Source organism: Nelumbo nucifera, chromosome 5, assembly GCF_055504915.1.
Source record: "Nelumbo nucifera cultivar China Antique chromosome 5, China Antique-T2T, whole genome shotgun sequence".
NCBI classification, from domain to species: Eukaryota; Viridiplantae; Streptophyta; class Magnoliopsida; order Proteales; family Nelumbonaceae; genus Nelumbo; species Nelumbo nucifera.
Window position 1 is genome coordinate 58,275,310 of NC_142653.1, and position 72,089 is coordinate 58,347,398.

At 36.7% G+C, this 72,089-nt stretch overlaps 1 protein-coding gene and 1 pseudogene across 3 annotated transcripts; both read left to right on the top strand.

Annotated features, from left to right (window-relative positions):
* The first annotated feature begins 10,138 nt into the window (after nucleotides 1-10,138).
* Nucleotides 10,139-47,066, top strand: LOC104596840 (uncharacterized). 3 transcript variants are annotated; one of them, XM_088888350.1, is made up of 4 exons: nucleotides 10,139-10,590; nucleotides 17,938-18,009; nucleotides 42,637-44,799; nucleotides 45,756-47,066. In XM_088888350.1, the coding sequence occupies exons 1-3, from the start codon at nucleotides 10,581-10,583 to the stop codon at nucleotides 44,790-44,792; spliced, it is 2,238 nt and encodes a 745-aa protein (XP_088744476.1). In that variant the 5' UTR covers nucleotides 10,139-10,580; the 3' UTR covers nucleotides 44,793-44,799; nucleotides 45,756-47,066. The 3 variants fall into 3 exon arrangements, with proteins under 3 accessions (XP_088744476.1, XP_010256462.1, XP_010256461.1); XM_010258160.3 differs by lacking the exon at nucleotides 45,756-47,066 and adding an exon at nucleotides 44,927-45,014; XM_010258159.3 differs by lacking the exon at nucleotides 45,756-47,066 and having other exon boundaries at nucleotides 42,637-45,014.
* LOC148791646 (putative serine/threonine-protein phosphatase 2A regulatory subunit B'' subunit TON2 pseudogene) lies at nucleotides 27,328-35,695 on the top strand (annotated as a pseudogene).
* Nucleotides 47,067-72,089: the final 25,023 nt, after the last annotated feature.

The window sequence follows — 72,089 nt, forward strand, 5'->3', positions numbered from 1 at the left end:
CTTGGCTACTAAAGACACAAATTAAAGAAAAAAAACAAAATCAATAAGAACCAGTAGGCGTAAAACACATGTAATGTTCTAAGTGGCATTAATCAATTTCTCATAATCTGACCCTATTCTATTAATAAAAAGGAAATCCCTAAATGAAAATGAAAATGACATATTCATAACTAACATCTAATGAACCTAAATACACTTCTTAAAAGAGATGCCATGTGATTAGTATAACATATTTATAAGTGAATATAGAAGATGACAATGCTACTTAAAGTATAAAAAAGTAAATAAATAAACTACAATTGAACAAAAAAATGAATTTAGAGGATATACGGTGAACATAAGTCTAACACATAAGATCTTAAGAATGGTGATCGAATTAAAAAAAAAAAAGCTAATATTCAACAAGTAAATAAGAGTAACAATTCTAAATTTCACTTCTAATTCTATCATCATGAGAGAAAACATATGGAGGAGGTTAAATGGGATTGGAGCACAAGGACTACTTGAAGCATGATCACAAAATCGATTTGATAAAAGTGACAAATCTTCTTACACATTCCTTGGCTTCTCTTGAAGTCTTTAAATATTACTCCTAACTTGGTGGAAAACCTCAATCATTACAAGAGGATGAAGAAGTTGATTATATGGAGTGGTGTAAGATATATAATGGCTGAACTGCCACAATCTTTTGTTTCTCTCTAGTATTTTCCATGCTTCATTCCATGAATGTAGTGACAAATTGGGGTTTCTTTAGTTTTAGGATAATGTGAGCGGACTGAAAGTTTGCATGGAGATGGTTTTTTGACATTTAAAGTATGTTGGGAATGGGTTTGAAGTGTGCAAACATAGGATTGAAACATTACAATTTTGTCGAGTATGCTTTCACAACATTATGCTTGATTTGTGTTCTTATCTATACTACTTATAAAAGTGTGAATGAAGAGGTATTGGCTTTTGAAAATTTTCTTTACTGAAATACCCCTCCTCTTGAATTTAGTTCATCTCTATTGAAAGTGTAGAAAATGTAATTAAAAGAATACCATCAAATACATTCAATTACCTCTTGTTAAGTCTCACATTTAAGTCATTAAATAAATCACATTCTCTTTCATTGAATCCAACATTTATAATTTTGTTTATCATCATTAAATTCCACTAATAAATCCATAACAATAATTATTAATAGAATGAAATTTTATATTTTTAATATAAACATAGAAATGAAATTTTATATTTTTAATATAAACATAGAAATGAAATCATATTTTTCAACTAGGTGGTGGGTAAGTAGTTCAAGCATTTGGGTCAAATGGATAATTTCCCAATGTCATAAATAAATAATACAAATTTAGAAATATAAAAATATACTTTTGTTTATCATCATTAAATTCCACTAATCCATACACAATATTTATTAATATAATGAAATTTTATATTTTTAAAATAAACCTATAAATGAAATCATATTTTCCTTCTAAGTCATGGGTAACTACTTCAACCATTTGGGTCAAATGGATAATTTCATGATGTCATAAATAAACAATACAAATTTAGAAATATAATAAATACAAAAAGTATAGAAAAAAATTGGACACATTTCTATTATTATATATTTGTCATATTAAATAATAACTATGATAAAATAGACATAATTATTTTATTAATGATGGACATCAAATATACAACTTAAAACCAATGGGAAATTAAACCATCTTCCTATCTAGGGGGTAGGTTTGTGGTTCAACCTTTCAGGTCAAATAGGTTAACCCATGATGTATAATTAATTTTTTTTTAAATAGAATAGTACAAAAAATATGAAACAATTTTGGGTACACCTATAATATTATTTACTAATAATATAAACAAAAATAATTATTTTATCAATGATATAAATGAAATGTAAAATTTAAAACCAATTTGAAAATGAAACCATTTCCACATCTAGATGGTAGGTAGGTCAATAATCTATCATTCTGGGTCAAATGGGTCAATCTATGATGTCATAGCTAAGTAACGAATATTAATTAAATATATGCATACATACATACATACTCAAAGAAAAATATAACCTTTGTATAAAGCATTTTGATACAATTCTATTGTTATATATTCACCATTTTAAACAAAAATAAATGTGAAAATAAGAATTACTTTTACCGATGAAGAAAATGGAATACATGATTTAAAATCAACCGGAAAAGCAAAATGGTTTTTCCATCCAAGTGATGGGTTATTATTAAATAATAAAATACATAAAATTCTAGAAAATGTAGAAATTTGTCGATAATTTTTTGGTACATTCTATAATATTATATATTCATTATATAAAAAAGTGTGATTAATGAGAATTATTTTCATTAATGATAGAAATGGAATAAAAATTAGGATAAAAAATAAAGACCATTAATGTCTAACACATGACCCAACTAACCATATCAGATGGTTCAATAATTTAATTAGCTAGGTCATCGTAGGCAAGTGATTTGGTAGGGATATAAACAAATCATATCAGATTTGAATTTGGGGTATATTCAAATATGATATGATCCAAAGATACAATTGGATTTCATAAATATTGATTCAATCCAAATTCGATCAAGATGATAGATATTCAAATCAGATAAGGTCCTATTTAAATTTTTTAAAAAAAGTAATAAATTATTAAAAGAAAAAGAAAAATATAATAGTTGAAATAAAAAACAAAAAAAATATAAGTATTTTTTTAACTATTTCCACCATATAAAAAGTTTACAAAGATGCAATATAAATAACATATTTATAAATAAATAATAAATAACATATATATTATATATAAATAATATAAATATACTATAATATAAATAATTGATTTGAGTACAATATTAAAAACCAATGTTCAAATAATATATTGGAATTGCATTTCCTCTTAGTAAATAAGTAATTTTTATTATCTCATAAATTAAATAATAAAAAATAAATATATAGAACTTTTATAAATTTCATAAAAAATTGAACATACATTAATATTATATATTCTTTATATTAAACAAAAATATGTTTGAAAAAATGAGAATTATTGTTAGTAAAGATAGAAATGGCTAAAATACAAAGAAAAAAAATTAATTAATGTCTTAATCATAGTCCATTTTCCTAGTTAAATAGGTTAATGGTTCAACCAGTAAGGTCTTTTGGTTATTGATTATCATCATCATCATCATTTGGTACTATCACGTGCAAAAATAAATGCGGAAATAAAAATTACTTTTATTGATGATGAAAATGTAAAACATGATTTAAAATCAACTGAAAAAGAAAAAATGTTTTTTCCATCCAAATGGTGGGCTAGTGGTTCAACTATCCTTGTCAAATGGATCAACACATGATGTTATTTTTTTATGGAAAAAAATGTAAATAATTTCTTAAAATTGACTAATGTTACCCTTATTTTCATCAACGATAGAAATGAGAATTATTTTCATCAACGATAGAAATGAGATAAAAATTAGGATATAATAAGGGTAAATTTCTTAAATTACCCCTATGGTTTAGCTAATTGACTAAAGTATACCCTTACTGTTTGAAAATTGACTAATGTTACCCCTACTGTTTTTTGACAATTGACTAACTCTACCCTTACTTTTAACATCCGTTAATATTCTGTTAAAACTCTTCTAAAACCCAATATTACCCCTACCTCGTCCCGTTACTCTAACCGGCAACCCCTTCCTCCTCAAAACCAAAGCTGATAGAGAGAAACAATGACCCATTTATTCTCTTTGGACTTGACAGTTCAGAGAACTGGGCATAGCGGACATGCAAAGCTCCTAACCTGACATCTAGTAGGCTCAATTGCATGAAGTACCTCCAGAGCTTCATATTGGCTACATATCCTAAATCAAAGCGGTTTTCTGGGTTATTCCCTTATGGATTCTATAAATCTCCCTTTTAAGCTTTTCAAAGATGTCAACTGACGGGAATACGTGGATCTGCCCATTGTTACCTATGAGCTTCCCTTCCTTTCTTTTGTTTGTTTATTTGGAATCCTCTGTTCTGAATTTTCCATGATTTGCAACATGATGTAGACGCTGATGTGCTGAAGAAGGTCATTTAGTGGAGGGCATTGTGGTGACAGTTAAGGGCGCCAGATTCGTCAACCTATGCCATCCGCTCGATCTCCTACTCCCCTTGAACCAAAATCTGATGGGGTTCAAGGCACTACTGTACTTTGTGTTGGGTGTAAAGGTGAATAAAGAGTTGAAGGTAGAGAGGCATCGACACAGACACTCCTAAAAGGGAAGGGATGAACTAGAGGGGGTTTTCAGAATGAAGGACGAAGCCAAAATCGGTGAGGATGCACTTCAATGCGTTGGCGAAGGTGGAGGGAGAGAAGGTTGTACCAGAAAGGGTGGTGTTGGTTAATATTGTGATTATTGAAGATAGCATTGTGCCTCACGTCCTCATTGGTAACATTTTAAGACCCCTGTCTTACACCCTCCTCCGAATCCCTTTACCTTGTGAGATCTTTGCTTGAACTTTACATCTGAATCCTTTTACCTCGGAATACCTTAAAAGGTAGTTTCAACTTTCAGTTTTTAAGGAAAAATAAAAAATTGTAAATAGAGAAATGTTACAAAAAGAGTTCATCCCCGCTGTCCGTCCTTTGATCGAGGGAGATAACTAAAACTGAGTGAAGCCGTCGCTAGGTTCATCATTCTCGTTGGGGAAAATGGCAGATCACGTTGCTTAGTTGTCCATAAAGAGAGAAATTACGGAAGAAGAGTTGCTGCTGGTTTGCTCGGCGGGGGGTTTCCTGGGTCTTTGGGTGGAGCTCTTTCTAGGTTTTCTGTATGGAGATCTCCGATGACCTCCCTGATTCACAACAGCTTTAATCAAATGCCATCTCTGTGTTGGCCACCGCTGCTGATTTGAGTAGAAGGGTAACCAATCAATGGGTATCTTGGGTATAATATAAATTAAATCAAACACGTGACAATATGTGATGGAGAATTAACGGGAAGGGAGCTATACATTAATTGTTAGTAAGGATACTTTAAGACGATATTGAAACAATAGGGGTATAGTTACTCAATTTCCTAAATCTTAGGGGTAGTTTAAGAAATTTACCCTAAAAATAAAGAGCATTTATGTCTAACACATGACCCCACTAACCATGTTAGTTGGTTCAAAGATTTAATTAGTTAGGTTATTGTAGGCAAGTGGTTTGGTAGGGATGCAAATAGATCTAATCAGATTTGAATCAGGGTATATTTATGAGATCTAATTGAATCTCATAAATATTGATTCAAATTTGAATTCAATCAATATATTGGATATCCAAATTTGATACGACCTGATTTAATTTAAAAAATAATAAATTATTAAAAGGAAAAGAAAGTATAATAGTTGAAATAAAGAAAACAAAAAATATAAGTATTTTTTCAACTATTTTCATCATATAAGAAGTTTACAAAATGCAATATAAATAACATATTTATAAATAAATAATAAATAACATATATAATATATATAAATAATTGATTTGACCACAATATTAAAAACCAATATTCAAATAGTATATTGGAATTGCATTTCCTCTTGGAAAATAAGTAATTTATATTATCTCATGTGTTAAATAATAAAAAATAAAAATATAGAATTTTTTATAAATTTTATAGAAAATTTTGAACATACATTAATATTATATATTCTTCATGTTAAACAAACATATGTTTGAAAAATAAGAATTGTTGTTAGTAAAGATAGAAATGGCTAAAATACAAAGAAAAAAATGAATTAATGTCTTAGTCATAGTCCATTTTCCCGGTTAAATAGGTAAATTGTTCATCCAGTAAGGTCATTTGGTTGTTGACTTTTATCATCAACATCATTTGATATTTCTACGTGCAATGCGCATACACTTTTACTAGTGGGACTAAAAGGACATAGAGGGTGGTTTTTTAGAGGTTTGAGGACGTGGGATATGGAGGGTGGCTATGGATGTGGCTGAGACTCTCTTAAAGTTTTGTTTCTCTATGGTTTTCTCCCTTTAGGTTAGCATGTGTCCTTGTATGTGAAGAAAGGGGGTATCTATAGATTTTTGTGGAGGATTCTAAAAGGGAAATGGAGGGGTGAGATTTGAGAATATGGAAATTAATGGGTAAGTTTTAAAGGGTTTTTGGAGGGAGATTGACTAAGGGAAAGGGTTGTTAAGATAATTTTGGAAGAGATCCTTTCAATTAATCAAGACAATAAGTGGAAAATTTCATCTATTTACCTAAATTGAACATTCCAATTTTGGGTGATTGGCTTGATTGATTTGAGGCTCCTTAGATAGTTAAATTTTAAATTTTAAGATGGTTTTAGAGGTTAGGAGAAAGATCTGATCGTGTCGGGTCCAAATGTTCAAAGTTATAGCGAAGAAGATTCCGAATGAAGGATTCGGTTTGAGTTTGGTTTTGGGTCTTAAGATGGATGGGTTAACGATTTCTGAATTGAACGATCTTGGTATCGTTGGACTCGTAATTTCAAGCTCTATGCATCTACTTGTTGGATTTTTTATCTCCTATGGATATGGTTTAGGATCAAAATTGATCCCGATCAGATGATCGAAATCAGTTTTGGCTTTGGGTCCTTAGATGAAGGGGTAAATGGTGTCAGATTTGGATGATCTTGGTGTTATGAGATTTGGAATTATGGGCTCTATGTGCCTATGGTGTTCGATTTCTAATTTTATGTGAGATAAGGTTTATGGTTAAAATTATTATGACCAAATGTTTAGAATTGGTTTCGATTTCAAGTCTTAAGATGAAAAGGTAAATGATATAAGATTTTAGTGATTTGGGCACCGTTGGAGTTGGATTTTGGGGCTCTATTTACCTGTGATGTTGGATTTATGATTTGATGTGAGATAATGTTCAAAATCAAAATGATCCCAATCAAATGATCGAAATTGGTTCTGACTTCGGGTCTTAAGATGAAGAGGTAAACAATATTGGATTTCCATTATTTGAATGTCACCAGATTTGGATTTTTGGGCTCTATATATGTATGGTATCAGATAATTGAAGTCTAAACTTTTGTATAAATCCAAGAATGCCCTCGAATCGATTCAGATGTTAGTTGAAGGATGCTTACAAATCAAAGTATTGCATAAAGACTAAAGAGCTATACAATAATCACCGATTTTTGAAAAATCAAGTGTGAGGAATCATCATTAACCCCAACATCACCTTTAAAATCATTTTCCAAAGTGCATGTCTAAATGTGCTCTACTACTATTAATAAGATTAAATCACTTTTAAACCTATTAGAGATTAAAATGCAACGGCTTTATTGGAGCAGCTAATTTCTTATTTCAATTGATCAATTAATCTACCATACTCGAAAGACATAGGAAAGGCTTTGACCAATCAGATCCATTGAATTTTGGTGAAAATCCATTTGATTGATTGATTGTAAGTTTTTCTGATATACAAAAGATGGATCCTACCAACCGAGCCACCGTAAGTTGGTTCAAACCCTACTTAATTTGAGAATGATTGTCACCCTACCAGTTCTAACTACATTTCAAACTGTTATTTTAAAAGTTTTAAACGGATCGATTGAAGTAACGGTACAAATTGGACTAATAACTGAGTAACTCTTAAATGATCCGATTCTTGCGTCAATAAAGAAATCAAGTATTCCATGACCTGGTTTTTGGGTCATTGATTTGATGCTCCAGGTTTGTTCACAGTCTAATGCATTACTTTCGACCTAAGATATATTCCTTCATAATTGATATTCCAACATGGTGGAATGAACTTGGCATTTACAATTGGAAATGGGTTTCTTGAGATGGTCACTTTTTTGAATTCAATATCCAATGGTGAATGGCTGAGGTTCTCTCTGACATAGGGATCAGCTCAGCATTTCTGATTTCTCTATGTTTGGTTCACAAATGATGAACCTAACTATTCTTGTTGAGCCTTCAATCACATAAGACAAAACTAAAACATGGGTCTGTGCCAATTGTGGGGCTGTGGCCTGTGGGGTTCTTTAATCTTTGTTTTTTGTCATCAAAGAATCTTGTCACAGCCTGCCAAAGGTTGCAGTGCCAACATTTTATCCACGTGGATTTTCTATATGGCCAAATCACAAGCACAAACTACCATTTCTAAGAGGCCATTTGATAACTGCTGAAGTAGTTGATCTGTACAGTTTTTTGCTTTGTTTTTTAATGAATAAGTTATTCAGGAGGTAGTAATCTCCTTATTGGCTGAAATTGAAATAGGGTTGATTATAACATCTCCAATGTTATATTATTCAATTATTTTATCCAACCAAAAGACAAACCATAAGTCATTCAGTTCATCCACTTCATCAGCCATTATCAAACAGTCCTTAATGTCTATATCATCAACACCTCTAACCACCACCACCACCACCAATAATCACATTCCCAGCAGTGACAAACAGACTGTTACACCTACCACCACCTTCACTATTATTAAGAATAAGAACCATTTGTGTTGTCATTAATATTTTAATATCCTCTTAAAAGAATTCCTATAATTACCATCAATAGAAATCTTCCTTATCAGATCACTGTCTAAATTTACCTAAAAACAAAACCTAATTCTGAGCAAGCCAAACTAAAGAGGGCCCATTCCTTCAGAAATGCTCTGCCATAAGGGGCCGATTTTGTGAAAAAAGCCATTTCTTTCTTTTGGATAAACCCCAAAAGTCTTACCTTGTTACCTTGTTGAAGTTGCATCCAAACACAATAAATATATCAGATGGAAGCAGACAAAAGATATAAATATAAATAAAATGAAGTATGGTTTCTTTTCTATTAAACTATTAACATGCTCATGCTTACCTTGCACCCTCTTCAAGAAAATAATTATTAAAACATTGGAGTAGAAGGGATCAATTGCTGGTTGGCTGTGCAAGAATATATTCTAGCAAATGATGTAGGGTTTACTCCAACCCCCTGGTTATTGTTCTGAATGGTCAAAATGACAAGACAAACTCATAAATGTCAGAAATATAAAAATAGTAAACTAATAAAATAACAGCAAATGAAGAGTGAAGCATAATACAACATAATTATTAGGTACTTCATGTGTTACATTATGAAGGTAATACCTAACATATATTAATCAAATGCCAAATATTCTTTTAAATCTAAACCATGACAATCACCTGTGAAACCTCATCAGAACTCAGATGGGATGTTACTGTTGAGTAGATTCCAGTAGGGGAACAATGATGAAGGGCAAGGCAGAATAGGTGGGACCATATGAAATGCGCCCATTTGTCTAAGGGATCCTACATGTGTAGGGGCCAGATGGGTCCAAAGTGGGCAAACAGGTAATACCGTAATACCCATGTATGATTATACATCTTATCTTATTATCTAGGGTGGGTTGATCATAAGGGCCCACACGATGAGATCAAAGCGATGAACTATAATGATAGGGTAGAACATGTAGTAGTATAGCAGTAGCGTGACCAGGTTCAATGCCATTTTTAGTTCTTCTATACATATATATATATATATATATTTTTTTATTTTTTTATTTTTTGAAAGGTAGGCTACTCAATGCCATTAGGGCAAGGTAAAATAGGTGGATTCAAATTCAATCCATGGTTCTTGTGTTTCTGGCATATGAATTATCCCCCACCCCACTTATCATGACTGCTATACTACTACCTGTCCTATCATTATAGTTCATCATCACTTTAATCCCATCATGTGGGTCCCTACGATCAACCCACATGTGTAGGTCAGGTAGGTCCAAAGTAGACAAACAGGTGGGACCCACATATGGCTAGTAGGATCGATCATAGGGGCCCGCATGATGAGATTAAAGCGATGAAGTATAATGGATAGGACAGATAGTAGGATAGCAGTGATGACAAGGCGCAAATGCCATGCGTGGGTAGAGACTGCCCTGTCCCGCTGTCCGGTGGAGCCAATAACTGCTGGGAAAGCAAAAACAAAACTGGAAGTTGAGTGAGAATTACAGGTCGAATCGTTTTCAGAGGGGGAGGGGGACCAACGGCTAAGGTAGGACTTGAAAACTGGTGGGGGGGGGGCATGGGGCTTGTGGGGGCCTTTTCCTTCTTTCTTTCTCCAGCTTTTTGTTGATTAGCGAGCTTCGTTTGTCGTGTGGCGCTTTAAAAACCACTCTTTCTTGATTTGCGTGGCCTTCAAAGAAATGCTGCAGAGCGCAACAACTCAGCACAAGCACGAAAAGAAGAGCAGCAGCGAGTGCGCCCACCACCGGCACTGCCACCAGAACCACCGCCGGCGCCGGCGGCGGAGTTACAGTGAGGGCATGGAGTTGGTGATCTTGTGAGGTCGAAAATGCAGTTGGGTGTGGGTCTCTCATGCCATGTTTGGTGTTTTTCGGTTCAGGATTCGGGCTTTCGAGGGTCTCTTCTTGTTGGGTGTCTTCTTCTGTGTCCGCATTGGTTGATTGGTGAGTTGGGGACTGGGGTATGGTCATTTGGAGTTGCATTGAGTGAAGGATGTTAGGGTTAGAGCTTCGGAGGAGTTTCGGCTTGTGTGCTCGTGGTATCTCTGCTGGGTTTCGTTTGGATTCGGCGTCACGATGAAATTAGGTGAGTTTTGTTAAAGATTGCATTTTGGAGAAACCCAAAAAGGGTAACTGTGTGTTGCTGCTGATGTTCAACCGTAAAGAGCTTGTTGCGTTTTTGTTTGGCTGATTATGATTTGGATTTTACGAGTCTGTCATGGCCTAAATAGCTGTTATTTTGTCGGTAGTTTTCGCAGAGAAATTTCTAAACTACACAGAAATTTTAGGCTTTTTGATGGATAAATAATTAGGAAAGGGGAAAGTTAAGATGTTACTGGACCTGGCAAGGGTTAAACAGTTTGGAGAAGCTTTGATGTGGAGTTATTTACAAAAAATTCTAGTATTGGGTTGGTTTTGCTGATTTTCAGTTGCATCAGCCACGTCACTGAAAGCAGCAAAATTTTGGGTCTGGTCTGGTTGCACAATGTACATGTGTGCCTACATTTTTTATTTCTAGATTGGTAAATACAGAATGATAGAGATTAGCTGTACAATGAAGAAAAGTCAATCTTCATTTCTCAAATTTCGGGTCTTTTTTTCTTTGGATAGAAAGGAATAACGAAATTTGCGCAGACAATGCAAGTCCATCATGATTTTGTCTTCAATATCAATTTCGGTGGGCATTAACAGAAAGATAAGATGTTGGAGGATGAATGATGCAATATTGATAAACTATGTGACTTATGTTCTAGGTTTTATAGGCTCAGGTAATTGTGTAACTCCTAGTGAATCCTATGAAATGGGTAATGAGGGCGTGGGCTTGTATCTGGTATTTATAAGACCATTATTTGATTGGGAGGTAGGATACATAGGGGTCCTTTGTTGGTTGAAGGAAGTGTGGATTGGAATTTTCCTGATGATCAATTTGTAGAAAGAACACTTCTTAGAGAGATTAAGATATTGTGCTTTTTCCAAAACCAGGTGGAAACTTCTTGGCTTGATGAAATTTAGTGCCTTGAAGGGTGGAGGCATTGGATGGTAATCCGATAAACGGTCACCTCCAGAGCAGAGATGCTACAATTTGACTAGTGCATTACATGTAAAAACTGATGAGTCAGTCATCTTCTGATGATATGAATGATTGATGGCATTGGATGTGTGGAAGTTCTTCGTCTCATCATTCAAGAAATGATGGTTTGATTTAAAATATACAAGCAAACCATTTGTAGTATGTCTGGCAGTTGCAATTCCGGATAATTATATGGAGTGTCATCTTATTTGTCATTTGCTAGTTGATTTGAAAGAAATAAGTCAAATGATATGTTATGGGCAGAACAATACTGGGAAATTATTTACCGATGGTATGTTGCTTGCCTTAATTGAGTTTTGGGACTAGGAGATTACGAAGAGTTGGAGAAGGCATATTTTGGGCATGGGTTTTGGGATATATGGAGAATAGTTGATAATAATGCCTTGTTACATGTTTATCTATCGGAAAAAAAAGCTGTGTTCAGGGTATTTTACCATTGCCTCAATAATATATGCTTGTAATCTCAAATTTAATAAGACTCTATTAACTACAACAAATATCACAGAAAATTCTAAGAATGGCATTAGCTGATTTGAAGAATTCCCCCTTTGCTATTTTCTTAGCAATGTGCGGAGATAAAACCAAGATTTTCTTAGCAAAATTCAAACTTAAACCAAGTAATGACAAGGAGGGCTAATATTTTGGTTCATCTACAAGTTTCCACTATGAAGGAGTTTAACGATTTACCCCTTTTCTGATCAATGACTTCAAATTTTATTGATGATCATAAAAATGCAGAAGGTACAAATGTTCATATATTCTTTTAGAGATAAATCATCTTATCTTCTACCCTTTCTCTCTCTCTCTCTCCCCCCTCTTTCTAGGTGCATATCCCAAGATCCCAAATAGCTGGGGCCAACATTGGGTAATGGCCTTATTATAAAATGTTAATAAAAAAATTGCTAAACATTACATACCCCACCACCTAAGGACACCCATCTCTTCTGCTAGTAAAATGACAATAACTTTCCCAGAGCATATTAGATTCACAAAATCTTGGCCACCTTGGTAGGTAACTTAAAAGATTATCCAACTAAATGCTAATAAAATGAATGGGTCCTTTCAACCTTGATGGTTATTCCATGGAGAAGCCCAGCCCCTTGGGAATGGGGGAGCATTTAAAGTTCCTAGGAGAATTACAAGCTGTATTTTGAGCTTTAGTAGGATAAGGAATAGAAAAAATGAAACATAGAAGCTTAAATGGTTGAAAAGAAATTCTCAAATAGGAATTCAATGGGTACAAAGTTTGTCTAATAGCATGGTTGATGCATTAGCCAAATAAGGGGCTAGTAGGGAAGAGTATATTGGGCAAAGTTGTAAAGTGAAATCAGTTTGTGAGAGTGGTAGACTTCCTACTACTTATCAAAAGAAAAAAAAATGGCTCTCTACATGGCTTAAAAGTAGGCTACTACTCCTTGATGTTGGATACTAGAAGTGGAAAGTACTTCAGTTGTGGTGGCTGGTGATGGAATAGATGTCTAGATGAAGATACTATCTGAAAGGGGCATAATCTCTGTGACATTTTTTTTTATTGATGGTCTTTAAGACACTCATAAGGGAAGTGATTCTCCACTTTTTAGCAGCCTGGGATAACAGCTTGTTCAGATGGTTTCGAAGATTAGCAAACTCCTTGGTCAACAGTGTAGTTAGAGGGGGAGTGGAGAGGGAAGCTTTCTTTTCTCATTGTGGCAAGACAAGGTGACTTTTATGTTATTTCTACTCTATATAAAAGGTTGTCAACTATAAGGGTAGGTTTCCTCCTCCCACTTTAAAGGGAAAAGGGTCTTTACTTTTATTTTGGATGGATAACAATGACTTTATTGATTGGTTATTAAAAAAATAATGTATTTACATGAGCATTGGGCACTCAATTTTGGGTGGCAAAACAACCAACCCTCCTACATTAGAACAATTTTTTTTGAAAAGTAAAATAAAATTTCATTAAAATAAAAAGAAAAATACATAAGGAAGGTGATAAGCAATCACCTGAGAGAATAACATTACTACTGACTCTGACCCTTCACCAGAAGCACAGCTAAAAAAACACTGAAGACACCTCAAGGAACACAAGGCCCAGACGCCTTTACACCTAATACGACTGCATCACTATTTTCAACAAAAACTAGTAGAGACGGGGATCTAATCTTCCCCTTTGAACACCTTCTCTTGACAGCCGGCATCTTCATTCCATCTCCCACCTTTGTTTGCCTTTTCCTTTAGAGTTTCTTCTCTCTTCTTTCTCTCAAATTCTTTGAAAGTTTTCCCAGTAAAATCCTCGCCACCCCAGAAAAACAAACCCAAGCTTTTGCCAATTTCAACATCTCTTTTAGTTGCCTCTTCCATAAGCTACTACCTGACTTCATCACCTTCCTCTCCGAAATTTTATCATAGTCTTTGTCGGTGGGGTGAGACTTGTTCTCTATTTCCTCCCCCCTCTGTTGAATCTCAACGTGCTCTTCAAGGTTAGAATTAGTCTGGAAATCTATACCCTCAACGTCATTTCCTAATTTTTTTTCTTTGAAAGGATGCAACCCCTCCTCTTATAAACCTTCTTGAAATTCTTGTTATGTCCAACCCCAACCAAGCCACATACTTCAGTCGAGACGACACCATTAAGCAAAGTCATGGCCTCCCTCCTCCTACCTAAATCCACACCTATCTTTCCTACACCACCTCCTCAACAACCCAATGGTTACACATTGTGTCCTCGGCTAAGGGCGTGGAGCGGTGACAGGCTTCATGCCCTTCAAGGCTATCACCATGAGCATCTTCTAAATTAAAAACAACTAGGTCTCTTACCTCCACCCACTTTTCCCTCAAAATGATCTTGTCTTCAACAACACGCTCATCCCCGATCCTCAAGTTGTCATTCAACTTAGAACTCAAAGCTGGTGTTGACCTACTATCGAGAGTCTTCTGCACCACTCCGCCCCTGCTCCGAGCATCATCAGAATCATCTACCTTGCTAATGGTGGTATTCTTCCACATGGTCACCTCTCTTACCTCTTCTCTTCTTCTAGGCTTTTCTCCACCTAGATTGATCCGACTAATTGATGGAGACCCAGAGAGGTGGGCCCCGTTCTCCCCTCCAATCTCATCGCAAGGGTCCCGTCCTGTGCATGGTTGAGGCTTTTTGGCTCCCATGTCAGACCCTTTCCCATTTCCCTCTTGATTTGCGATGTGTCCCACCGCCCTCACGGGACTCACCCTTCTTGAATCTCCAGAGATTAATAACTCTCGCATGGCTCCAACCTCCACTTTTTCTTTTGATTGGACTCCACCACTTCCACCCTTTTTAAGAGCCTTCCCCAATTCTCCCCTCTTTACCTTTCCAAAAGCTTCGAGACTCGAAGAGACATAATTCAGTCCAGCCGTCCTCATTTAAAAAATTTCTCCCCAATTTGCCCTCATCCTCAACCTCTTGCCGAGTTCATGTGAAGGGCTGAAGCATCGATAGTGTGCATCCCCGTTAGTTTTGCTCCTCTCCTCTCCTCTCCTCTCCTGTTGCAGATGAGACATCTCTCCTCCCTCTCTCTCTTTCCATCCGCTCGGTGGCGATTTCACAACCATCACCGCCGGTGACAAACAACCATCACCGGCGGCAAGATTAACCTCAGGTTTCTTCTTCAACCCTAATCGTTTTTGTGGGCTGGAGTCTTTGTCCATCAAGAACACCGGGGATCTCACCGACTCTAGTTTGCTAGTCATCTCCCGTGGCTGCCCCAAACTGGATAAATTCGAGGTTCAAGGCTGTAATAACATCATAGAGATAGGAATGAGGAACTTGGCTGGCATGCTCTGGAAAACGCTGGTTGGTGTGAACATCTCCTGCTGCAAAAACCTTGATGCTGCATCCTCACTACGAGCTTTGGTGCCAATCCGGGACAGGATCCAGCGGTTGCACATAGATTGTATATGGGACAGCCTACAACAGTTCGAAATTCCAAGTGATAAGTCCGCCCCTCGACATGCTTTCGACCTCAATGAATCTGCGGAGGAAGCCAACACATCCAATTGCTATGTTGCTGGGTTCATGAATGATAGTCCCAAGAAGAAGAAATGTTGGTCTTGGCTGTAATACCTCTCCCTTTGGATCCCTGTTGGCGAGTTGCTGACTCCTTGACTTTAGCTGGATTAGACAGTTGCCCTACTCTGGAGGAAATCAGAATTAAGGTTAGTTTTCATGGAAGAAGAAGAGATGCAAAAAAAAAAAAAAACAATACTTGAGGTTGATCCCGTCACCTGTGATGGTTGTTTGTCGCCAGCGGTGATGGTTGTAAAGTCGCCGCCAGGTGGATGGGGAGAGAGAGAGGGAGGAAAGATGTCTCGTCTGCGACAGGAGAGGAGAGGAGAGGAGGGCGGATGGTTGTGAATGCTCGTTTTGCTTAACTCCAACTAACGACAATGCACACTAATGGGGCTGAAGCATCCTCGCATGCTTCAGCCCTTCACACGATTCGGAGGACGCGTGGCGCGTCCTCCGAATGCGCGAATGGTGCCCTGACTAAGGGTGCCTGGATTGAAGCCGAACTCCCTCCTGCCTTACCTCTACTACCAGACTGTTCGACTTCCAATTCGATCCATCCGAAAATTGGAGCTCATTCCTCTCCTTCTCGTAGACGAAATTGTCCAACCAACTACTAGGGTAAGTTCCTTCAACCACAACTCTTAAATCAAAAAGCTCGCCACCAAAATGAAGTAACAGAGACACTGAAACAAGATGAACTTCTTTCACCTCGATTAAAATCCGTTCGCAAACTAGATTCTTCCACTCAATGGTTCTTGAGTTTACAAACCTGAAACTCCCACATGCGTCCCCAACGTCTCTAAATGTTTGGAAACACCAGGCATGTAAAGGAATGCCAAAGACATTAATCCAGACACAGCTCGACAGCCCCACATTCCTCATTGCTCCGACTAGAGGATTCCATCTTCCCAATCTCAAGAGCTTCCTTCTCACTGCTGAATGTGAAAAGGACAATCCCGTGTTGAGCTTCCTTACCTGAAAAGACCCACTTGGACTCCACTCATCCATTGCCCACTTCTGCACTGCCTCCACATCTGGTTCAGAATTGACAAAACATCCCACCAAACATCTACCTAACAACTTAAGTCTGCCAATTGTTCCTCCAGTCTAGCTCACGAACACCTCCTTCATATCAGAAAATCTGATCCATACCTCCTCCGGCAGCATTTTAATCCAACGGACTACCTTTACTGTGACATTCTCAACCAGTGCCTCTTTTGAATGACCACTAAATGTTGTTGTTTCAAGTTCTCGTTTCTCACCTATCCTACCTAAGTAGTCTCTTCCCAAGGTTTGGTTTCTAATTGGGTATCATTCAAAATTCCTTTCAGCATCAATAGCTAAATGAATAGCCTCATTCAAATCCCATACATATTGGCCAGCAACTCTTTCTTGTATGATTGGTTTGAGACCCCCAATAAACTGAGTAGCCTTTATTGATGAAGTTTCAATCAGCTCATTACAAACTAAAAGCCTGAAAAAATCAGATGGATACTTCCTAACCCACATATACCTTGCACATAACTCTGGTATTGTTGTAACAAGTATTGGTCATAATCCTGTGGAAGGAATTGAACCCAAAGTAGCTGCATCATTCTTGGCCGTGTCCTAATAGGTTGCTTTCCAGCTCTACATTAGAACATTACAACCAAATCCAATACAATCTTTCCCTAGTTACACCTTGTTTTGTCAAAGTATCAGCCATCCCATTGCCAGCTGTATAATCTCCCTCTTGTGATTCCTATACTGCTATCATTCTTTACTGTTTTTTATCATCCAGTCCATCATTAATTTTGAATCATCTTCCACTACAATCTTTATTAAATTTAGCCTTTTGCATATGACACAGTAGATCCATTTAATCTCTAATCATGCCCCTGAGAGGGTCTTTACCTCTTCTACTCTTTTCTTTTTCCTATCATGAAAGGCTGCAACACAAGTGACAAGCTTGGAATTTTTCTTTTTCCTTTTTGCTTTTGAATTTTGACGAGTAACTTGTGAGGCAGTTTTATTGATACGCAAGGGAAGCAACAGTAGGGTACAGGAAAGAATGCTGTGCACATGTACCCACCAAAAGAGGAAAAAAATGCTAGCTTGTCAGCTACCTTGCCCCATCATAACATCCCTTAACATGTAAACAAGACTTTCACCCCAGGGATCGACCGCCCATCCCTAAATATCCAACTAAATTTGGTTAACACCTTCCTTTTTTAAGAGTGCTACATTTGCAGGATATTGTAGATTTTGTTTTGCTAAAAATTTAATTCTGACAACATTTTTTAAGTGATAATTGTGTTGATTTCACAATGGATCAGGTTTTCGACAAAAAGATTTGGACTCAACCCCAGGTCCAAGTTTGGATGGAAGTTTCAGGAGGTCTAAATCTGGTTTGTGTTCATTATTAATCTTCACTCTATTTACTACCAATAAAAAAATCTTCATCTCTATTTAATAATGCCTTATTGCATGCCTTTTGTGTTATCTATATTTTGGTAATGTGTACCATATAAATATACCAGCCTTTGAACTTCTTACCATTGCTGTATCCATTTCTTCCAAGTATCTAGCAATTCCACTTTTTGAATCTTTGATGTGTTTGATATATTTTAGGTGTTACCTTCTGAAAATCCTATATGCCACACTTTGCTTCCAATATATCTTAACTGGAGTTAGGGCATGATTTAACATTATATTTGCTTGATCATATGACTTGAAGTTATGGTTCTGGTATGAGTCATAATGCAATTCACCTGACTCCTAAACTTTTAAATTCTCATGTTATTATTGTTATTTTTTGATCAGCAACACAGAAAAATTCATTAATTGGAAAATCAAGTACAACAAGAAGTTGTGTGGACAAGCATTCCACATTGTCCACTAAATACATCACAGCCCCAAACAAACGCAAAACCAATCCCTTTAATTACACCACAGCCCAAAAGGTAACCTGACAGAAACATCCTCCTAATTATAATATAGCCCAAAATATAGATTGTCTTTGAACTCCTTGCTTAGATAGATCATCAGCCTTACTGTTAGCTGATATTCTAATCCATCTTATTTGAATCATCATGTCTTTAGAAGCCTGTTTGAAGCGCCTGAACTCATTCCTTAACTGCCAAATTATTCCCTCCCCTTTCTTCAGCCACTTTACTACAGTTTTTGAGTCCCCTTCAACAATCAATCTATCAATCCCCATTTCCTTGGCTTTTTCAACACCAAACACTGCTGCCTTCATTTCTGCGCTTGCTAAATCACCTTGCTGAATAGGACCTGAGAACATGGCAATCATATTTCCATTCTCTCCCCTTATTATCCTACCAATGCCCAATGGCCCTGGATTTCCAAAACAGTTGTCATCAAAATTTAGTTTCTTCCACCCAGCATCCAGAGAGGACCATAATGCAAACACAATTAATTTTCTAGATGCAGTGCTTGCAATTGTTCCCCAAGACCTGAAAAAGTCTTTTGTCTTAAAATTAGCAAATAAATTTAGTGTTTTCACCCAATGTGCCACCCTTAGAGTTATCAGCTTCTACTTCGTCTGCAGATCTAGTTTCTTCTACACCCGAGTTGCCTTCCAATCTTGATCTTCCTATTGCATTGTGGAAAGGTAAACGTAGTTGTACTTTGCACCCTATATCTAATTATGTTTTTGCCTCTCACCTTTTTGCTTCACATCACTAGTTTGTTTCTCTATTATTTTCTATGTCTACACCTAAGAATGTCCAGGAGGTTCTTACCTCACTAGGGTGGCGTAAAGCTATGGAGGAGGAACTCTCTGCCCTTCAACACAATTACACATGGGAGCTCATTGATCTTTCCTCAAGTAAGCATGTTGTTGGTTGTAAATGGGTGTATATTGTTAAATATTTACCAGATAGGAGAGTAGAACAACGGTTGAAAACTCGACTGGTTGCCAAAGGATATTCTCAATTATATGGTATATATTATGTGGAAACATTTTCCCCTATTGCTAAGGTTGGCTCAGTCCGTGTTTTGATTTCATTAGCAATTATGTATGATTGGCCCCTGTTTTCAGCTTGACATTAAAAATGCCTCCTCCATAGAGATCTTCTAGAGGAGGTGTACATGTAGTAATCACCGGGGTTTGTTGCTTAGGGGGAGGATGGTAAGGTGTGTAAGCACAAGAAGGCAACTTATGGGCTCAAACAGTCTCCTCGTGCTTGGTTTGGCATGTTTAGTGAAGTAGTGAAAGAGCTCTGAATGAGACAATGTCAAGTTGACCACTCAATGATCAACTATGATTCTGAAGTCAGGAAGATCTTGCTAGTGATTTACGTGGATGACATAGTCATAACTGACAGTGATAGACTAAAGGCCTTTCTACAAGATCATTTTCAAACAAAGGATCTTGGGAAGTTGAAGCATTTCTTGGGTATGGAAGTTGTTAGGTCGAAGCAAGGTATAAACTTGTGTCAGAGGAAATATGTTATTGATCTATTGGAAGAAACATGACTATTAGGTGATAAGCTAGTTGAAACTCCCATGGAGCCGAATGTGAAGTTGGGTTAGGTGAACTATTTGATGATCTTGGAAGGTATAGAAGGCTAGTGGGAAAACTAAATTGGTAAACCAATTCATGCAAAGCCCCTGATTTCCTCACTGGGATGCAGTCATTAGAATTGTGTGGTATTTGAAGGGGGCTATAGGCCATGGATTATTGTACAAGCCAGGAGGAAGCCTCGAAATAATTGGCTATACAGATGCAGATCGGGCATGTTTAGTATATGATAGAAGATCCACTATAGATTATTGCACCTTTCTTGGAGGAGATTTGGTGATGTGGAAGAGCAAGAAGTGAACTGTTGTAGCAAGGAGTAGTGCTGAAGCAGAATACAGGGCAATGGCACACACTACATGTGAACTAGTGTGGTTGAAAAATCTTTTGTAGGAAATCGGGTTCTCAATAAGCAAATCCATGAAACTATATTGTGACAACCAAGCTGCAATTCACATCTCATCCAATCTAGTTTTTCATGAGAGGACTAAACACATAGAAGTAGATTGCCATTTTGTAAGGGAAAAAGTCCTTACTAGCGTCATAAGTACAGAGCATGTGAGAACAGATGATTAGTGGGCAGACTTGTTTACAAAAGGGTTGAGTTTGTGAAGAATGAACTATATATGTAACAAGCTGGACTATATGACATACTTTCCAGCTTGAGGGGGAGTGTTAGAGTCGGCTAAGGGTATTTCTATATTTTCGTTAAGATGTGTTTTGTCTATTTGGTATTGTGTTAAGTTACATGTCCCATACTTAAGTAGGGTATTTCTGTTTTCTCAGAATGACAGTTCTTCTCCTTCTCTTCTTCTTCTTCTTCTCTTCTTCACTTTTCTATATTTCTGAACCTGGTTTGACCAAACTATCAACACATTCATTGCTTGACAACCCACGGATACTTGAGATAACTCTAGTCCATAATTTCTCATTTTCTTTAAGCAACCTCCAAAGCCATTTACTTAACAAATCCATATTTTTCAATTTCACATTTCTTATTTCCAAACCTCCTTCACCCTTCAATTGTCCCACCTTCTCTCACCTAACCAAATGGTCTTTTTTTTTTTCTCGGCTCCCACAAAAGTCCCTCGTAATCTTCTTGGTTCTTTTTATCACAACTTGGGGCATCCTAAAAGCTGACATGTAATAAATTGGAAGATTATCCAAAGTGGACTTTATCAATGTGATTCTCCCTCCCAATGAAATATAATTCTTTTTCCCAAGGTTTAAAATATCGATGTCGATGGAAATGTCGCTTACCAAAATATAGGACATATGTCGGAAATGTCAAGGGGAAATATTGTAAAAATTAGAGACATTGTGGAAATATTATGAAATATGTGGAAATATAAAAAGATATTTTTGTAAAATGATAAAATAAGCATTAATACATATTTCTAGACTATTATCTTATTCCCAACCATTATATAAAGCTAAGAAACTAAGATCAATAACAAATTAGTAAATGACGAATTACTGATTTATTATGCATTTTGATGTTTTTACAAGGTTATCTGATATTTTCTTTTCTTATTTTTAGTTCTGATTTATTATAAATTCTAATATATTTATTTCACACTAGTAAATAGAAATACATTTATTCTGATTTTTTAAATATTAAAGTTATAATACATTATGTTTTATTATAAATTTAATAAACTGATTCTCCTTTTTGTAGTACTAAGATTATTTTAAATTCTGATTTCTTATAAAACTTAATGAATTTATTTTGATTTTTAATACTAAATTTATAATTAATTATGATTTAGTATAAAATTTATTCTGATTTTTTATATTAAATGTAGAATATGGTTTATTATAAAATTTAATAAACATTTTCTGATTTTAATAAATATTTTAAAAAATACTAACTAGTTAATATTTTATTACTTGAAAAATATTTTATGTTTTATATTATAAAGTAATTAATTTATTCTTTTGTTTTTATATTTTGTTAATTCTTTTTATAAATATTTTATTTGAAATATTAAATAGAAATATTAATGAAATAATCTATATTAATATACTGTATTATATTAATATAATATACTAATATATTATATTTTTAATGCACATTAGTCGACATCCTGTCGACATTAGTCGACATCTTGTCGATATAATAGGAAAAACTGTATTTTTTTTGGTTATTTGGACCGATTTGCAACCGACATAATGTAATTTTTATATTACCATCCATTTTCATGTCGGTGAGCCTCGACATCGACATATGTCGGGCGACATTAGCGACATTTGGCAACATTTTTTCAAACCTTTCCACTGCTGGATTCCTAAAGCTAACCGATCTAGGGTTTCTATCAAGAGGCAATTGTAGATAACACGTAGGCCATTCTCCTTTTTCACAACTTAACAAATCAGCCAAATCTCTCAAGGTACCTTCTTCTAAATTGATACCAGTCACTAGACTCTTAGACCTGTTGATTTTCAAATTGGAAATCCTTTCAAAGAGGCTCATAACTAGCTTTAAATTTTCTACACCTTCTTGGCTCTCCCCATCATAGAAGACTAGAATATCATCTGCAAACTGCAGGTGTAATACCAAAATTCCGTCTCTCCCAACTATTAACCTTTGATCAAGTGCACCAAGTTAGCCTTTGAGATTAATTTACTTAAAACCTCAGCCACCAAGGTAAAGAGAAAGGGAGAGACTGGATCTCCTTGACTAAGGCCTCTGATCCCGTCAATGAAATCAAATGTAGTACCATTCATTAGGACAAAAATGAATTGTTTGCAAACAACCTTTCATCCACTTACACCACAATTCCCCAAACCCACACCTTCTCATAATGTTAATCAAGAAATCCCAATCCACTAGATTATAGGCCTTCTCCAAGTCTAGTTTAATTGCTACCTCTTTCCCCTTTCGCCTTTTTTGAGCCTTCACACACTCACATGCAACTAGAATTTGATCAATAATTTCTCTATCTTGAAAAAAGGCTCCTTGGTATTGGGAAGTGATAGAGGGAAGCACCTTTTTAAGCCTTAGAGACAGAACCTTGGCAATTACCTTATAGATATTAGACGCTAGTCACTAAACTTATAGGTCAAAAATCTCCAGGCTAGGTGGCACCTTGCTTCTTTGGGATCAAAGCTAAGAAGGTTGAATTCATCCTTGGGCTAATTACTCCCCTTCTATGGAATTCCCTAAACACTTTCATCAAATCATTTTTTATTCTCTCCCAACAATCTTTATAGAAAGCCATTGTGAATCCATTAGGCCCAGGAGCCTTCAATCTATCCATAGAGAATATGGCTGTTTTGACCTCAAGTTCCTCAAAGTTCTTCTCCAAAGACTGTACCTGATTCTCTTCCAAACACTCCCATTCTAGTCCATCCAAAGTCCACCTCTCAGTAAATGGCCTACAAAAAATTGATCTGAAGTGATCAACAAAGGCTTTAGCAATTTCTTCTTGATTTGTGATCTCAGTCCCTCCCACTACTAAAGAGGAAATTGAGCTCTTCCTTCTCCTGCCATTTGCTAAAGCATGAAAGAACTTTGTGTTGCCATCACCCTCCTTAATCCATCTCTCTCTTGATTTTTGTTTCCAATTAATCTCCTCTCTCAACAAGGTATCCTCTAACTCCTTTAAAGACCATCTTCTTTCTCTTTCATACCCTTCTAACACACCTTACACTTCTTTCCTATCCAACTCCTCAATTTGAGAAAACAAGTTACTTTTTTTTCTCCTCCAACCTTCCAAATTCCATTCTATTCCACCCTTTTATCTCCCCTTTTAGCTTTTGTAATTTTCTTAAAAACTTTTGTCCTTCCCAAACCTGAAAGGAGTAGGTTCCCCCTCACTAGACCTCTAAAACAAGCATATTATGGTCTGATGTGATTCTGGGAAGAGACTTCCCCCTCGAACTCATCCAATGTTCTTCCTAATTAGGAGACATTAAGAACCTATCCAGTTTGGAGCAGATAGGATTAACCCGGAGATTGGACCAAGTGAAACAAGATTGACCTTGTGGGAACTCTCTTAACTCAAAAGTCTCAATAAAATTGTTAAAATTCCTCATACTTGAAGTGACCCTCTGTCTTCCTCCGCTTGATTCCCCCACAAATCTGATTGCATTAAATTACCTCCTAAGCACCATGGGCCATTCCACAATCCTCTAATGTCTGCTAATTCTTCCCACATCATATTCTGATAGGCCCTCAGCTACCCACTCGGGCCCACAACAAGAGACCTAGGCCCAAGACACACAGCAAGTCAGGCCTAGCAGGCCCATGCGTCAGTCCAGAACACCACACGAATCAACGGGTGACACCACCCATTATGTTCGTATATAACCGATGCCCACGTATTGAAAAGTAATCATAGACTGTGAGAATGCTCAGAAGCGGTTACAATTGTAGTTGGCCATTTACTATATAGGCCAATGAACGAATGCTTGAAGAGTAGTGAATGAATCATTGAGATTACTCTTCTTCTCTCTCTCTCTCTCTCTCTCTCTTTCTTTTCTCTCCCATCTTCTACCTCTCATCCATTTCAGGAGGACAAGCTCCCTCGAACCAGCTCACCGGTCACAGAATAGCAGCAGGACTTATCAAATGGTATCGGAGCCACCAGATCCATGGATGCACGGATGACAAGGCTTGAAGACTGTCTCAGTTGTCTTGAGGGAAGTTAGAGGATTCAAAAACGAATTCTGGCCAAGCTGAAGATGATTTTAGACAAGCTTGGCACGATGGTTGGTTCTCTAGAAGAGCGTAGTCGCCGAGCTCCTTCCGTTAACACTCATTGAAGGGAAGGGAGACCCATCATATGGATGGCCGAACCATGTAGGGTGACTAGGCAAAATTTCAAAAAATATCTTTCTCCCTCTCGGGAATCCTATTTCCTGATTTAGAAAAATTGCATTTTTTAAGGTTCGTTCTTGAAACAAACTGGACCAAATCTGAAACCAAGAATAAGGGAGAGGAATACCTGATACAGAATCCATGCAAGAAGCTCCTCCCAACGTAGGTGTTCACGCCCAAAGAGGGTACCAAATCCCACTTCCACTGGAGATGACATAGCTTAGGATGAAGTAGGATCAACAAAGAAATTCTTCAGCAAGAATCCCAATTCTTCAGCAAGAATCACGCAAGGGGTGTGAGTAGGACTTCAAGATTGATTCTTCTAGCAAGAATCAATATCAAGATCTGATCTTGATCACTCAAAGAACTGGAGATTGAACAGGGTAGGGCGGCAAGAACAGAAGAAGAGAGAGCTGAATGCAGAAAACTGTGAAACTGTGTAACCTTTTTCTAGCTTACCCTCCTCCTTTTATATAAACCTTAAAGAGTTAATCTCCTAATCTGATTAGGAGTTTCTTGATCCAAATCTTTATTTGGATCTAGACTCTTTAAGTGATAAGGCTTATCCCTTATCTTATCTGCAAATCAAGATTAACTTCTCCTAATCCAAATCTTTATTTGGATGTGGATAAGGGTTATCCTCTTATCCTTATCCGCTGATTCATACCCAGATTCGCCCCTATTTAATTAATCAAATTAACCTAATTCGAAATGGGTTTTAGGCCCATTAAACTGTCATACTCACTTCCCTTTAAATTGCTGGCTAATTTCGCTCTCTTTGTATGGCGTGGGACCCTAACATTGATCTCCACAAAAGCCATATGGGTTCAGCCTAGCCTCTGTAACAAGGCCTGGCCGAATTCACTACTGAAGACAGTGAACCCCTGAGTCCATTAGTATGGGCTCTTAGCAGGCCCAACATTTACACTAAATGGTCATTGAGTCCAACAACCTTATGAAGGCCCAGGGACTATGGTCTTAAGTGAGATTAGCCCATCAGGTAAAAGCCTTAAATGGTCTTACACTTAACCTCTCAACCCATAATAATCAAACACTGCCCGACAAGAGAGGACCTCTCCCTCGGCTGCAAGGTACAGTGTTGCACTCTCTATTCACATGGATCTCGGGAATTAAAACCTTTTGCAAACAATTTGTGAAACCATAATCTATATGTATATCTCTATATAAATATATTTTGCAAAACAAATCTCAAACACATTTGAAATCAATTGTCGATAGTTTATGTTTCCATCAGAGAGAGTGCATTCCCCGATCATTCACTTTGTCCGACAAAGGGGCTACTCCAGTCACTATGATCACCCACTTAGATGAGTTGTCAGACTGCCCCAACATACCCAGGTTTTGACCCCCTCTAAGGATCTCATTGATTGGCGTATCAAAGACAACCCAATCTGACACCTAGAGCAGTACCATAATCGAGTCTAGGGGTTAGGTGTAACTTTCCAATTTTGCCCATCTGTCTCCAAGGTCTAGGGCATCACTGGAATTTGGTTCAGTTCAGAGTTTCAAGTAAACCCACTCTACATGTGCTTCAGGTCTCACCCTGGTAGCTGAGACAAGCCACCCCAACTGACTTGGCATCACATTAGTGTCAGCCTTGGCAGGATAAACCTCCCTAGATCTATCCAACGGTTGTGAAGATTATAAACTAACACGAGTCTCATAAGTGTCCAGTTTAAGGGTATTACACATAAACACACCATAACGACATGAATCAATTATGCACTTTATTCATTTACAATAAATGTCAAAAAGTACATCAATCTGACTGTAGCTAAGGGTATACACTGTCTAACACTCATTTCAGAGAAAATGGAGGATCGAAGCTGATAGAGAGCATTGGACAGCGAATAACGACAATGAGATCATCATCAGAAGTTGAGACTTCAACCCTAGCAACGAGCTCAGCGATGTTTGGGGACAAAATAGGGGAGGTGGTTCAAAAGGGCAGTGTGAAGATTATACCCCCAACCAAGATCTACCAGCATCACAACCCTAGTCAATTCATCACCCCACCCATCGTTATCCATGTAGCTCGACCCCTGGTCCCTGTTCTCTTCCCTCTTTCTCACTTAAATCAAGCCTGTCCATACCCAGCCTAGGTCCGTCTCAGTTGCTCAACCTCTGGTCTTCATTTTCGTTGGCGGCAACCATAGTTTTCAAGGCGTCAAGGCGAGGCTGGGCGTTAGGGGGGTGCTTTGTCACCTTGTCAACTAGGCAGACGCCTAGGCGTCACCTAGGTGATGGATTTTTTTATATAGAAAACATAGATCCTAGGGTAGTTCCCTAGGTACCATAGTCATATTTCCTTAATAACTATTCATAGTTTTCATAAGAAAAGTATAGAGTTCATGTTAAAGTATAGAAAATCAACATATTCATGAAAAAAGTAGTAGTAGTAGGTTCAGGTTTTAAAGTCTTTGAGGGTTCAATACATCATTTAGCAATGTTTGTATTGATTAAATCCTAACAAATAAAAAAATAATAAAAAGAAATTAGTATATAAACACACAAAATGAATATTTTAGTTTAATAGTGCCTATTTTATAATTATAATGTCAAAAAATAAAGAATAAAAAAATCTTTACAATACATAGTACAAAATTGCTTGGCGATTAGGCGAGGTGAGCCTTAAAGGGCGCCTTGGCGCCTAGGCGTCGCCTTGACAACTATGGCGACAACCATAACCCGACCCATCTCACCATGCCACCTGAAACCCGTCTCTATCCACCCTCCAGTTTTACAGATCCCTTTTCTTTTCCCTTTCCATTTCAACGGGTGGGACCCTCCTCTGTATAGTGTCCCTTGGCATCCTTCAATCCTACTCACAGCCTGAATCATTATTTCCAATACAATTCAGGCAAACCTTATCAGATGCAAGGTAAGGAGATGGCTTAATGACCAACCAGTGATGATGAATGCCCCCTGGCTGCCTAGTGACAACCATGAGTTCTGGTTCATTGTTGGAGTTAAGCCCGGTGGTCACAGAACCTTCAACAACGAAGATCGCATTGGAAGCGTGCTTGCTTCCACCAAGATGTTACGATGTCAACAGGTTCTTTCGATCATTGACAGTGATGTCAAAATAGCTAAGGCAGACTTAATGATTTGGGTTTTGGTTCCATCCAACAGGACCTCTAGACACAGGTCCACAACGAAAGGGTGAAATGATAGGTACTGGTGAGAATCCAAGCATTATTAACGTAGTTGTTGTTCACCTTGTCCATTCTAGCATCTCTAGTGGTGCCATATCCTATATCTGGGTGGATGTGGTTGTTGTGAGTATGCTCGGGCAGTTTGGAGTTGGATTAATTAGTGCTCGTCTTGTTGCTACGAAGAAGAGATTTGTCATTGTCGTCATTGTCCCAGCCTCAGCTACGCCCTCACCAAAGAAGATGAATTATGAAGATTTTTGCCATATTGCTTCTGTATGTACGGAGCAAATAGGTCCAAGGTGTTGATGGGTTTTCAGCCCTTCAAATTTTATGAAGTTTGAGAAAGATGAGTCTGGAAGAATTTCCATCCTGCTGTTTTACCCTTATGTGATGCGCACAGTCTCCGTCACTCAGGCAAGACTTGATATGAGCGAGCTTGATGAGGATTCTGATGGTTTCCTTCAATCTCATGAAATGGAGGCCTACATTAGAGGTCTTATTCCTAATCTGGCACAACTATGAGATAAACCTGCAGCTTTTATTCAAATGAATTGCCGCATAGCTGCACACAAATTTTTCTTTTTTTGTGATCCTCAGAGGCAAGGTAAAGCATGCATAAAGAAGGTACTACTTAGTAACTGCCTCCAGGAACTCATGGAACTGCATCGGGAAAGTGAGGAAGAAGTCACTGATACTGAACAAGCTGAAAACTGGTTCTCATTGACATCCACACAACGAATATGTGATATGTTTCTTTCTCTAGATAAAGATATGAATGGGACATTGAGCAAACAGGAGCTTCGAGAATATGCAGATGGTACATTGACAGAAATATTCATTGAGCGGGCATTTGATAAACATGCTCAGCATGACCAAAATGGTGGTGGTGGTGATAATGCATGGGAGATGGATTTTGAAAGTTTTCTTGACTTTGTTTTGGCCCTAGAAAACAAAGATACACCGGATGGATTGACATATTTATTTTGGTGTCTTGATCTCCATGGAAGAGGGTACCTTACAACAGCTGATATCCACAGTTTTCAGAGGTGTACACCAAAAATGGATCAAGGGAGGGAACTACGAGCTGCACATTGAGGACGTAAGAGATGAGATATTGAGATTCCTTAAATTGCATTTTCAGAGAGCACAACAGCGCATGGAGTTGGCCTACAACTGCAATCACTGGGAGCTTGAATTGGCAGTTGGGGATTGGGTCTATTTGAAGCTCCAGGCTTACCGGAAAGCTTCAGTAGCCCGATGAGTTTGGCAGAAGCTAGCTCCTAAGTATTTTGGCCCATTCATGGTGATTGAATGAGTGGGACAGGTGGCTTACAAATTGGAGCTTCCTACTTCCTTGAAATTACACCCGATTTTCCATTTAGTATGCTGAAGCCTTGCCTAAGCCCTACAACTAAGGTCAGTCCGACCCCTCCGCAATTCACAGAAGACGGGGATATACTGATTGAACCACAACAAATCAGAAATGTAAGAGGGGTCAAGATAGGCAAGAAGTTACACACAGGCCTTAGTCATCTGGAAAAACTTGCCACCGGAAAATGCCACTCGGGAGGACTATGACAAACTACAAGATCCATATCCCCACATCAACCTTGAGGACAAGGTGTTTCTTGAAAAAGGTGGGACTGATAGGCCCTCAAGTACCCACTTGGGCCCACAACAGGAGACCCAGACCCAAGACACATAGCAAGTCAGGCCCAGCAGGCCCATGCGTCAGTCCAGAACACCACCCGAATCACACGGGTGGCACCACCCATTACGTTCGTATATAACCGACACCCACATATTGAAAAGTAATCATAGACTGAGAATGCTCAGAAGCGGTTACAGTTGCAGCTGGCCATTTACTATATAGGCTAATGAACGAATGCTTGAAGAGTAGTGAATGAATCATTGAGATTACTCTTCCCCCCTCTCTCTCTCTCTCTTTCTTCTCTCTCTCGTCTTCTACCTCTCGTCCATTTCAGGAGGGTGAGCTCCCTCGAACCAGCTCACCGGTCACAGAATAGCAGCGGGACTTATCATATTCCTTTCTCTATAAGAATTTGGTCCATAAACATTGGTAAGGACCCAATCAAATCCATCCTGATTGTTTTTTAGTTTTATTGAGACGGAAAGTCTTCCCACTAGTTCTTCACAACAACTGAACAGGTCTTCCTTCCAGGCTGTTATTATTCCTCTTGACGCACCCCAAGCTGGTGCAAAATTCCACTGCACACTCCTTTCTCCCCAAAAGCTCCTAATTCACTTCCTATCAACCTCCTGCACCTTAGATTCCTAAGTCAAAACTATTTCTGGCTTTTCTTTCTTCATCAACTCCCTAATCGGCCTTCTTTTTGTAGCACTTCCTAGACCCCTGACATTCCAGCTAATGATCTTCATTGTACTTACTGAAAAAACCCTGATGCCCCCTTTTTCCTAAAGACCTCCTTTTCTTCTTTCCCCCCTAGCACTGAATTCTTTGTCCCCTTCAACATCATTAATTAGTTTCTCCACTTCATTCAAAATTTTCTTCCTTTTCCACCCCCTGTTTTCCTTATCATCTTTTTGGGTTGTTACCTCAGATTTCTCTAGCATAAGCCCCATTCTATTGGCTAGGTTCTTCACTTGATCCTCTTCTGTCTGTTGCTTTCCCCCAAAGACTCTCCTTCATGCCTGCAACTCTTTTGTTTTTCTCTCACCAAATCAACGTTATCCTTCTCCGCCCATTTTTTCTTTACCCTTCTCCCCCTCTCTATTTTCAACATCCCTCGCATCTTCCCCCAAAGAGACTGCTTTCCTCCCACTATCAGGCATTGGATCTTCATTTGGAGGTTCCCCCACCACAACTTCATCATTGTTATTCAAGTCCATGGGCTTAATCACAACAAGATCAGGGGTTGGGCCATCTGCAATAGAACCAGAAAAGGAGTCAGTAGCAAAAGGAAAATCACAAGGGTTGCAGGGGTTACCATTATCCGCAGTAGGGACCACATCAGCACATTGATTCGAATCAATATTGTTCTCCAAAGCAACAGGCTTTTCTGTTTGATTTTGAGCCATGGCTACTGTGACCTGATCACATCCTGTACTTTTATCTCTTAAAGGTATCTCCTTCGAAGCTTTGTAGATCCCCTCTACAGACACTATTTGGTTGCCCTGATTTTGCTGCTCACAAGAGAGGGGTTTCCTCACTGAAAGGGTGCATGAAGATCCCTACTGATCCTGGACCTGATTTAGTATCGCCCTAGAGCTGGAGATTTATTGACCTCCTTCGGCCTCAAGAATTTTCTGCAAAAGTTCATTAATGGTCGACACTCCTGCATCCTTGGTATCACTAACCTTGTCTACTGCAAACAGCTCTTCAAGACTTAAGTCATCTTCTTTGTCCAATCACACCTGGACTGTCCCATCGATACTTCCAATGCTAGAATCAATGAATCATCGCCCGAGAAGCTCTCCTCTTCAGAAACTTCACTATTGATCCACCACCCATCATTGATTTCATCCCCTTGTACATCCTTTGATCTCACATACCTGGGGTTTGGCTTATCTTGCCCCTTAAAACTCGAACAGACCATCTGGTTTGACTCCAGTTCCAATTTTTTTTTTCTTTTTAGACTCCCCCTTCAATACGTCCACGTAAGAAACTGGCCTCCTTCGAAATTCAAATATATGAGTTACCAATTAATGAGGGTAAGTTGGACCGCAAATTATCCCGCCCCGACAGTCTAATTTCCTTTGGGCTGTGTTTGGTTTGAAGGAAAAAGTAGAGAAAGGAAGGGAAAAGTAGGGAAACCTATATAAGATCTGTAAAGGTTTCCTTACCCCTCCTTTCCTTTCCCAACTTTTTCCTTCAAACCAAACATACTGTTGAGGGAAATTCGGACCTGACAGCCGAGGCTGCCTTTCTTACTGTGCCTCATGGTCTTTGCCTTGCTGCATCATCATCTTCTTCTTACCTCCCACTCTCCCAAATTGGCACTTCGACTTACGATGCAACCCAAACTTGTATCCACCTTCTGTCAGAGAAGAAATCAATCGATCTTGGTATTTTCTCTGGTTTGGAACCACTAATTCGTACTCTTGCAACTCTGAGGTCAGATAGGTTCACTTCCTGTTGGACTCCACTGTACAGTGCTGCGATTTGGAGAAAGACCTCTACCCACAAATTGAAGGGCAGTCCCAGAAGTTTTAGACCAACGTTATCACCTTCAGCCTCCAGCTCATTGCAGGAAGGGCTCCAGTTCTCCACCACTGCTAACCCTTCCCTTGTATTGAAATGAGATAAGCTCTCTATATTATTTGGCAAATCCAAGACTACTACCCACAAATTGAAGGGCAGTCCCAGAAGTTTCAGACCAACGTTATCACCTTCAGCCTCCAGCTCATTGCAGGAAGGGTTCCAGTTCTCCACCACTGCTAACCCTTCCCTTGTATTGAAACTAGATAAATTCTCTATATTATTTGGCAAATCCAAGACCGCTGCCATGTCACCAAAGGGACGAAGGGTAGTCTTTTCCGTAACCGGCAGAGCTTCTACCAAATCCTGTAGCACTCCGTCCCAGCCCACTACTGTTTTGCTCAATCTGAGCACCATCTTTTTTCTCCACACATCCACTCATCCAATCTACCATCAGCCACCATCTTTGAGCATATGGTATTTCTGCTCGTGCCTCCCAGTTCTAGCAGCTATCCACAGGACTGATATTTTCGGTATGTCGTTCCATGTTTGGGTGTTCCACTGGTTTTTCTCTGCAAACCTTGACCTTCCTTCGCCCAGAGCCTTTGTTCATAATCGTCCAAAGTCTGCACCACCTTCACCCAGCCATGTCTTCCTTTTCCAGCAGGAAAGCAAATGGCTTGCTTTTTACCTGAACCAAAAAACTCAACCAGTTGGATGAATTCTCCTTCATCATTTTCTTCTTTTCAACCAGAGACTTCTGCTGCAAATTTAGTTCAGCTTTCCACCCTGTCTCTGTAATGGCAAAAAGGTTATCATCTATGAAGCCTTTGAGCCATCCTGCTGCCTCCCTATTTAGAAACTACTAGGGGTGCAAGTGGGTTGAGGTAACCCTAACCAACTTGATGGATTCGAGTTGGGTTGGCCTGATTTCTTGACATCTTTTTGTTCAAATGTTTTTATTTCTTAGTCTCACAATTGGCAGGCCAAGGTGAACTAACTTTAGCTTTATTATATTTGTAGGGACAAGTTTATGGTGCTTTACTGCTTTAAGAGTATTATAACTTTTTTTTGAAGAATCAATAAAAAATTCATTAAAAGAAAAGGTTACATCCTAACACCCTTGGTTGTCTAGATGACACACCAAATAAATCAAGTTGAGTTATTGGGCCGATGTTGAGTTATTGGGCCAGCTTTGTTTATTTTTATTTACATAATTCAGTTAGGAAGTTATTGGGCACTAGGCCCAATAGTTTATGTTGAGTTGTTTCTTTTCAACTACTTACAAGTAGCCGACCTACTAAGGGTATTCTTGTACTTGTACATTCTTTTTATGAAGTATATAAATTAAAAGGAAGGGGGCATCCAGAACTAATTCTTTTTGGCTTCCTCTCATTCTCTTCTACTTCTTTTTTTTTCTAGTTGAAACTTTTCAGCTCTTTGTTCTTTTTTCTTTCATAAAGTTTATATCAAAACAACTATCAAGCTTTTCTACTTGGTACCAGAGCGGATTGAAGACTACTTGAGCTGCTCCATCATGCAGCCCTAGATTGGCCAACTACATGGTGTGGTGAAAGGTTGATCAAAGACCTCAGGTAAGCCTAGTTTTTGGAGTTTTTGGTGGATCTGCAATTCCTTGTAGCTGGTCTAGGGTTTTTCACCAAAATCAGGAAGAACTGGAGAAAGGGGAGAGAATCTTGTTTTAGTAGGACTCTTCATTTTTGACCTAGGAAGTGGTGCCCTAGTTTTTTACCTTGGAGTTTTCTGAAGGGGGTGGTTCAAGGGTTCAAGTCCCATCTTTTTTGGAGGCCTCTAGAGGGAGCGGTTGCTTCTTTCTTTTCTCCTGCTCCCACGAAAAAGAAATCTTTGTAGGGAGGAGCTTCTAGGGTACCAGAAGGGTGTTTGTGGTGCCTGAAGGAGATAAATGCCTATTTTTTCATCTCAAAGTGATTTTCTAACCCTTTTTGGGAATAATGGAGGGCCATGGAGTTGAAAACAAACTAGGGAGTGAGATGGGACAAGGGGGAAGAGGTGCTAGAGACCTTTTCAAGGTTGGGACCATCACTATAGTTAAGTTAAATAGTACAAACTACTTAGAATGATCACAATCTGCAAAGATGGACATTGGTACTCATGGGAAGTTTGGGTGTGTCATTGGTTAGGAAGTGAAACCCAAGACTAACTACTCCCGATGGGTATAGGAGAACTATATGGTAATGACTTGGCTATGCAATTCCATGCTACCCCATACAAGTAAAAACTTTTTTTGGGCTAACATAGCTAAGGAGATTTGGGATGGAGTTGCAAAAACCTATTCACAGAGTGAGAATATTGCTAGAGTCTACCAGTTGAGAAACCAGGTAATTACTACCAGACAGGGAGATAAGTATGTTTTCTATTTATTTTTCGGCCCTCAAAACCTTATGGCAGGAGATAGACCATTTGGAGACTGTGGTTTGGGAAAGTAGCAAGGATGTAACAACCTACCAGAAACTATTAGAGAAGAATAGGGTTTTTGAGTTTCTTGCTGGACTTAACCCCGAGTATGACATTGCATGGCAGCATATTCTTTCCAGAGATAGTGTTACTCTCTCTCAGGCATATGCCTTTGTATTAGGAGAGGAGAGTAGGAGGAATATGATGATGAGGAACTTAGGTCTTGAGCAGTCTGCTATGGTTAGCACAGTGAAACCTAAGCAGAGTGGGGATAGAAATGGAAATGAACTTAGGAAGGAAGATAAGAAGGATCTGATATGTGACTACTATAAGAAGCCTAAGCATACTAGAAATACCTGCTGGAAGCTTCCCCCTCACCTTGTGCCGAGCCAATTTAGAAATAAGAAGGGAAATGTGAACATGGTAGTAACTGGTGACTTGTCTAGACCTCCTACTATAGCTTCCCTAGAGTCTGTTGTAGCAACTGCAGTGAGGGCTGAATTGGAGAGATATGGGCAGTTATTTAATCAACGAGATATAGTCAGCCCTAACCCATTATCGGGTGGACAACAAGGTATAAGTGGATCAGGAGGTGACCATTCTACTTCTTTTGCACATACAAGTAATTTACATGCCACTGCAAACTATGTTTATACTACAGGTAAAGAGGGACCCCCTTGGGTTATAGATTCAAGAGCCTCAGAGCATATGACCAACATTTCCACCATTTTCTCCTCTTACCACCTATGCTTTGGCAGAGATAGAGTTTCTACAGCTGATGGATCACATGTTTCCCATTGCTGGGAAAGGGTTTGTCAAGATAACTGATCCCATTTTCTTACCCTCTTCTTCCATGTTCCTAGATTGAATACTAACCTTTTATCTATTAGTAGTTTGACAAAGAATTTGAATTGCTCAGTGACTCTCTCTTGGTCATTGTGTTTTGCAGGATCTGGATTCAAAGAGGATGATTGGGAGTGGTCGTGAGGTGAATGGAATCTACCTTCTTGATGCGCTTCCTAGTCATCAAAGTCATCATGTTAGCAGGGAATTTTGAGTCAGAGTCTGTGGGTCAGATTATGCTTTGGCATAATCGGTTAGGGCATTTGTCTTTTACTTCTTTGCATTTCTTATTTCCAAAGTTATTTGAGTCTGTTAATTTGTCTAGTTTAGAGTGTGAAGGTTTTCAACTTGGAAAGCATTGTAGACATTCCTTTAAAGCTAGTAATAAAAGATGTTCTGCTTTTGATGTTGTTCATACTGATGTGTGAGGACCATATCATGTTTCTTCTATGGGTGGCTATCAGTACCTTCTATTTGTGGATGATTTTTCTCGGTACTCTTGGATATACTTGATGAGATCTCGTGATGAGGTGATATCCTTGGTTTGATAGTTTCATCAGATGGTGCTAACGCAGTTTGGGGTACAAGTGAAAGTGTTCAGGTCGGACAATGCCAAGGAATATTTTGAAAAAAAACTAGCATTGCTTCTATCAAAAGCATGGAGTAATCCATCAAAGTGGTTGTTCTTACACTCTACAACAGAATGGTGTAGTAGAAAGAATAGATACATTGTAGAAATTGCAAGAAGCATGATGATAACCTCTACTGTCCTAGTTCAGTTTTGGGGTGATGCAGTTTTCACAGCAGTTTTCCTGATTAATCGTGTGGCTTCTCGTATTCTTGGATATAACACCCTATTCAGCCTTCTTTTTCTTGAGGGGGAGGTGTTCCGCATTCCTCTAAGGGTGTTTTGTTGTGTTTGCTTTGTCCATGTTCTTGGTCCTCACCACTCGAAACTAGACTAGAAGGCAAAGAAGTGTGTCTTTCTTGAGTATGCAGAAAACCGAAAGGGATATTGTTGCTTTGACCTAGCCTCTGGGAGTCAATATGTTACTATGGATGTCACCTTTTTTGAGTCCACACCTTTCTTCGGGGGGGGGGGTTCTTCTCAAGGGGAGTGTTTTGGGGAAGAAAGTGAGCAATTTATACCACTTCCGGTTCTAGTCCCCTTGTCCACTCCAGTGTCCGACCCTCCTATTTCACCTACTTTACCACCTCCCTTGTGTCCTGTTTCTTAGTGCTTTACACGACAGCGTCTACGACTACACAGAGAGGTTGATTCCACAACAGAAGAACCCACATCACTTCCTATCGACTCCTCAGAGACTCCAGATTCGGCTGACACTGACCCAGGTATGCATCTTGCTTCCTTTGATGGTTTAGTTCCTATTTGATACCACTAACCCCATTGCAGATGACCTTGACCTTCCTATTGCACTTAGAAAAGGGAAGAAAAAGTGTATTACTCATTGCATCTCACATTATCTCTCATATAGTGGACTATCTCCTTACCAAGCCTTTCTTCCCTTGACTTCATGTCTATTGAAGGGAAGGGAGATCCATCATATGGATGGCCGAACCATGCAGGGTGGTTGGGCGAAATTTCAAAAATTTCTTTTTCCCTTCCGGGAATCACATTCCTAGTTTTAGAAAAATTGCACTTTTCAATGGTCATTCTTGAAACAAACCGGACCAAATCTGAAACCAAAGAATAGGGAGAGGAATACCTGATACGGAATCCATGTAAGTAGCTCCCAACGTAGGTGTTCACGCCCAAAGAGGTACCAAAACCTGCCTCCACTGAAGATGGCGTAGCTTAGGGTGAAGTAGGATCAGCAATGCAATCCTTTAGCAAGAATTGCAATCCTTTAGCAAGGATCACGTAGGAATGTGTGCACGAACTTAGAACTGATTTTTCTAGCAAAAATCAAGGTCAAGATCCAATCTTGAATGCTCCAAGAGCTGGAGATCGAACGAGGTAGGGGCAGCAAGAGCAGTGGGAGAAAAATTGTAGAAGAAAGATTTCATTCTTTCGGAAGAACTCGCCCTCCTTTTCTATCTTTCAAAGATCAGCTTCCTAATCTAATCAGGAAAGGGTTCTTTGATCCAAATATTTATTTGGATCTGGACTCTTAAGTGGATAAGACTTATCTTATCCTCTTGCTGATCCTTATCCAGATATAAACCCAAATTCGCCCCTTTTAATTAATCTAATTAAACCCAGTTCAAAATGGGCTTTAGGCCCATTAAGCTTTCAGGCTCATTTCCCTTTAATTGCTGGCTAGCTTGGCTCTCTTTGTATGGCGTGGGACCCTAGCATTGATCTTCACAAAAGCCATATGGGTTCAACATAACCTTTGTTATAAGTCCTGGCCGAATAAACCCCTGAGCCCATCAGTATGGGCTCTTAATGGGCCCAACATTTACACTAACTGGTCCCTGAGTCCAACTACCTTATGAAGGCCCAGGGACTATGGACTTAAGTGAGATTAGCCCATTAAGTATAAAAACCCTAAATGGTCTTACACTTAACCTCTCAGCCCATAATGATCAAACACTGCCCGACAAGAGGGGACCTCTCCCTCGTTTGCAAGGTACAGTGTTGCACTCTCTGCACACATGGATCTCGGGAATTAAAACCTTTTTGCGAACATCTTGTGAAACAATAATATATATGTATATCTCTATATAAGTATATTTTGCAAAACAAATCTCAACAAGTTTGAAATCAATTGTCGGTAGTTTAGTTTTCCATAAGAGAGAGTGCATTCCCTAATCATTCTCTTTGAACAACAAAGGGGCTGATTCTGTTATTATGGTCACCTACTCAGGTGAATTCTCAAACTGCCCCAACATACCCAGGTTTTGACCCCTGTTAAGGATCTCACTGATTGGCATATCAAAGACAGCCCAATCCAACACCTAGTGCAGTACCATAATCGAGTCTAGGGGTCAGGTGTAACTTTTCAGTTTTTCCCATCTATCTCCAAGGTCTAGGGCATCACTGGAAATTTGGTCCGGTTCAGAGTTTCAAGCAAACCCACATTACATGTGCTTCGGGTCTTACCTTGGTAGCTGAGACAAGCCACCCCAACTGACTTGGCAGTACATTAGTGTCAGCTTTGGCAGGATAAACCTCCCTAGATATATCCAACGGCTGTGAAGATTCTAAACTAACACGAGTCTCATAAGTGTCTAGTTTATGGGTGATTCACGGAAACACACCATAATAGCATGAATCAATTATGTGCTATTATTCATTTACAATAAGTGCCAAAAGTACATCAATCTGATTGGAGCTAAGGGCATACACTGTCTAACATCTATACCCAAGGGTGTCAATGAGGCTCTCTACAAACTTGAGTGGAAGATAGCTATGCAGGAGGAAATGGAAGCTTTGATTAAGAATCAGACGTGGGAGATTGTGGATCTACCAAAAGGCAAGGAGATAGTTGGATGTAGATGGGTTTATACAGTGAAGTACAAGGCGGATGTGAGTATAGAAAGGTATAAGGCAAGGCTGGTTGCAAAAGGGTACACTCAAACTTATGGCATAGATTACTTAGAGACCTTTGCACCAGTAGCAAAGATGAGCTCAGCCTGGATCCTTCTCTTTCTTATTGCTACATACTCTTGGCCCCTCTTCCAACTTGATGTGAAAAATGCTTTTCTCAATGAAGACCTGCAAGAAGAGGTGTATGTGGATTTTCCTATTGGTTTGTACTGTGATGTGGAAAAGGGAAAGATATGCAAATTGAAGAAGTCTCTATATGATTTAAAACAATCACCCAGGGCATGGTTTGACAGGTTTAGAAAAGCCTTGGTTGTATTTGGCTATACTTAGACTCAATCAGATCATACTCTGTTTGTAAAGCAGAGGGGGTCCCTGATGTCAGTTCTGATAGAGTATGTGGATGGCATTGTAGTTACAGGAAATGATCTGAGTGAGATTGATAGCTTGAAGAATCTGCACAAAGAGTTTGAAATTAAGGATCTTGTGGAGTTGAGGTATTTCTTGGGCATTGAGGTGGCAAGATCAAAGCATGGAATCTTCATCTCACAGAGGAAGTATGCTCTAGATCTTCCATAGGAGATAGGGAAATTGGGGACAAGGGCAACTTGTACACCTATTGATCAGAATCACAGTATAAATGCTTTAGAAGGTTAACTGGTGAAGGATGTTGGAAGATATCAAAGATTAGTGGGGCGGTTGCTATACTTATATATGACAAGACTAGGCATCTCTTATGCAGTGAGCGTGGTGAGTCAATACATGCATGCCCAACAAGTTCAGCTTTGGGAGGCTGTTGACAGGATACTTGCTTATCTGAAGGGATACCCAGGTAGATGCATATTGTTTGTTGACCATGGACAGTTGAATCTAGAGGCTTACACAGATGCTGACTAGGTAGGATGTCTAGATGATAGGAGATCTACATCAGGAGTTTGCACTCTTGTTGGAGGTAATCGAGTTTCATGGAAGAGTAAGAAACAGACAGTTGTGCCAAGGTCAAGTGCAGAAGCTGAATACAGAGCCATGGCAAAAGGTGTTGCAAGAAACAAGCTGGAGCATAATCTATGCAAGTTAGGAATGTGTTTATTCCCAACTTGAGGGGGAGTGTTGAGTTATTGGGCCAGCTTTGTTTATTTTTATTTACATAATTCAGTTAGGAAGTTATTGGGCCTTAGGCCCATTAGTTTATGTTAAGTTAAGTTGTTTCTTTCCAACTACTTACAAGTAGCCGACCTACTAAGGGTATGCTTGTACTTGTACATTCATTTTATGAAGTATATAAATTAAAAGGAAGGGGGCGGCCAGAACTAATTCTTTTTGGCTTCCTCTCATTCTCTTCTACTATTTTATAATTGGCAATTAGGCAAGGCAAGACTCAAAGGGTGCCTTGTCGCCTAGGCGTCACCTTGACTCTAGGGTCTTCCTAAGTTGATCCATTGCTAACCCAGCTCCCATGTGGGTCCCATGTGGGCCCCATGTCATCATAATGATGCCAAATAAGCATGGGAGCAGCTTTGGTTCTCTTTTGATACACCTTAAGTTGGTCCCCAAATCCCCATCCCCATCTGTCATGTTGCACTACTTTCATTGGGTTCCTTAACCTTCCTGGTTAAATAACCCAGGTGCTGTTTCGCAAGTCTTTCTATGTGGTCTTCTGGTCATTGGAAAGATTGGAAGATAAATTTTTGGTCTTTTTTCTGTTTGGTAATTGAAATACAAAATGACTTGAAGACAAACACCTAGAAAGACCATAATGGCTGAAAATTGGGAAGCTTCAAATGAAGTTTGGTCTTTCTGTGTCTTTGATATCCTTCTAATCTGTTTTTAACAACTCAGTAGATCAAAATACTTACCAAACAGTCTTGGTCTTTTAAAGACCAGCTCCAAAATGCTCTTTACGTCTTTTGGTCTGCTGGGCTGTCAAAAGATCTACTTAGACTTGCCAAACAACATCCTAGATTCCTTTACCTCCCACAAATTGCCTAACAGCCTTGGGACCACTAAGATAATTTAGTCCATAAGAGGGGTAATAGAAATGGGAAAGTGAATACTCTCAAGGCTGCAACCAGCCATAGTTTCCGGTCCAGATACTGGAAGAGACCGACTCTCAGTAGTCATGATCAGTACCAGAGTATAACCAACAGCACCACAAAAATTCAGTCAGTCATCTTGCAGCCACTACACTGTTGTTCCAAAAACTAACAGGTGTTTACACACCAATAAAAGACATGGAGAAGGGCTTCCAACCTCTGTTTTAGGGGAATATCAAAAGTATTTTTATGTGAAAAAAAGTCCTTTACTTACAAGTAACAATCAAACTCTCTAGAACAGCCATGCGATGTGGAATAGCTTGTACCCTTGCAGAAGTATACTTTTACACCACCTTAGTCATGTAAATCACCTTAAAGAATAGTAGTTTGGTCCTATGACCAGTGCACTTGGTGCACATTTAACCATAGTAGGTAGATACCCAGATCTGTTTTAGGGATATGAAAAGTACTTTTATCTAAAAAAGAGGCCTTCTTTACTTACAGGTAACAATCCAACAACTAGAACAGCAATGCAATGTGGGAATAGCATTGTGCCTTTGGAGCAGCACAATTTTACACCACCTTAGTCATGCAAGTCACCCTTAAAGATAGTCTCTTGGTTCTACAACCAAGAAAAAATAAAACAAAATTGAGTTCCTTCTTTGCTGATCAGGTCTAAGATGATAAGGTGATCACCATCTCAGATTCCAGTTGAGTGGAGAGAAGAAATAAAGAAAAATGAGTGGAGAGAAGGAAGAAAACTAATAGCTATGGTAGAATATGCTTTGATACCATGTAATCTGCCACAGAAGAGTTAGAAGAAAAGGGAATAAGGGAATCAAATTAGGGAGGCCCCAAAAAGGTGTGTGGTAGCACCCCACATCTTATTTATTTGAATAGGGTAAAGCCATAATGATAAGTATAAAGACAAAAACCCCCCTAAACCTAAGGGTAAGAATAAATCAACAAAACTAAACCCAAACAACCTAGTAAAAAATGCAAAGGCCATGATGCCCTTACATAGGCAACTGTACATTTTAACATTAAGCATAAAGAATAGCCTGAAACAATTGATTCTAGAATAACAGCTCATTTTCTGGTGCTTCTGCAATCTGTCTATTACTTTATAATTGATTAACTCTCCTAGTTTTTATGCACATTTGTTGTCATTCTCTTTTTCTTTTCATTCTATGGGAAATCCAGTTTGATGCTCCCTCATTTCATACATACAAAATATTGGCCTACCAGATAAAAGTTGTTCTTATAGATTCCATTTGATGAATTTCTTTGCCACCTGAAACAAGTAGGATAAGTAGACTTTGACTCACTGCAGTTGGTCATATCCTCGTTTCTTCTTTGGCCTTGAAAATACCATATTCTGTAATTCACAGGAAAGTTTTACACATGTGACCATAGCTACTAAATCCACTAGTTTGTGTGTGATGGTGAATGAGACTCTCAATTAATAGTTATGAACTCTATGTTATTCAGGTGTTTCTCCTGATAGAAGGTCTGAGGTTTCAACTTCAAGCAAGTATTTTCCCACTTCCAGAAGAGTGTTCAGGGGTCTAAAAGACTATGCAAGGAAGCTTTCTGATGTTGATGCATTTACACAGGAAATTGAAGATTGGGTTCTGGAGAGGACATCTTCAGGCACTGAGGAGGGGAAACAATTGTTTAGGTCTCCCTTCCTTGTTGATGAGTTGCGGAAACTTGATTATGCATTAGAAGGGATCTTATTTCAGCAGCTCTTTCGTATGCCTTACTCACTGTATCCTTCTGATGATCTGAAAGAGGATGAGTATCTTGCTTTAGAAGACTTCCTTCATACTATTGTAGATGGTTTATGGCGTACCTTTTGGCACAGACATGGGCCACTGCCATTCTTTGTGTCTTGTCCACGTCATCCTGGATCTAAGTTCTATACAGTTGAAAGGGCAATAATGAGAGGAAGGCTAGGAGGGCTCTGTGGAGCAGCATTGTTATCAAAAAATGAGAACAGTATGCAAGCTCAGTGGGATCAAGTGATGGAATTTGCACTGTTTAAACCAGATATTTCACAGGGAAATGAGTTGGGCTTTTCTGCCGCTATCATATGTGAAGCCCTGTTTTATGGTTTTCATATACTTCTTTCTAGAACTTTGAGCAAGTACAATGCTGTTAATGGTGATTCTATCTATTTGCTAGTTCTTGATTCCAAGTTTGGAGGGGTGGTGAAATTTGGTGGAGATCTAAGTAAGCTTGAAGTCAACTCAAGCAACCCATACAACTCTGTGGTAGAATGGATTAAAGTTCATGCAGAAGTTAGTGTTTCACCAGTGGATCGGATATGGAACAAGTTAGGAAATGCCAATTGGGGGGACTTGGGAACTTTGCAACTGCTTCTGGCTACCTTTCACTCCATAGTTCAGGTGAAGGGTCCACCAAGAAAGTCAATTTCCACATTGGCAGCAGATCATAGTCTTCGTCTCCAGAAGCGTAGGATAGAGTGCTGCCTTCTTGATAATGGAAATGGTTTGGTCTCCATGCAGCAGACTAGCCACAGTCAGGAGATTGTTGAACTTGACCATGATGAGGACCTGTCTTTTGGAAGGCAAGCATCACGCTTGAAGCTCAAGCAGGGTGAAATAATGTTGTTGGAAGATCAGCAAGGGCGGAAAGGGTTCAGGATTCAGGAGACTCTGGTAGAAGGAAACTGCATGTCATACAGTGCCATTTCTCTAGAACATCCTGGTGAGTTATTGACTGTACATGTGGGAGCACATCCATCTAGGCTTGAGCCATCTTGGGAGGATATGAGTCTGTGGTACCAGGTACAGAGGCAGACTAAAGTATTGAACATTCTGAAGCAGCAGGGTATCTCAAGCAAGTATTTGCCTGAAATTGTGGCCTCTGGTCGCATTTTACATTCTGGTCATTGTAAGAAGCAGAGTCCAGGTGATCGGTGTGATCACCCATGGTGTGGAACACCAATTCTTGTGACATCTCCAGTTGGAGAGCCACTGTCATCCATTGTTGCTCGGGATGGACCGTTTTCCTCTGAGGAGGCAGTCCGCTGCTGCCGGGACTGCCTGTCAGCTCTTAGAAGTGCTTCAAAAGCCAATGTTATGCATGGGGACCTCTGCCCTGAGAATATTGCACGTGTTGTTGATGCCCATGGTGCCAGAAACAGATCTCTGTTTGTGCTTAGTTCCTGGGGGCGTGCAGTTCTGGAAGATAGAGATAGTCCAGCAATAAATTTGCAATTCTCCTCAACTCATGCACTTCAGCAGGGGAAGCTGTGTCCAGCATCAGATGCCGAGAGCCTTATTTATCTGCTATATTTTGTCTGTGGAGGAACAATGCAGCAGCAGGATTCCATTGAATCTGCACTTCAGTGGAGGGAGAGATGCTGGGCAAGGCGATTAATTCAACAGCAGCTCGGTGAGGTTTCAGCTCTATTAAAAGCATTTGCTGATTACGTGGATAGCCTCTGTGGAACTCCATACCCTGTGGACTACGACATCTGGTTGAAGCGACTAAACAGAGCAGTAGATGGTTCGACTGATAGGGGGAAATTGATTGAGGAAGTTGCTGCAACTATGAGATTAGAGGACATTCCAGAGTCTTCTGGAACTTCTGGAGGTTGTACATCATTTTCATGTTAAAAGAAAGGTTGGTGGTTTGTGTAATTTCATTTTTTCCTTTTTATTTTCTTGTTTCTTTTTGTGGGTACTTCCGTACTGGGTAGGGGGCTTCTAAGATCTGCATACACCACTTCTAAGCAATGTTATTTATGTAGAGCTTCCCTTTGATTGATTGCACTGCTGGGAAAATTCTCCACTCCAATTCTCTGAGGTTTGGATCAGATTATCTTTGATTGTGACTTCGTATGTTGAATCTCTTGGGGCATTATGTTCTGATTCGAACTAGGAACCCTTTTTTTTGGTTCAGAATTCTCTCTTAGGGTGAGGTGCACATTCTTATTCATCGGAGAGATTGAAATAAGAGAACTTGAGAAGGTTAATGCTAATATTGCAACATGATAAATGCAGCGAGGAAGCACGGTAGGTTGCATAAAATGATATCTATATGTGGGTTGTGTTGGAATCTTTCTCAAGTCCAATGATGCTTCCTCTGGCTATTTTTTATTGGAACCATGTATGGCACAGATGATGGATTGAAGTTGAACTCATCCACAAATGAGACTGAAGACTGCATTTTTCATTTCTTTCTGTGTCAGGCACTCTTCTAAATGGGAACTGGGTGTTGAATTTCCATTTTCCATGCTCCATGCATTCTCTTTTGGAGATTCCACAATGTGTCCTTTCCCATGATTTTCTTTCTTGTTATCAGTTATCTCCAAACCATAATTTTCATAATCAAACATTTAGCCTCTATCATAGAATCTACCTTTCCTACAGAAGATTTGGTGTAGAGAAAGACTAAATTTTTCCACCCAACTTCAGAAGAGGTGATCTACTACTTAACATGCCCGCCAAGACTAGGGTTGTCAACAGGTCGGGACAGGGTGTCACAGTCCTGTTTACCAGTTGCAATCTCCTGAATCAGAATATCATGCAGTTAGTTCAACCATTGATTTTACAAGAGGATAATGCTGATCTTTGCAGAGTGCTCTCGAAGGAGGAAATCGAAATGGTGGTCCTTCAGATTTGGTGCATGTGTCTCTTCACCAACTTTATTTATTATATGCATAAATGTTCTTTCTCTGCTCTTAACAAAGCTTGTTGATGAAGGCAAACTGTCAGGTATCAAGATTACTTGGGTTGTCCTGCTGTCTTGCACATGCTCTTTGCAAATGATCTTGTTATCTTTGGTAGGGCAACTATAAGTGAGCTGGAAGTTATCCAAAAGGCGTTACTGATTTTGGAGCTTGTTTAGGTCATTTGTGAATTTCCAAAGGTCAGGAATGTTTGTAAGTAAAAATGTGACCAATCGTATGATAGGGCTACTCTTATCAAGCATCATCCCTTCCCAAATTCACAGTGTTGCTCAATTTTGCAAAGTTTCTTTGATGAGGGGACAAGGAAAGCAATTATGAATGTGCCAGTTGCAAAAAATGCAGTTATGGAGGATGGTTGGGTGTGAACTTTGATAAGAAGTGGACTTTTTTCTATGAAATTAGCTTAGACTTCTTTGTTTCCACCTATCTTTTGATGGGGATGCCACCTGAAAAAAAAAAAAAAAAAAAAATTGGAAACAAAAACTCTACCCAAGAATTTAGATGTTTATGTGGAAGCTCTTGAAGACTTGAACTATGGACTCATGACTAGAGATAAGTGTGGAATCAGTCAATCATCTTTTTTCTTCATTGGTATTTCTCGAAATCAGTGTGGTTTGGGTCAAGATTTGGTTGGCATCCTTTATCCAGAGGAATTTCAAACTTTCAACAATATAAAGTTGGATTCATACTTCTATCTCTCATGTGGGGTGCAATGATGTATAATCCTGGTGGAGATTTGTTTGGTTTAGTACTGCACTATGGAAAATTTGGATGGGTAGAAATAAGGTGATCTTCCAAAATCATGTTCCAGATCTACTTTTAATTTGAGAGATTAACCAATTTGATAATAGTGGAAGTTTGTGACATGTGCTTTGGAGGGGGATTTTAAAATTTATTGTGATGGTTCCTTGTGATTTGGGTCGGCTTTTGCTGCATGGGTTGATGATAAGCAAGGTTATTTGTGGAGGCTGGTGTAGAACCTACTTGCGTTCTTGATGTAGAGGCAATGGAAGTTGAAGCACTACATCATGCAACCTTTGTGCTCGAAAATTCTTGGATAATGAGTGATAACATCGCGGTGATTAATTTGTTGCAAAGGAAAACTCGATGTACTCCCTGCTCAGTAGGCCTACCCTTTTGGATGCTTCGTCATTTTCTTGACGATTTGAATCTATTAAGGATGTGTTTGGTTTGAAGGAAAAAGTAGGGAAAGGTAGGAAAACTCATACAAGGTTTGTAAAATAAAAGTTTCCCTACCTTTCCCTTCATTTCCCTACCTTGTCCTTTAAACCAAACATAGCCCAAGTTTTTTTGTATTCGTAGAGATGTAAATGTGTTAGCTCACCATCTTGTCTCTAGTTCTAATGAGTCTAGGAGGCGGTTTTTTGTACCTCTGGAGACCCTTTCCCTTTTTTTTTTCCCGATGCGTAAAGATTTTACCTTTTTACAGCAAAAACAAAATATAAATTGAAATGAGTAAGAACCATCCTGATTAATAGTCATAATAATTAAGCCTGACCCGATAGACTCGGTTATATCGACAGCTATATTTATTTATTTAAATAATAACGTAAAACTTGATTTTTGATAATATAACCTTAATAAAAATGACAGTGAAACAGTAAATTATTTATGTAATTAAATTAAGTGTTTTTAACTAATATTATTTTATATATCGCTTATCAAATTTACCCTTTTAGATATAAAATATGATAAAAGTTATAAGAAAAACTAAAAAACCCTTAATTGGTTCAGTTCGATTAATTCAATCGGTCCTAGCCCATGTCTTTACAAATTTTGTATAGATTTCCCTATTTTTCCTTTCCTTTCCCCATCTTTTCCTTCAAACCAAACATGGCCTTAGGTGCTACAACAATTAATGAACCGTGGTACTTGGCCCTAAGAATTTCCGATCAAAGATCACTAAATCATTTACTTAAAATTTACATGCACAACTTTAAACTAAATACAACATTCCTCTATTCCTCTAACTAAACCCCATCCCTCCCTCAAGTCCAACTTATTTGGGTTTAAGAAAGTGATGCCATTCTCAAAATTGAATCTTCTCGCCCCCCACTACATCACTTCACCAAAAATCTTGGCAAAGATTATTAAGCATCTTAGATGTTGTTTTTGGCAAGGTTCAAAGTATCGATATAAGCTGATAAGCTAGTATTGGTATTTTTATAAAGTTTTATTTATTTATTTTTCAAGATCAGTTCAGAGGGTCAGTTTAAGGCTTGATTACTCTCTAAACCATGGTCTGACCCGATACAACCCCTGGAGGAACGTATAGAGAAGCCATCGGCATGATCGATACTTTAAACCTTGGTATGTGAAAGTAAATAGAGTTGCATGTGGCATATAGGGAGGGTTTGAAGGTCGATTTTATAAAGCACTATTCTCTCAAGATCTCTCTTCTCTCGCTCATGCATTTGGGGCCCAACAAGGAAGCAATGTGAACTCACATTCTTCTATGGGTATTTTTGCTTTGCTGAAAAAGATTATAGATTTGTTAAAGATACATTCTTTCACAAACCACCTACAAAATAGTATGAATTACTCCTTGATGTAAATTCAGAATTAAAACATTTAAAAAAAACCAAACAAGTCATAGAGTGGATATTCAATAGAGCAGATAAAACTTTAGCGAACAAAATAAATATGGTGGGAAAAAGAGCATCTTTTGCACAACCCTCTTGGTGGACAAAAATACTTTTTGGATTTTTCAACAAGATATCCCGTTGGGAAGTGGATATTCAAATCACAAAAGTTGTATAGAAATCATAACTTTCAAAGTTTTGACTTTTGGGCTCGGTTTGGAAGGAGTATAAATACAAATATGTATAGTACAAATACATACAAATTAAAATAACATAAAATGATCATTACTTTCAAACTTGACTTTTGGGCTAGGTTTGGAAGGAGTATACATACAAATATGTACAGTACAAATACATACAAATTAAAATAATATAAAATGTAAGGTATTGTACCCTACAAATTTGTATTTGTACTCCTTCCAAACTAAATCATAGGCATGAAATAGCCTGATTTGCCTTCCTCATGCCTCATGGTATGGAGAACTTGCAGCAATAATGATATTATTGCTAATGAGTTGCTCCAATGTAAATGCATTTTTGCAAAGGAAGGCTAAGTTTATAGAGAAGTGGTTTGTATTCCTCCCGATAGGGTGCAAAAATGCAAATAAATTTGTACTGATGCAAAACTATGGCAGTGCAAATGATTTGAGTGTTAAATTTTGACCTATTTCTGTTTCAAATTTTAGCTTATTTTGTTTGATTGTAGTACAAATAAATTAAGACATGAAGCAGAATATTCCCAAGAAATTCTTCGATTTCTTCCGGTTGCTTCTCACGTTCCGTGAATAGCCGGGAAATTGAGGAATATCCTGTCATAGAAATTGAATTACTTGTCGTTGATAAGAAAAGAAATTTTAATTCATATCTGTCTCTTTTTGCCGTACTACATGCTACATTTTAGAAAAAAAGACCCAGAAATGATACATTGGAAGAATCTTTTGGGTCTTCCAATATCAATAGGTTGATTGTTTCGCTCCTGTATCTTCCAAAAGGGAAAAAGATCTCTGAGAATTGTTTCATGGATCTGAAAAAGAGTACTTGGGTTTTAGCAAACCTGAACCACCAGGTCATGATATCTCTACATATATAGAGTATACTCTTATAATTCATTGACTTCTAACTCCAATTTAAATTAATGGTTTTTAGATTTTCAAAATGTATTATTAAAAATACAATTGAAAGGTTGTGGGTTACTATTAGGTTGAACCCTATAGGATTGGATTAAAAAAAAAAAAAAATGCACGTTTTCAAGTAGGATCGGGTTGTATTGAGCTTCGGCTCCTAGGTTTTGTTCCCTCCTTTTTGGATTTTTAATAAATTTTTTTTTCTTTAATACACTTTTGTTAATTTTAATTTTTTTATTTTAAAAATAATAAAACAGACTCAGATTAAATCTGAAATCCGATGGGATCCAAAATGGAATCCTAAAACACCTTGATACGATCAGTGGGTATTCGGTTTAATTCCTTTTGAGGTGACATAGGGTTGTATTAGATTCAATCCGGTCTTATTAACATTTTGGTTCTAATAGAATTTTATCCATAAGATTTTTATCGGGTTGGGATTGGAATTGAATTTGAAATTACATATTTTTGAATAAATGAAACTAAAAAAGTTAATGAAATATTATAATTTGATTAATACAATAGATTATAAATAACTCCCAAGTCTCCCATGATACTTGAATTGTATTTTAAAACCTTTATGTGATATCTAAACCAACTTTATTAAGCGACAGACTGGTTAGCTCGTAAAGTTCTTAATGGATTGGAGTGTAATAGAGTAGGGGTGTCAATTGGACTGGATTTGGTCCAATCCGGTCCAGTCCAATATTGATCCATTTACAAATGGACTGGATCAAATCTGGTTCAAACCTCATATAAACCGGATCTAGTCTGGTCCAATTGAAATGCAAATGGACCGGATTGGACCCAATCTGGTCCAAATTATATGTTTTCCTTAGAAAACATTTTCCCTAGAAAATATTTTGGTTGCAACTAAAATAATGAAGAAAAAACAAAATGTTTTCCTTATAAAATAATACTCAATAAAGAATAAATTATTTTCCTAATTTCTCAAAAAATAAACAAAATGTTGTCAATGCATATGTACAATTACTAAACAGTTTTAAGACAATTAATCTGGCCATTCACAAGTCCATCAGTTTTGAGTGAAAGATATCACTACAAAGGCAAAAACATTCATTTGCAGCGAGGAAGGCCTGAATACCCTGTTAGACAGTTGTATGCTCTTAGCTCCAATCAGAATGATGTACATTATGAATTTATAGTAAATGAATAAAGTATATATTTGATTCATGTTCTTGTGGTGTGTTTCTGTGTAAAACCCTTAAACTGGACACTTATGAGACTCGTGTTAGTTTAGAATGTTCACAACCGTTGGGTAAGTCTAGGGAGATCGATCCTGCCAAGGCTGACACTGGTGTGCTGCCAAATGTTGGGGTGGCCTGTCTCAGCCGTCAGGGTGAGACCCAAGGCACATGCAGTGTAGGATTAATTGAATCTTTGAACCGGACCAGATTTCCAGTATTGCCTTGGACCTTGGAGATAGATGGGCAAAACTGGAAAGTTACACCTAACCCCTAGACTCGATTATGATATTGCACTAGGTGTCAGATTGGGCTGCCTTTGATATGCGAATCAATGAGATCCTTAGCGGGGGTCAAAACCTGGGTATGTTGGGACAGTCTGAGAATTCATCTGAGTGGGTGATCGTAGTGACAGGATCAGCTCCTTTGTCGGACAAAAATAATGATTGATGATGCACTCTCTTTAATGGAAACCAAGACTGCCGACAATCAATTTCAATCGTTGCAATTAAAATTATCTTACTTTGTTAGACACGTAGTTATCTGACTTTTCGATGAAATTATCTTAAATAGCTTCTCCAAAGTGGTTCAATGAACCCTGAATCAAATTGTCAACCAATTACATTGGAATTATCATAAGAGCTATTTACTTTTTATTGATTCATGTTTTACAATATGTATTTATCATTAAATACTTTAATAATAGATATCATAATGTCTTACTTTATTCATAGAATATATCATAGATTTTGCCTAAGTTATACAATGGATATGATTTAGATTTTAAGTGGATCGGATTGTTTGAATACATATCTAATAATTCGACTACAAATGGTCTGACTTTCTGAGATTCAAATCCATTTTAGTCATATCAAATTTTGAACTTGGACTCGGATAATGGGAAACCAAATGACAGTCCTGACGTGGCAGAATTTGGCATAGAATCGGTCAAAATTTTTGGATGAATTCAAATACAGACAACCCGGGATTGTGATATGGACGCCAAATACCGGATATAAAGAAAAGGTGAAGAGGAAGAAGCAGTAGCAGCGAAAGAAGCTCATTTTTTTTAATTGTACCTACCTGAATTTTCAAGGTTCTGTTTGTTTACAGTGAAAATTTGAACCGGACACAAATTTGGCACTCTATTCTATTTTGGTTTCCTTTGTTTGTAATTTGCATTCTTGCCTGATATAAAATTGTATTTTTTTCTATCTTTATACTCACCGGCGGTCCAAATTTTGTATCACGAAAATTGATACAAAATTTAGGCCCCATTTGGTTCATGAGAATAGGGGTCTGAAATCGGAATTAAAATGGGTTTTTCCAATTTCAACTGTTTGATCGAATGGAATTGGAATTGGAGTCTCATTCTCATTCTTAATGAAATGACATTCTCTCATCTGAGGGAATGGCCATTCCCTATCCTCCCTTGGGAATGAAATTCCATTCCTGCTGATTCTAAATTTTCAATTCTCGTTCTCATTCCTGTGTGTACCAAATAAACTATGGGAATAGACTATTCCAATTCTAACTGCGAACCAAATGGACCTTAACACTTTTTTCTTCCTACCTCAATTCTCTCTCACATAAAGCAGGGACCACGGTCATACTACTTCAACTTACTTTCTGTTTTATTTTTCACAAATAAATAAAAGTCAAATAAATAAAAAATTTGCACTCCCATGCATTTATACCACTGCAAATGAAATTTGCATGGTAAACAAACTGAGCCCTAGGGTGGGTATGGGTCAAGCCAAGGTTTAAAATATCGACATGTATCGGCTTGTATCGGTCGATGCATATCATATCAGGAACTTTCCGATACACCCCTATAGAAGGTTTATTGGGGTTTTGACTGGTTCAAGGGATGAACGGACCTTAAACTGGCTGTCTGGCCCCTCTGAACCGAATTTAAAAAAAAAACTAAAAAAACACTAAAAAAACAACTGATATTGCCCTTAACACGCTTCTACCAACATATTGAACGTATCGATATTTAGAACCTTATGTCAGGCTGGAATCATGTATTTACATCACAAGCAACAACCTCTAAAGAGAGAAGATTACAACATATGCTTTCAATGTTTGAAGAAGGAAAATAATGGTGGGTATGGGTCAGGCTGGAATCATGGATGTCACCTACCTACCTGCCCATTTGCATTTCCCACGCAGTGGGTAGAGCAAAAGAAGATAGATCAACCTTTCTCTTTCTTTTCTTACAAAAAATAAAATAATAATGGAAAGGTTTCAACCAAAGAAAAAGAAAACGCATGTGCAGAATTGATTCCTTATCAACTGTCCACATTCCAAACCAACACCTACCCACTTTGGCTTTGAGTCTCTCACAACTGCTTAATCCTTTATTAGCTGTTTCATAATGAGCTCTGTCTCTTTCCTACGAGGAATGAGGTGGAGAGCTCAGCTGTGATAGGGCTTCAAGCAACCCAAAATTAGGGCACGTTTGGGTAGGCTGAAGCTTTGGTTGAACCCAAAATTAGGGCCTCTTTTCCGGGCCCCTTTGGGTTTTCAAGATTTTTCTTCCAAAATTGGTTATATGCTATCCGGGTGGGGCCCATCTCAAAAAGATAAAAGCCACTAGGGGAAACAAGTTCCTAATTGAGAGGGCTGAAGTACAGCGGCTTCTGGCTTTCTAAGTGAGCCCTACACGGACAAGCCTACAAGCTATGTTTGGTACTTTGGTCAAAAGTCATTTGAAGGGTTATCTGCTTCAGTCTCTTTGAACAGCTTATCCTTTAAAGCAGCTGAATCAGCTTAGCCGGCTAGCCTCCCAAATGGGCCCTGGCTTTATCCAGATTACCCAAAATGGCTCACCATATATATATAATAAGGGAAAATTCTCGATCACTATTCTGTACTTGAGTGATAATTTGGTCCCCAAACTTTAAAATGTAATAATCCAGTACTCTCAAACTTTCAAAATGTGACAATTCAATACCTGTCATTAACTAGTCCGTTAATCAACTGTTAGGTGACATTTTAAAAGTCAAAAATGCCCTTCCAATGCCATTTAATTCTCTTTAACAACCATCCAAACATTGACAAAAAAAAACTGAATAATCCCAAATGCTAGCCTCTTTTATTCAAAAATAGTTGATGACTGTTTAGAAGAATCTAGAATTTGGGACTGTTCATTTTATTGTCAATGTTTGGATGGTTGATAAAGAGAATTGGATGACATTTGAAGCACATTTTGATTTTTCAAATGTCACTTAACGGCTGATTAACGGATTGGTTAACGACATGTATTGGATTGTCACGTTTTGAAAGTTTAGGTACTTACAAGGTTCAAAGTATTGACACGTATCGGCTCGTATCGGTTGATACGTATTGTTCCAGCACCCCACCGATATGCCCTTACAGTGGGTGTATCAGTGGTCTAACCGGTTCAAGGTGTGGCAAAGACCTAAACTAGTTCCCCTGAACCAGTTGGAGGAAAAAAAACCACCAAAAGGAGTACCGGTTCACCCGATGCGCCCATACCGGCGTATCCGGCATATCGATATTTTGAACATTGGGTACTTGATTGTCATATTTTGAAAGTTTGGGTACTGAATTGTCGCATTTTAAAGTTTATGGACCAAATTGTCACTCGAGCCAAAGTACATGATACTGATCAGGAATTTTCCCATAAAATAACCCTTCCAGTACAACTTTCCATTACTTTTTATAAGCATGAAACTCACATTCTTTTAGGTTGTGTTTGGTTTGGAAAAACAAAAAAGTAGGAAAAAAAAAAGGAAACCTCAAACCTGTACAAACCAAATACAGCCTCAAGGTTCAAAATATCGATATGCCCAATATGTTAGTATGGGCGTATCAGACGAATTGATACTCCTTTTGGTGGTTTTTTTTTGCCAACTAGTTCAGGGGTGCCGATTTAGGTCTTTTCCACACATTGAACTGATGAAACCACTGATACACCCACTGTAGGGGCATATCGGTAGAGTGCTGAAACTACGTATTGACTGATACAGGTCGATTTGTGTCTATACTTTAAATCTTGTACAGCCCTATGGACCATTTGGCTAAGGGTAGCAAACTCAAGCATAAACAGAGACAAGCCCACTCATGCAGGCCTAATTAGTTTAACAAGCCCATATTGATGGTTGGATACAGCTCGCAAGCCTGAAATTCGGTGCTGAGGCTCAGCTGACAGCCTCGCACTAGTTGAACTGGTTTGGCTTTAATCAGTCTAGATTGTCCCAAGGGATGTGGGCCAGTAAGAAATCAACCGATTAATACGCGTGCCTGTATAATTGGGCCAGGCTCTGCGATCTATCTTGGGCCAACTGGTGTCAGATGGAATTAATGCCAATATTGTTTCTTCATTGGATTCCGATCTAATGATGCCAATGCATAAATGACTCACGATTCTACAAGGTCCCCAAGGGCCCCTCACTCTCACAGATCAAAATCTTAACTGGGGCCCACTGCAATACAGGTTCCCCAACCTAAGTGAACACGTGACAAATTATGAGCGCCCATCTGAAATTCTTAGGGTTTAAGGACATGATCACCTACCTCAGTTAAGCCTGAACCTTATCTTCCATATTGGATGACACTACCCAATGCAACGTCTTCCCTGCTACCTAAATGGAAGAGGTTTATTTAGAAGCTTTTTCTTCACGTGGAGGTTGATATGCCAAATCTAGAGGCTGTACTCTGGAGATTGGACCACTTCTGTAGTTCGGGTCTACTGTACAACTTCTTGATTTTCCAATGTATGAGGGGTGCAAATTCTGGTTCAATTTTGTTTTGGGTTTTATGCAAATAAAAATAGTAGGGGGAAAAACTGAAACAAAAATCATTTAGAAAAGGTCAATTCCAATTTGGGAAGTCTGAATCCTCCTTCACAGCTATATATTTAGAGGACTGTCGGTGGTTGTGGGTCTCTTAAGAGAGAACAATCTGATGGTTGTGGTCCTTGTGGATCAACTGTCATGGGTGACATAACTGTTGATGTAGGGTACCTCATAGCTTTTTATCTTAGCTCTTAACCTTTTGAACAAACAAACAGACAAACAAATCAAAGAGGGCAAGAGAGAGAAGAGGAGACTGCCTTGCGATTTTGTTAAAATTTGGATGGATTAATTAAAAAATTTGGGGTGATCAATATAAAATTCTTCAAATCGGGTATCCAACTGTACCTCAATCATATATGAAAGAGAGAGAGAGAGAGGGATGCTTCCTTGACTTAGCAGTTTGCACAATTCATGTGGGGCTTTCCTCCAACAAGTGGATAAGATCTCCACTTCATCCCTCGCCAAGCCCACAAATCCATAATTTGCCAAGGCCGAGTTGGTCCCATGTGTGCCCATCTAACTTTTTTTTCAACTTTTGGTCTGTTCCAAGAACAAATTCTATGTTGGGTTTAGCATAAACTCTATTTTCTTGGGAAAGTTCAGCGGGTTTTATATAATTATATTCAATATTGAGTGTAGCTTAAGTTAAATGAAGGGTCATTTATTAAAATATTTCATCAATTTGCCACAATCTATCGGTTTACTAAAACATTTCTTATAATTTGTAACCAATTTATTTAATCGGCAAAGTGGAAAATGATAATTCTGACCTTAACATCTCTTCAAATAAATTTAATCTATAGCAATGAAAATGTTATTCTTTGTCCTTAATAAAATGCGGGCAATGACTCTATTCAGTAAAATTTGTTGTTTGCTTGAAGAAGACAAGCCATTGCTGACAAATAGACCTATCATGGGCCGGGCCAGGTCAGGCTTTTTATATATATTAACAGAATACATTCAGGCTCGAGCTCAAGCCCGACCCGACCATCAGGCATAGGTCTTGAGCCCGAGCCCGGTCAAAGATTTGAAACAAGAAATTTCTTCTTTTTTATTCAATAAAAAAGTATTTTATTTACATTAAAAACCTTCAAGACTCAAAAATAATAAACATCTCACTATTACTTAAAAAAAATATAGAAGAAGAATAAAGAAAAAATATTGCATATATATCTATTAAATAAAATATATCTTTATTATTTAATATATAGTATCAAGTTGGACTAGGGCCAAGCTTTTTAGAGAAAGCCCAAACCCAGCCCGAAAAAAAAATCAGGCCCGAGCCTGAACACGCAGGCCTAAAATTATGACCAAGCCTGATTTATAATAGGTCGGGCCGGGCCAACTCGCCGGGCTACCTGACCCATGAATTATGAGTTTAATCACTTATCGGACTTTCGGAGTCCATTAACAGCTCTGGCAAGGAGGGTCCAAGCGAAGCAAACCCTAAGTTTGACTTGGAAGTTATATACATATATATTTGGATAACAAATTTTATTTTAATATGTAGAGAAAAATTTTATATATATTTTTATAATAGACTAAAATTAAATAAAAATTTTAATTTATAAAAATTCATATTTTTATAATTAACACGGGTAAGCTTGTCCCTATCCTAACCCCGGATAAATATTATTGCATTTTGGGCATCCTTAAAAATTGTTAATACAGTATCAAAAGGGTAGAACATCCCCCATAACTTCTTAGGCTTCTAGTGGACATGTACCCTTATTGATCCCCTTTTAATCACTTTAAGATAGTCCTTCACACCAAAAAAGAAAATACTAAGGGTCCCTTTAGTTCATGGTTGAAATCAGAATTTGAATCAGAATTATGGAATGGTCCATTCCCCACTTTCCCCACCTAAGGCTCCGTTTGGTTTGTGGGATGGGGATGAGAAAAGAGAATATATTTGTTTTGAATGAAAGAAGGGGATGGGAAATGGGATGAGAAAAAGGTGGGATCCCAAATTCCAAAATCATGGATTTGGGGTCGCACCAAAACAGTGTGACCCCGGTGGAAAAACTCAAGAAAATCTATCTCCTTCCTCACTCCCGCATGCCTTGTCCATTCGACTGGAGCTCGGTATTCTTCTTCGTCTTCCTCCTCCCTCTTGCATGCCTCGTCCATTCGACTAGAACTTGGTATTCTTCTTTGTCTTTCTCCTCCCTCCTGTATGCCTCATCCTCTGTCGACGCTGGTTTCGTAGGCCATCACTGCTTCGAGCTTCACTGGTTTCGCAGGCCGCCATTGCTAAGAGTTGCAGCGACAGCGATCAAGAAATAAAGAATGTGGTAGCTGAGTTGCCGTTGCCAGTAATCGAAGGAATAAGGCTGCCGCTGCAGTAGCAGTGAAAAGTGAGGAAGAAATAGGGATGGCGAATGTGGCAGGAAGTTGGATGAGGGAGGAAAAATAGAAAATAAAAGAAAGAATGGAGGGAGAGAGGGAAAGAGAATGAGGGATCGAAGAGGAAAGAGATCGCTGCCGCCACTCCTCTGGTTCAAACGGTGAGGAGAATGAACAGTAGATTGAGCTCCAATACTTTAGTCATTTGGTCCCTTTTTCACTTTCCCATCCCATCACATCCCAATGAAACCAAACAATGCAAAATTAATTTTTTATACTTTCCCATCCCATCCCACCCAAATCTTCCCATAAACCAAATGGAGCCTAAGAATCAAAATCGGTTAGAATGGGATTATCATACCTGAGGTGGAGGGAATCATTATTCCCTCAAATGGGGGAACGCTATTCCACCAAGAGTAGGAATCTCCAATTCTATTCAACCAAACAATGCTTATTTCAATTACGATTCCAGACCCCTATTCCTAGGAACCAAACAGACAAGAAGTTATGTTGATGTTGTTTCTTTTAATTCTACTAGTAAGTGCGAACATGCTTTGCATGTGGTAATTCTAGATGATGATAATCATAGTAATAATATATCCAATTTTTTTTTATAAATTTTATGTATTTTTATTTTCATATATTTTTTTGTTTTTTTATTATTAATAAAATGCTAATTGAAAATCCGAATATGATTACATAAACACCTCATCCAAATATGTAAAAATCGGATCGAGTTGTGATATTTCAAGTATTATTGATAGGCCTACTTGCTTGGCTATATTCTTCTTTTTGTAATATTTAATACTTATGGTGTATCTTTTTTCTGTTCATTTATCAAAAAAAAATGTAAGATTTAAATAGAGGGAATCGAATGTGATGAAAACCAATAGTTTAGTTTACAATTTAAATTTCATAATTGAATAGAGACTAAATTCAAAGATGAGTATTTTTGTCAAAAGAAAGTTCGACAATCTTATTCATAGATGTGTTCGATTTTTCCTATAATTTTTTATATTTTTGTATGTAAAAATAATTCTAATATGTCACACTTACTTTTTGTTTAATATGATAAATATATGATATTATATATGTACCTAAAGTATTTTTGCAAATTTTATGTATTTTTATATTTTATTAACTTCTATTATTTATTTATGACATTAAAGGTTAACATGTTTAACCCAAAATTAGAACTATTGATCTTTGTCATGCAGTAAAATAATTTCATTTTGGGTCAATTCTAAATTATGTATTTTATTTTCATTAACAATAAAAATAATTCTTTTTTATTATACTTATTTTTTTAATTTGATTAATAAAAATATCATAAATGTGTTTAAGTTTTTCTACATTTTTTGTAAGTTTTTATATTTATTTCTATTTTAAAAATTTTACGAAGAAGTACGGACAGACCCAATGCAGATTTCTAATTCCCACTACACAACTATAAACATTCAAAAGGTCGAAAAACCACACTCTATGCACCTATACCCGCCCATGAATTGGCATCAATTCCGAGCTAACACCTACTCCAAATGTACTTTGAGCCTACAAATTCTGACCCTAGGCTGAACTGTCATTCTCCTAAAATTTTATTACCTATTATAGTAGGTTGATTAATTTGATTTGGATGGTTGAGTTGCTTAGCCACCATTTAGATTAAAAATTGTTTTGTTTTTTAGTCAATTTAAAAATATGAGTTTATATTATTAAAAACATTGATACATATCTAATTTAAAAGGGCCCACGTGAGGCCCAAGCTCGATATTGCGTAAATTCTTCAACTCAGGTACCTGACTTGCATCCTTGTCAATGCTTGACTCAAGCACCACTACTGTGTTTGGTTAAAAAATAAGGTAGCATTTGGCATTCTTTATTTTAAGTACTTATCCCCTTTTTATGTTTAATAATTCAGTATTCATAAGTCAGGACATTTTTACTGTAAAAAGGAGATAAATCCTTAAAATAAGGAATGGCAAATGCAAAAGTTCTTAAAAATAATTGTTAAGAACTTTCCTTGAGATCTACTTTTCTTATTTTCTATCAAACCTGACATGGCCTTCGTGGTACCTTTGTTGGTTAAAAGATAATAAAAAATGGGCCCCACCAAAATGTTACTTCATCTAATTTAACATGGGACCATGGCAACAAATTAAAGGCTTTGATTTAATTGTTTCGAACTTTCAATGCAGTGTTGGAGCAAATGTGGGTTGAAGCGTGAATCCATGCACACACCTATCATACCCACAACAATACATTAATTAGGTAATTTGTCTGAGTTTCCTGTATGTAGAGATTTAGGCTATGTTTGGTGTGAAGGCCCCTACCTTTCCCGAACTTTTCCTTCAAACCAATCACAACCTTAAATCTTATTGTTTCTTTTGAATTTTGGGGAAGAATTACCCTCGGTTCTTATATATCTCTTTTTTCCTTTACAAAAAAAAAGGCTTTATATTGTGGTTTTGTTTTAACATTGCACTAGCCACGTCATAGAAAAAATCATTTGCTTTTGGGATTTTTAGACTGCACTCCACCTCAGAAATCCTAGTTCTATCGTATAGTTGGAGGTAGGTGTCAACTCGGAATTGATGCTAATTCATGGACTGGTATGAATATTATAGGTGCAACTATTTATAATTTTGAATTGTTATAGGTATACAGTTCAAATCAGATTTCTGAGATGAAGTACAATTTAAAAATCAAAAGTCATTTGATCCGCATCAACCTCTTTGAGTATGTATGTTATTGGAAATGCTTCAAAGCAACAGAACCAACTTACATGAATCTTCAGTTCAAACCCCCCAAATGGGCCCTAAACATTGCCATTCCCTCATCTCAATTGAATAAAAGACCATTAGAAAAAAGAGTTAATTTCACAACCAACGATTTTCTTCTAACTATCCTGGGCATTGTGGGCCATCTGCATTAAATGAAACTAGTAAAATTCAATGTGACACTCGGGTTTCTAATTAAAAAAAATTGATACGCATATCAAGACAACCATATAATTGTTTTTGTACCATTTTATTAAATTATTGCGAAATCAATGGAACTTTGTTGCTACGGCATTTGCATAAAAATTGTCTTATTCATTAAATCATCTGGCAACCATATAATGTCTTATTCATTAAAAATGTTAGTACAATCATCTTCCACCTACTCTGTATCTAAATCAGGTTCGAAATGTTTAGGGGTATTGCACTTTTTAGACACATTCTATGTGGTCAAGGATGAAAAAATTATTCCCTCCAACTTCCAACTTAGGGTTACAAATGAATCGAATCAAATTCGACAACGGGTACATCCAAATCCGGTCCATTAAGAATGAGAGATTTGAGCTCGATCTAATATATATTTGAATCTAATTGGTTCATATATTTGATTGACAAAAATATGCCTGTTTGGTTCATGGGAATAAAGGACTGGAATCAAAATCAGAATGGGTCATTCTGATTCCAACTGTTAGATTGGATGGAATTAGAATCCCATTCTTATTTTTGATGGAATGGCATTTCTCTATTTGAGGGGATGATCATTTCCTCCCTCTCCCTTTGGAATGAAATCCCATTTAGGCTAATCTCGATTCTCATTCAGATTCTTATCTAAACCAATGGAAATTGGCTATTCCGATTATGATTCTAAGGGATTTCAATTTTAATTTCGGCTATAAACCAAATGGACCCTAAATCAAATTTTATAACTTAAAAGTAGCTTAAAACTTAATTATGAAAAATGGACTCTTAATATTGAATCTTAACATATCATATCAAACAATATCTGAATTTGGTCTGATTAACAAACAGATCATATTTATCAGATAATGGCTAAAAAACTATCCAAATCTAACTTAAGCAAACCCGAATTAGATCATCAGACTCAATCCAATTCATTGCAGCCCTACTCCGGACCTATTAGACTTGAATCCCACATAGAATCATTTGGGTTATTAGGTCAAGAGTTGAATGGTTTGAGCATACTGTCAATGGCTTGATTGGTACAAACAAAAATACAATAAATAAATAAATAAATTATTCTAGTTATCTTTTAAAACTATTCTACATCAAAAATCTATACTATATAAAAAAGTGTGGATTCATAATGGAAGTTTTTTTGAATTATTTATTTGTTTGAAAAAGGGTATGAAAGTCATTTAATTATAGCTTTAATACTAGTATTAATAGCTACTAAAATGTCTATATTTGTCTGTTATTGTAAGGGTTGAACCTCATTTAATCCCCTCTCAATAAGTTTTATACTTAATGTATTAACTCCTATTTTCTCTTATTAAATCTCATATTTAAATTATTTTTCATTAATAAATGCTACCAATTAAATCCATGCCAATATTTTTAATAATATAAACCCATATATTTTAAAACTGACTCAAAAACAAAATAATTCTTTATCCAAGTGGTGGCTAATCAATTCAACCATCCGAATCAAATTGATCAACCTATGAAGTCATAATTAGGTAATAAAATTTTTAAAATAGAAATAAATATATAAAATTACAGAAATATAGAAAAAATAATCATATTTATGATATTTTTATTAATAAAATTAAAAAATTAAGTGTAATAAACAAGAATTATTTTATTGATAATGAAAATGAAATACATAATTTAGAATTGATAAAAAATAAAATTATTTTGCTATTAAGCAAAGATCAATAATTCAACTTTTGGGTCAAATATGTTAACATTTAATGTCATAAATAAATAATAAAAATTAATAAAATATAAAAATATAAAAATGAAAAAAAAATACATAAATTTTGCAAAAAAAAAACATTCAAGAACATGTATAATATCATATAATTATCATCTTAACAAAAAGTAAGTGTGACATCAAAATTATTTTTAAATATAGAAATACAAAAAAAATATAAAAAGAAATCGAATACATCTATAATTTTATATTTAAACTACTATTAAAAAAATGAATAAGATTGCAGAACTTTTTTTTACTAAAATATTCATTAATTAATTTAGTCCCTATTTAATTGTGAGGTTTAAACTTTAAATTGAACTACTACTTTTCACCTCATTCAATTCTCTCTATTTAAATATTACAGTTATTTGATAAATGGACAAAAAAAAAGATACACGAAAATATAAAACATTACAAAGAAGAATCTAGCTAAGCAGGTAAGTCTGTCAATGATACTTGAAACTTAACAAATCGATTCGATTATCACATATTTAGATGATGTGTTTATGTAATCAAATTTGGAAATTTTCAATTTACATCCGATTTATGATAAAAAACTCGAAGCAGATGGCTTTGATTAATCAAGTAATTAATGGATCTAGAATGAATCCATTTGCCTTATAAATTTATATCGGGTCAACTAGGTTATTGTACTTTTATTGAGTTTATTTCTTGTACTCTAAGCAAATTTTAACATGGTTTTTGAACTACCATTGACTCGGACGGTTGGACCGTTTGGCTCAGGAACCGTCCAAGCAACCAGTTCCATTTTACCCCAAACCCATTCCCTGGCCAAAAACCATTGACCCAGGCATTTTAACTGTCAACCTGTTCAATCCATTCAACGGTTTTTGGCCATTTTTAAAATTTAATTATTTTTTATTTTATTTTGTCAGAATGAGCCATCCATTCGAACCAGATAGTTGAGCCATCAACCCAAAAGCTAGTGGCCAGAACGGTTCCGATTTCGGATCAATTTTTAAAATATTGTTTTTCAATGAAGATTAGCCATTAACTTTAAAAACATTTTTGAGAAACAGGCATCCCACGAACCGTTTTAACTGCTTGTTCTTTAATTATTAATTTATTATTTGGTCATCCAGTATGAACCAAGTCTCATACCATTGCTCCAAAACCCAACTTTTTAAACTTTGGCCGGATGGGAATCAGGCGAGTCAAACTTTTTAAATATGGGCCACATCATAAGGGAGAATAATGCACCCGCGTTTTCCGCTTGAAGTGCTCACTATTTAGCCACATAAGGCTAAGGGATCCTGAAATCATGACTTTTTGAACAAAGAAACAAATTGGTGGAGTCCACATAAGTAAGCCATTTTCTCTTTAAGGATTGGAGACCTCACCATGTCGCCATGACCTCTCTCTCTCTCTCTCTCTCTCTCTTGTATCTACCTTTAAATTTTTTATTTGGGTCATTTGCAGCCCAAAATAGTTTTAAAGGGAAAGTATGGTTTTGGACCAACTTTTCAGCTCTAATTTGACAGTCAACTTTGAATATACATGATGAAGCCATTTTAAAATTTAAGTCCTACATAGGGAAAAATGAAATATACTTCTTAAAAACTGTTCTGGCAGAATTTTTAAGTTATTAATGAATTTGGTAATGGTGGGTAGACCCTTATCCAACCTAATTGTTTTGTTTTTTCTTTCTTTCTACAAACGTAAAAGATGTTTTTAAGGTTGTGTTTGGTTGCAATGTATATTTATTTGCACTGATGCAAAATTATGATAGTGTAAATGATTTTGGTGTAAATTATGATATATTTTTATTTCAAATCATACCTTATTTTGTTTGACTGCAATACAAATGAAATAAATCAAGGCTTTAAGAAAAATAAATTAAAATCCAAAACAAATTCAAATCAGAATTTGCATTATTTTCATTTGCACTCCTATACATTTGTGCTAATACAAATAAAATTGCACTGCAACCAAACACAACCTAAGTTACTAACCTTTACAATTTACTTTAAAATTATGCCCCCTTTGGGGTGTAACTGAATTGAACCTACTCATAAGCTATTCGAGTTTGAGTTGATAATATAATTAATTCAAGTCAAGCTCGAACAAGTTGAGTTTGAGTTTCATAATTTCTAGCTCAAGTGGCTCATGAGACTAGTGGAATATAATAAAATTTAATAATTTTTAGTAATTTTATATATTAAATTTTTATAATATAAATTAATGAATTTATAATCAAGTTTATTAATATATTTTTATTTATAACTTATAACATTAGGGTCTATTTGGTTCATAGTCAAAATTGGAATCGTAATCGTCTAATCCCATAGTCAATTTGGTTCAGACAAGAATAGAAATGGAAACTGGAATCAGCAGGAATGGAATTTCATTCCCAAGGGAGGGGCATGGGATGGCCACTTTCTCAAATGGGGAAATGTCATTCCATCAGGAATGGAAATAAGATTCCAATTCCACCTAACCAAACAGTTGAAATCAGAATAGTCGATTCCAAACCCCTATTCCTACAAACCCAACAGGGCCTTAATTTAGTTATAACCAAATCAAGTTTGGATTGAATTGATACTCGCATACATCAAGTATACATTTGAGTTAAATTTGAGTAAATCGAGCATAGACTTGAGTTGAATTCAAGTAAGAAACTCGAAACTTGAGAGCTCAAATAGCCCAACACTTGACTCCACTTGCTTGATTACACCCCTATCCTCTTCCAATGCCAAACCTCTGCCATTTCAGTCTTGTTAAGTAGCCAAGGGCTAATTTGGGAGGACTGAATTTGATTGAACTGCTTTCATTAGGTTATGTTTGGTTTGAAGGAAAAGGTAGGGAAAGAAAAAGAAAGGTAGAGAAATCTATACAACTTTTCTAAATGTCCTCCAACTTTTTCTTTATTTTCCCTACTTTTTCCTTCAAACCTAAAAAAAAAAAAAAAAAAACTTGAATGGAATACCCTATCATTTCTGACCGAAAGACAGCTATTTTGGGCTTACGAGTGTTTTTACCAAATGTAGCTATTATCTAAGTGGGACCCATCTTATGAAGCCAAAAGCTGCTACCTGAACGCTCTCCCAAACGGGCCATATTCACCAGCTCATCCACGTTTTATTGCAATAGAAATTTACCAATAATTTATAAAAAATTGTCAAAATTGTAATAAATTAACAGAAATTAATCAAGAAAATAATAAAAAATATCAATGTTACCAGAAAATATGATAATTTCTATAAATTACTAAAAGTAATAGCAAAGTACCAATATTTAAGAAAATTTGTCATAATAACCACAAAAATATAAAAAATGAATTAAAATTATTTCCAAAGAACCTAGCCTACTTAGAAATCAATTTCAGGGCTCTATTCATGACTACATTGAGCACAAGAATTAGGTTACCAGCTCCCTTACAAGAACTATTTCACCCAGCATACTGTCTGTCCCCTTACAAGGTGCATCCAATTTTGCTACTAATTTATGCTCTGGATGAATTTTTGCTTTTGAGCTTTGCGCTGCAAACAGACAAAATTGAAAGCACAAATCATGCTTACCCAAACACAATTCTAATGCTTGTGGTCAAAATGTCAAATAAAACACATAAAACAAAAAAAAGAAATCAAATTTGAGAGTACAAAGAACAACCATTAAGGTATTTGGTACCGTGGCCGGTTGAACGGACAACTTTTGTATTTGATTTCAGTATTGGAAATCAAAAGTGGTTAAATTTTGCATATAACCATTATTTTTAAAACCAAGTCAGAACTGAAACCATTTTGGCCACCGGTGTCTGGGTCAGTAGTTCAACCATCCAACCTGAATGAACAGTCTGTTGCTATTTAAAAAAATAAAAATAAAAATTAATTAAAATACAATAACAGACCAAAAAGAATTGCCTAGGATGAAAGCATGGGTATATGATTCAGTCACATAAGTCAGCGGGTCACTGATTAAGTCAACGGTTTTGGCCAAAGAACAATTCAGGGGTGAAACAGAATTGGTTGTTTGGATGGATTTTAGCCAAACGGTCCAACCATCTAGGTCAATGATGGTTCAAAAATGCTTTTTATTATTTAACATGCATAGGCACAATTAGGCTCCATTTGTTTTGTAGGGTAGAAGAGGAAAATATGGAATATTCTGAAATATTCTTCCCTTTCCATGTTTAGTTTGTGGAATTATAGATTGCAATCCTTGGGATGTAGAATCCCACCATTTTTTGTGAGAAACAAGTGGGAGTGGAAGGAGAAACTTGTTTAACAATAAAAAACACATCGCTTGTAGTATTCCTAAGAGTTAACATTAGACCTAGTACCTATTAATAAATTAATAATTATTTAAAAATATATTATTAAATAAATTAATTAAAAATAATTTATAAATAAATAAAAATAATTAATTAATAAAAAATATTTTAATAATTAAGTAATATTTTAGAACAAAACATTAAGTCATTAATTAAGTGATAAGTATTAACAAAATAAAATATTAATAACAAAAAGTAAAATATTATAATAATTAATAATTAATTATTTAAATAATTAGTAAAAAAACGAAATAATTGTTCTATTATTAGTATTTTGATTAAAACAAATTAATAATTAATTAATCAATGAAAAATTATTTATAATTAATATTAAAATATTAAATTTATTAAATAAGGCATAGGTATTAATAAAATAAAATATTAATAATTAAATATCAACTAATAAAGATTAAAATATTAATTAATGAATGAATGAATAAATAATAAAATTGTTAAATAATTAAAAAGTTAATAATGCAAATAAATATATTAAATTAAATAATTAATCAATTTCTCAATATCTAATTAATTAATTAATTAATGTTACTAGGGTTGATTTTCCCAATATTTTCTCTTTTGCAACCAAACAATGGAATGTGAAAATTTTTCACCCATTTTTTCTTTTTCATCCCATCCCATCCCACTAAAATCTTCCCTCTAACCAAACACAGCCTTAGGCACCACATAGGATACCAAAAGTTAAAACGGAGAAGTACGGACAGACCCAATGCAGATTTCTAATTCCCACTGTATAGCTATAAACATTCAAAACGTCAAAAAAAAAATACACCCTATGTCAAGCTGGCACCTACCCCAAATGTCTTTTGAACCTATAAATTCTGACACTGGGATTATCGGTCATTTTCCAAAGTTAAAATGTCTCGTTGGAATAAGAAACATTTTTACATAATCAATGGTGAAAGAAAGATATGATACAACCAATTCTACTTAAATCAATACAATCAAATAAGATTTTGATTAGATAAAGTCAAACCCTTGCATGGCACTGATGTGATATCATTTCTTCACAAACAACCACCTACCAAACATATTCCGGTTTTATGGGGATTGGGACCCATGAGTAATTGAATCTAAAACCCAGAAGAATAATCAATGCATATTCACCTGATTTCTTTGTCCAAGTATCCAAAGATTAATTCAATAATTCTATAAAAAAATGCCAAATTGGAGCTCCAACCCTGATGGGACGATTTCCAAAGCTTGGATTTCTGTTGCTTCCATAATTTATTCTAAATCTCAAAGAAAAAAAGTCGTACTTATTAGAAATTGAGCTTAATTAAAATAATGGTATTAATTTATGGGTGTGCATTTCAACAAGTTTATATAATAAATGAAAATTGCTAGTTGGGTATTTTTAATACATTGATTAGCATCATATGAGCCTAATGGAGCTTTAATTAAGGTTAATATATACGTAGATCTGACGTGGTATCCCACATCCACCCTATCATAATGGTTGTCAGTCAAGAAATTATGGAATCTTGGCCAAAGATTAAATATATACCCTTGGATGCTTGTAAGTACGGAAGGCCAGGTGTGCTGTTTAATATTCAAACCAAAACCCAACAGACTTAGAATATTCCTGTACACGACTTTCATACGTGGCAATCTAGAAGGCAGCTGGAAACGGGCCCATATGTTTTGCCATGTCATCATGTTCTCTTCTTACAAGTTTCAGCCCGTTTACTCCTTTACAGTGTCATGATACAGCAAATAATATTATCAGGCTTTGGAATCCGGAAAGCTTATTGGGTCGGTTTTATTAATTAATGCTATGTTTGGTTTGAAAGAAAAACTGAAAAAGTAGGAAAAGCTTATTGGGTCAGTTTTCCACCTTTTGTGATTAAAAATTGGCACAAGTGCCCCAGTTTGTTTTAGAAAAAGGATTAACTAATTAGAAACTCAAATGAGACAAAACTCCCCACATGATTCAAGTTGGTAGACTAAATCTAATATAATGTCTTATTAGGTTTAATTAGGTTGCCTTGCTCCATTTCAAACATATAAGACCTGTAAAGACTTTTTTTTATGTGAGACAAAATTAAGCACAAAAAATGAGGAATGGTACATACATTATCCAAGGATGGGGTGAAATATATTGGACAAATTTAGTTCATAAATTAATTAATTATGAATTTATTTTATATATTTCAACCATATAGTCAAAGGAATTATTGTTTATGAATTTACCAAAAAAATAAATCATTTTTGTATTAATAAGTCATTGTTTACTCATTTATTTAGCAAATAAAAATAAAATAGTTGTAAGCTTTTGGTATATGCACATAATTTGTTACTAGTCATGAGATAAATAACCTTGCTAACAACAGAGAAGCAAAGATATTAAAAAAAAAAAAAACTAAAATTCTTTTTGTTTGTTATTTGGGTCCATAGGTTTGGATCCATCAGTATTCTGTACTTGATTGTCGACATGGCAACTAGGTGGCAAAACTCAAAATATCCTTGTTATTTCCATTTAATCCTCTTTGTATGGAGAAGTTTTCATCCATATACTCCTTGATCATAGGTAGAAAAAAGGCTCAACTTTCAGTTTTATAGGTGGTGTTTGGATGAATTATAACATATAAAAAGTGAGATCCTTGCGGTTAGTATTACTACTCATGATCAAGGTTTAAAGTATTGATATGATATGTTTTGTGTCGTATTGTTTAGCATTAATGGTCATTGAAATGATTAATACTAAGGTGGCGTTTGATAAATCTAAAATCTGAAAATTTAATAAGATATTGGAAGTGTCTAAAATTTGAAAAGAGACATAGATGCTTTGGCTTTTTAGAGGCTCTGAATAAATAAGGTTACTTATCTTTTACCAAAACTTCAACATCTGAAATTCCTTGATTTTACTATTTTACCCCTAAAATAAACTATTTGGTAATTTTGAGTTCAATTTGTACTATTTCATAAAAAGAAATTTATTAAATTTAAAATAATATTGAAAAATATGAATAAATTATAAAAACATAGAGAAAAAATTATTAAAATGAATAAAATTCAAAATACATATAAATTTATAAATTAAAAATAAATTATTAAAAGTTAAAATGGTGATGAAAATAGTAATAAAGTCCATGAAACAATGAAAAAATATTTAATAATTAGCAAATTAATATCTTAAAACTATTAAAATATTTAATAATTAATACAAATAAAATTGTAAAAAATAAAAAGATTATTAAAATAAGAATAAAATTGGAAAGTACGTATAGGAAGATAGGGGATAGGGTGTTAACCGCCGTTGTTGAGAGTTGCAGCGGCAATGGTGGGAAGATGGGGAAGAGAGACCACAAGCAACTCATCATGGAAGAAATAAAGTATGAACCAAGCCATAAATATGGCATTCTGAACGAAGCTTTCATTCATCACAGAAGAAGACTGTCCCTTCAACGAAGCTACCGTTGAAGGGATAGTGTCATAACCAGTTTATGGTGCCTTCACCATCACATCGCCGGTAGCAGCATCAACATTCTTGAACTTCCCAACCAAAATTTCGGGAGTGCAAATCAGAATCATCAAACAACAAACTTACATAGAATGTCGGGGATGGATATGCAAGTTCCCTCCATGGGCGTCGTGTGGATCTACGAATTCCCTTTGGACAGATCTGTAGATCTATGAAGTAGAGGATGTAAAGAACGTCAAAGAAGAAGAGAGAGAGAGAGAGAGAGAGAGAAGGCCGGAGGGAGAAGCTTGTGCCACTGGTCGGAATGCTACCTAAAACCACAACAGAAATGGAGAAAAAAAAAAACAAATAAGCAGAAAATGTAGGAATGCTAAAAACCCTAGAAAAAAAACAAAAACAAGACCTGTTGAGTCGAAGAACATGCTTACGAGCAGAACTTCCCAGTGGCAAATCTCCTTTCTCGAACCAGGGGAGGAGCCGTATGACCTGAATTTTTGGCTTATATGAAGGGCATTATGAGTCATTTCAATTTTGTATAGGGGCTCTTTTGTCTTTTTCTCACATCTGAAATATCTCATAGCCCATTAAGCACTTGGGGGGCTCTTTTCTATTTAGATTTGAAATTGGATTTTAGATCTACTAATCAGACCCAACCCAAACATAGGTGGCATCTGAAAAGCAATACTTTCAGACTTCATAGATATGAAAAGTGCTATCAAACGCCAGTGTTGGGGTTTTAACATCTTAATATACCTATTTGTGAAATGTTAAACCAAAAAATAGAAAAAAAAAAAAAGAAAAAAAAAACAAAAGAGTTTCACATTTTGAAAACTTATAATATGCAATTTTTAGGTATTGTATCGATATTTTGAAACTTGGTCATGGTAGGCATGTAGTTGATGTAGAAAAGAAAATTGCTGAAGTGGCCAATAATTCAGAGAAAGCCTCAACGCAAATCAACATTCTAGATCAACTATGTCCAAGTCATAAACGATGAAGCCCTTGTCAAGACTTGAGATTACAGATAAGAATCTCTCATCATGAGCTATTATTATATTCATAAACTGATAAACATTCTGCACATGAAAACTTCATGGTTCCTTCCTATTTTCAACCAACTACTTCATATTTTTAAAATACAAGATTATCACTTCTAGGAACGCCCACAGGAAGAGAAACCATGGTTTTATTTGACAGTTATGACCGTTAATAATGGAGTTATAATGGTTATGAGCCTATGTTTCCCCAAACATTATAACCATTATTCCATTATTTTGGCTACAATTTTTGTATTGTTTTTACATAAATTTTCTGAAGGTCTTAAAACCCATTAGAACATTATATGTGAATAATAAATTATTGCAAAATTTGGAAACTTTGCACCCCTTATAACCATTGTTACAGTTGCAACTGTAAATGGCAGTTGAGAATCTGTTATAAACCTTGGGATGAACCCCAAAAGAAATATCACGGGAAGTTGTATGATTACTTCTAATATTAAACAAACTGATGAAATTAGCTACTTGACTTCTCTAGTCTTTCCCTAAACTTGTTTAACTAAACTTTCCATTTAATTCCCAACTGCTTCTAATTAATTACACAACTTTTGGATAGGCTTAAGAAAGAATACTTAATTATATATTTATATATATATGCAAAGCTTTGATATTT

Excerpts from the sequence above, each read along its gene's own strand:
- LOC104596840 (XM_088888350.1), top strand. Across the intron at positions 18,010-42,636 it reads TTTCAGGAGGTCTAAATCTG|GTGTTTCTCCTGATAGAAGG; the intron begins GTTTGTGTTCAT and ends TATGTTATTCAG.